The 72,089-nt window shown below is 48.5% G+C and overlaps 1 protein-coding gene across 1 annotated transcript; it reads left to right on the top strand.

Moving 5' to 3' along the window:
* Nucleotides 1-41,380: 41,380 nt before the first annotated feature.
* Nucleotides 41,381-68,544, top strand: LOC144180200 (uncharacterized). The gene is made up of 2 exons (XM_077708584.1): nucleotides 41,381-42,184; nucleotides 68,227-68,544. Exons 1-2 carry the CDS (start codon nucleotides 41,381-41,383, stop codon nucleotides 68,542-68,544), a joined length of 1,122 nt encoding a protein of 373 aa, XP_077564710.1.
* Nucleotides 68,545-72,089: the final 3,545 nt, after the last annotated feature.

Raw genomic sequence — 72,089 nt, 5'->3', positions numbered from 1 at the left:
CTACAAGCCCGCACTACCACGCTTTTTTAGACCCAAACGTTTCCTTCAAATCGTGAACAGTTCATTTGTGCCAACCAGGCATCACCATGCCATTGTCAAGTAGTCTGAGGTGTGCCCCAGGGTACGGTCGTCGGTGCCCCCCTGTTCTGCATTTATATAAACGACCTCTCTAATAATCTATTGTCAAGTATCTATTTATTCGCAGATGACTGCGTCATTTATCACGCGATTAATGACCCTAATGACTCTTGAATTCTCCAAAACGCTCTAATAACAATTGAAGCAGGTGCAGAAATTGGCTAATGACTCTAAACATTACCAAAACGTCTGTCGCTTATTTTCATCGTAGGAAACATTACCCGGCTCCAACATACTTTATTTTCGGCTCTAAATTATCCCCCGTGGACTCCTATAGGTATTTAGGTATAAACATAACTCGTGATCTAAAGTGGACACCCCACAAACAAACAAACGAACATTTATTGAATGGGATGGCTGATTACGCATGGGGGAGGGGAGAGGGCGAGATGAAGACCTCAATATTGTCCCAACATGGAGGGGTCCAGAACGAACCGCCACAGTGCAGACAAAGTCTGTTTGATGCGGTCATTAGGACGGATCCATTCCTCGTAAGCGAGTACCCAGGCAGGCCGATGTCTACCACGTGGCTCTACGAGACCTATGCAGTCCCATACAAGGTGATGGATGGTTGGCTTCAGTGACTGCCCACATGCGTAGCAGACGTACGAAGGGTCGGATGGTGATGCCGCTGCCGATGAAAGGTCTTCGGAAGCTGCTGCCGTGAAACTGCCGCTCCTCAGGCGTGCCTCCACCTGACCACGACGTTTTCAGTTAAAGAGTGTCCGGAGCGCGCACGGTGAAGGAAGACATGTGCAGCGCGGGTAAGCCCAGGAGGTACTGGGTTCGGGTTGATGGTCACTGTTGAAAGGATCTCCTGATGGCGGGTCTGTTTCCGGCAGCGGCGTTCGCCATCGGGTTCAAAGCAGGACTCCTCAGTGCGGGAGCTGTCAAGCTGCGGGCGGAAATTCCGACAAGCCTCGCTCGCCAGCTGATGGGCCCACTCACTACCGAGGGCTCTTGGGTGCCCGGGTGTTAGGCGAACGGTCACAGTAATGTCAGTGCGTGGTCGCAACGTTGCACAAGAACGTTTAATGTTATGAGCCACTGAGTGCCTTCTCAGAGAGTGGTTCAATGAGATACCGTAAAGCCTCTGCGCTGTCCGTAAATATGCCGACGCTTCGGTACGTTTTTGGATCAGCTGCCAGTATGCCTACAGCTAGCTGGACCACCTCCTCGATGGCGCGGAGCTCCAGAGGTGTTTGGCGGTGGGTGGTATGGTCATCTTGAAGGTGCGGGTTGTGTGTACGGCCGGTACGTGTGTAACGGCGGCTAGAGACGCCGTTTGTAAATGGCGCCGCCACAAAGCAGCCACAAAGACAGAAAGTGCTGTTGAGCCTTCTGTGTTCAAGGAAGGTGCGGTGACCGAAGGAACATGTCGATGCGATTAGTAAATTCCTTGGTGACGTGGAGTGGGTGGTGGCCGTTGCTCAGTAAAGAGCTCATCCTTTCTATGTGGAATGTGCTTATGTATGGTTGGCACAGAGGTGTCGAAATCCTCACCGGCATGGCACAGTAAGCGGCAGCCCTAATGAGTGAGATTGTGATAGTCTTTCGCCCCCTCTGCCCTGGATTGGAATATGCTTTCGAGAGTGGGAAGACCAGGGTACCGATAGAGCTCCTCAATCCGTGTGTGTCGTGGTAGCCCAGTTATTGCTCGAAGCGCTTTCCGGTAAAGGACTTCCAGCTGGTGGGTCTGGTGTTTGGTGAGGGAATAGCACATAGCGCCATACGTGACTTTGGACACAAGTACACTTTGCACTAACCGCCGAGTTACGTCCTGCGATGCCCCGCAAAAGGTGTTCGAGATGCGGCGAATGAGCGCAGGAGGCTACGCCACTGCTGCCGAAGTTGCTTGATGCATGCTGTAGCGCCACCATTCTGGTGAACGGGCACCCCGAGGACACGCACCCACTCCTGTGGAGCAGGCTGGAGCGAAACGCCATCAATGCTTAAATGAAACCGGGAGCGCTCTGCAGGTGTCCCCGTATGGCCAGGAAGTGTGTTTTCGCCAGCAATGTTTTCATTCCACTGGGAGCTAGGCGGGCGCCTAACGTATCTAGGGCCTTCTGTAATTGACGCATCGCGGCGTCAGTTGTAGGGTGGTCACTTGCCTCGGTCCAAATTGTAATGTCATCGGCATAGGACGTGAGCTAAACACTTCCCACCGCAGACACCCATGAATGAACTTCCTGAGAGCCAAATTAAAAAGAATACGGGAGATGATAGCCCTCTGGGGCACCCCGCAGCAATTGGTGAAGGAAATGGTGTCGTGGCGGCCGCATCGAATCTCTTATGTGCGGTTAGCCAGGAAGCTCCGTACAAAATTGCGTAGCCGTTTACCTGGATAAGCCTCTACTAGGGCATCGACCACCGCTGCGTGTGATACGGTGTAGTAAGCCTTTTTCAAAGCAATATGGACTAGAATGTGTGGCCGCTTATACCGGCTTGCTCGCACCAACTTTCGTAGAAGTTAAAGATGGTCGTGGGTGCTTAAATTTGGTCGGAAGCCTGTCTGAGCCAGGTGAAGTAATTGTTATCTTCTTCCAAGTGATGACTCAGTCGAGTCGTGGCCATCCGCTCAATAAACTTGCATGCAGTAGACGTAAGCGATATTGTACGTCAATTTGCAAGGACTGCAGGATCCTTGCCTGCCTCGGGAATGGATACCACAACAGTGTGCTTGAGGGCTGAAGGTATGACGCCACTGATCTATATTTCGCCAAGTGCCTGAAGAAGCTGCTCTTTCTGTGCTACAGGCATTTTTCGAAGCATAGACCAAGACACACCGTCTTTTCCTTGTGTGCTAGACACATTGATTTGCTCAAGGGCAGCAGTGAGCTCAGCAGATGTAAAAGATATCTCAACTTAATTGACGCTCCCTGAAACGGGGCCAGTCTACATTCCGGACCATCTTGTTAATTTTCCGCGCGGTGCCGGAAAGCGTGATCCAAATGCGGTAATGGTCACTTCCCCAAGATGAAGAGTCGCATTTCCATGATTAAACCGTGGCAGGATTGGCCCAGCTGAAATCGGGAATGGTGTCCCGCTAGCTCGGCGACTGCCCCTACCGCGTGGGGCACGACAGATCATCAACAAGGATGAGGTCCGCATCTTCTGCTGATTCCTCAAGGTTGCGGCCGCGGATGTTGGTGACGCGATATCCCAAAGTCGTGCTGAGGGCATTGAAATCCCCACCAATCACTTTGTCCCGAGGGTATAAAGCACGCAACTGCCGCATGCAGTCAAAATTTGCACCTGGTAATGGAGGGCGCACATAGGTTCATGCCACAAGTAAGGTCCTCCGTCCAAAGGACACACGGACAGCCACTACTTCCTGAACATCGTTGCACATGCCTGCCGTAGGCACCTGGCAGTGAGGGGTTCCTCTCAGAACGTATAAAGCTGTCTATTGGACCACTACAGTGGTGGCTTGGTCAGAAATGAAGGTGTAGCGAATTGTGGGTACCTCATTAGAACTGTAGCCTTGTATAACCGGGCCTTTTCCTTTCGTCTCCAGTAGCAGGACCACCAACGGCTTGTGATCCAAAGCCCGGAGATGTTCTTTGAGATCTGCAGCATTGGCGCGCGACCCGCAACAGGTCCACTGCAGCAGCAAGGGGGCTTTAGCACTTGCTGCCATGTTCTGTGTTGGATAATATCGATGGATAATGCTGAAAGGCCGGGGTCGCTTGGGGTGCTGCTTTGGACACAGCGAGATCTGCAGACTAAGACAAGTGTGGCCAGTACTTAGACAGCCCGATGTTGAGATGTTTGAAGATCAAGCTGCTTATAAGGTATTCAACCTCTGTGTCGGTCCAGGTGCCATAAAAACCGGACGTCTGGCACGTAGAATTCTTTTGACTGAAAACCTGAGTGGCATGGTTCTCCTACTGTGGTTTGTTCTGCTGTCCTTCGGGCTTGTGCGGCGCAGGCGTGCTTGTATTCTTGCTTCAGTGAAGACAGCTCAGTTTGTAGGGCTGTGATCTTTGAAGAAAGATAATCTAGGTACTCCAAGAGGGAGCATTGTTGGACCCCTTTCGTGATTGTTTCTTCCGCTGTACTTCAATTGCGCAAAAACTAACGAATACTGGAGAAAGACGACACGAGACAAAGCGTACTTTCAACAAACTTTATTAAGAAGAAATCACAGATTTATACTGCCCACACTCTCTCCTACACACTCATTCAAAAAAATCTTCGTTAGTTTTTGCCCAATTGAAGTACAGCATGGATTACCAACTCGCCCAATCCTACAGCCTACTAAGCTATGTTTCTTCCGCTTGTTTCCAGCTGGCGCGCTGCCGGAACGCTCACGGGATGGTGAAGGCGCAGTCGTGGGTGAAATGTCGGGTGTCGGGGAAAGATGCAGGAAACCCACGGTACTGCTTATGTTGTACTGTCGGCGTGGGAATGAAGGTTCGCAGCCAGTGATGTGCCGGCGGGACGGACTGTGGGAACGCTGGTGCATTCGTTTCCGCATGATCTGTATGCGGCTGATTTTCAACTGGCAATTGTTATCACGCGCTGTATGGCCAGTCTTTTTGCATAAGTTGCAATATGGCATCGCATCAGGACATCGGTCTTCTTCATGCGGTCTACCACATTGGGAACATACAGCAGGATTGGGGCGATGTTTCTGCAGGTGGCCATCCCGGTGACAACAATAACAAACTAGTGTGCGAGGGACATAATGTTTCACTTTACACAACTCGAGGTAGTTGCGGGCGGTTCGAGGAGGGGCGGTCGTGTCAAACGTCACGAGTGGATAATTAGTTTTCCCAAGGCGACGAATATCTAGTATTACAGCCGACTCACATGTTGTCTGGCTTCGGAGGTCCTCGTCGGAGTCCATCGGGTCGACTTTGACCAGACCCCTAGATGTACCTTTGGGGTGTGTGAGGTGGCCTCAAATTCTAAAGTTTCACCATTGATCTTAATTTGTTTTGCGCACAGAATGTTAGGGTCTGGGTCTTGCTGTAGAGTGACGGAATTGCTGCGGTGGTTGACATGAGTAGACGTCAGTCCGTTCAATGATGCATGCAGGAAATAACCAGCAAGAACTGCAACAACCCCTTTGCGGGGAATGGCACCCATGGAAACATTGTTTTTTTGGGGGGGCGCAGCAGCACTGTGAACTTCTCCTTAGACATTCGATCATGCGCTGCCGCGGTAAGGCATGGTTGTGCTCGACGAGATCAGGAAACATACGACCAACCGTCTTCGGTATTGCCTACTTGAGGAACATTCATACCGAAGTGAAAGTCGAGGTAGTTCCTCGCGGTGGATGCGTGTTGGTTTCGCTCAACTTGGGCTTCTTTAAATTTTTTGCGTTGTCCGCTGAAGACCGCAGCTGAATATCCGAGTTCGAGGACATTGTGAAAGGAGAAAGACGGATGTTGCAAGCGTCCAGCTCAGATTAAGGTGGGCTTGTGCCTTTTCCGTGGCGCCAGATGCTAGGCGTATGGTAGTTGAGGGATCTCCACTGACTTAGTTCCCACAAAATGGTATGAAACCAGATCAAATTTTTACAGAACATGGCGGATCATTAACTGGCCTATTGTGCCGAATTTGAATTTGATCTGAGCTGACCTTCATTGCACAGGCCTCAATATATTCAGCTCGAGGCAAAGAACGCCCCGTCTTGTTTCTTCTTCCTCATCTTCCTCCGGACACCCAACATATCTGTAACGATGCGAATAAAGTTCTTGGCTACCGCGTATAAAACTTACGCATTTCCCCTCCTCCTGTGAAATGGTTAACCTACCTAACATTAGTACGCCCGGAACTCGTATACGCTTGCGCCATCTGGGACCCGCACGAATCTAGTCTATCTAAAATGTTGGAATCTATTCAGAATAGGGAAGCAAGGTTTATTTACTCTCATTATTCATATCAGTCAAGTGTCACTAATATCACTAATGTCACTAATGTCACTAAAGTTCGGAACCTGGAATTGCGACGCAATGCCGCCCCTCATGTAACACCCATTACTGGGGCATTTGAGGTATAATAAATAAATAAATAAATAAATAAATAAATAAATAAATAAATAAATAAATAAATAAATAAATAAACCCCCTTCTCCTCCCACCCGACTGGCCGTCCAGTCTTCGCCGTGTCTACCTAATGCAACTCTGCACTACACCTCAAAAGGTCGCCGACCCTTGTTCTAGATTATTAAGTGCGAACTGGGAATACATGACGCCAGCGATTAATTAAAAAAGTGAGAGCAAAGAAGGAATCATAACAGCGTTTCAGTTCGCAAGACCAGCTTGTTTTGCGGCCAATACTGTCGTAATCCCAGAAGACATTGCACGCTCCACACGCTCGCTACATTTTGTTGCTGAACAACGCAATACAACGGTAAGTTAGCACGGCCCCAAGTATTCGTAACGGCGACCGAAACCTGCAGGAATTAATGAAAGGGCGCGTACAGTGCGCCGGTACGCAAAGGCGCGGCGCACCTAAGCAGACTGGCCTGAGTTCCACTGCTCTCGCTGACTTTTAAGCACGATCATCGCCGATTACATTGCTCTTTTTTGATCGGCAAGTGTTGAAAAGTAGGGCAAAGCCGCCGGGCACCCCCTTGCCTTGAGATTATGACATGGACGTTGAGCCGTTCCGCTGTGTACCACATCGGAAGGAACGGGCTTTGTCGTCCAGGTCTGTAGAGAACGTCAAAACACCCCTTCTAAATGTCAAACCCCTAAAGCCGACACATATGCACGCACATCTTCCAGTAGCTCTAAACATCAGTAATGGGAAGAGAAAATATCATGCAATGGAACTGCGGAGGCCTTCGTAAAATTCTTCATGATGTCTATCAGTTATTGCATTGCAATCAGCCAAGTAGAATATGTCTGCAGGAAACCCATTTACACTCTAGGCACACACATTTCATCAATAGTTACATCGTATTTACGAAGGATAGAGATGATGGTGGCACATCCACGGGTGGTGTGGCCATCATTGCCCGCAAATCCTTGGCGTGCTACACTGTCCAACTACAGACCACCCTAGAGGCTGTTAATAGAGGCTGTTAACGATAATCTTCAATTGGCTTAAAACACTATGTTCTCTTTACATCCCTCCTGACTACCAGCCCTCGAGCTCAGATTTCGAGGGTCTGTGTAAGGGTCGGGTGATCCCGTCATTATTGCCATAATTTCATGATACGCAGGCAGGCAACAGGGCAGCGGCCTCGCGGGCGTAGAGTTCCCCCCCCCCCCTTGTGTGCCGTGTTTCGGCCTTGCGTGCCAGACGAAGGCAATCGAGGGAGCTGCCGGGTGGATGACCGCGCTTTGTATTTCACGCGGCGGCTGCAATGCGCGGCCGGGTCGAAGCTAGCGCTAGGTTGAGGCGTCGGATATCGTTGTGCACGTGCGTTTGGGTTCAGTGGCGCGTATGGTTGGGCGCCCTTGCATAAAGGGCCCGCAACAGTGCAGGTGCGTGGCAGCGCGGTCGGAGCAAGCGCGCCCTCCTCCCCCGGATGCGAGGTTTCTTCGATTGCAAGTAGGCGCTCATCGGGCAGACCGGGTTGAGTTGTGGTTCGTCTCTGACGGGGTGCCGCGGGCACATAGCGACCAACGGCCTCAATGTATCCTCTTTGTAACCAACTGTAAAAAGTGTAAATACAAGTTTTGGTTTCGTCTCAACGGGTCGTCGCCTTCATCACAGCCGCAGCGCTGCAATAAACGCAGCGCAGGGCTGGCAGGAACTCCAAGGGTCACCAACGCCCGCCTCGCAAGGAGGCAAATCGGAGATGAACGAGACATTACTTGCGCAGTCGGCAAGATCCTGCTTGGCGAGACGACCAGGGAACGAGAACGGAGGATAGAAGCATCGGCCATGGGCGGAGGGCTCTGCCAATCCAAGGAGCACGTGCTGAAGCGGGAAGGGCGAGTTTTACCCGAACTTGCTGGGTGCGATCGACAGCACCGGAGTCGTCACAACGCTGACGGAGGAGCGACGACTGGGTTTTAGCCAGGTGAAGGAGCACCTGCAGGGAACCAGAAACTCCAGGCGACTAGCGGAGTAGCTGGAAGAGTTCCGGAGTAGCGGCCGACGGAGACGGCGAGTCTTTGCGGTAGCAAAGGAGGCGGGAGTCACCGCAGACCGACGGACTGCGGAGGTGAACGACACCGCCTCGGCAAAGGCGAAGGAGCGCCAACAGGCATCGCAGACCTGCCGAATCTGAGGGAGAAGTCGGACAGTCGCGCGGAAACGGCGGACGAGGCAGGCGGCCACATCGGATCGACACTGGGTGAGTCCTCTTTGTCTTCCGCTGGGTCGCGATCACTGCCGCCCAACACGAGCCCGTAAAACGCATGATCACGCATTTTGCCCACTTGAATCCGGACAAACGAGGGGAGCCCATCATGGGTAACGAACATGAAGGCGCGGAAGATCGGAGTCCACCTGAGCCAGTGGCGTCCGAACCGGAAATGCAACTGAAAAAATTGGAAACTGAGCTCAAAATCGAACAGGAGAGATGCTTGGTCCTCGAGCGGCAGATCGAGCTTGAGAAACTGAAAAGGAGTTCTGAACCAGGCGTGAGCTCCGGCGACTCGGGCGGACAGGACACACGCAGCGAACTCCGGCATTTTTCAAAACTCGTCTCGGGAGTAGTGCCGAAATTCCCTTCAGAAGCGGAAGTTCCGATCTGGTTTGAGTCTGTAGGAAACACGCTTGAGGCATACGCCGCGCCGAGGGAGTTGTGGGACAAAATTGTCTTTCCGCTTATAGCGGAAAAGGTTCCATTTGTTTCGACGTGGCTTACTCCATCCCAGCATAGTGAGTATGAGGTGCTCAAAAAGACAGTGCTGGAGGAGCTGAAATGGTCAGCCGGGGAGTACCAGCGGAGGCTTCTTGGGGCGAGGAAACGCGCAAGTGAAGGGTGGAGACAATTCGTGACGGCACTCCAGAGTTACCTTCATTTCTACCTCGAGGCCTGAAACGTGAAGTTGTTCGAGGAGGTGATCGAGCTGCTGGTGGCCGACCAGCTAAAAAATAACCTGGGCGAGTCCGCGCTGCGCTACGTAACCCTTCAAGAAGGGGAAGGCTGGAAGAAGGCCTCAGCTTTGGCAAGCCTACTGCAGACTTTTGAGGATGCAGAGGGAAGGGACGGCGCAGCTAAGAAGCCGGAAGCAAAGGTAGGGCATGCACCGGCCTCGCAGCGAGTAACTTCCAGTGGACCGCAGCCAAAACCGGGCGCGGTGAAACAGAGCACCGACGTGCGAAAAAAGTGGGGAGCCTGCTTCGGGTGTGGTTCAAGGGACCACCTAAAATCGAAATGCCCGCAAAATGTCAACAAACTGACGGCAGGGGCCTCGGAAGGAAAAGGAAATAGCTTGTCGGCCAGAGTTGCAACGAATGAAGCGTGTGCAGGCCACAGCGAACTTAAGCGCGTGAGCTTGGGCTGCCATGGCAGGAAGATCGACGCAATTCTGGACACGGGAGCGGAGATAACTGTCGTTAGAGAAAGTGCGCTGCCACCGGAGCTAGTCGAGCCTCACGGGACAATCAACTTGACTTCCGCTTTCGGAGAGAAGGTAGTGGCAAAGCTCGCGGTGTTTCCTTTGACGATAACCCGCGAGGTCGGCGTGTTTTCGGACATTAAAGAGGCGGTGCCGGTACTTTGCGCGCTGGCGGACAGGTTGGTTTCTCAGACCGATTGTCTACTCTCGGAAGAGGCGTGGGAACGTCTTAGGGCGTTATCCGAGATGAAAGGGGTGGGTGGTATGTGCAGGCGGGAGCGACGTTGCGGACCGCACGGAGGGCGAACTAGCAAGGCTGGTAGACGATGAGCGGAGCGCAGAGGGGTCGGTTCAAGTTGTAATCGGTCAGGTTACAACGCGAGCAAAGGGTGGTCAGGACGCCGAAAGTGAGGAGCAGTGCAGCGAAACAACTCACGACGGGAATGGCGAAGGGAGCTCGTCGGAGAAGTTTCGGTCCGAGCAGCAGAGTGATACGACATTGCAAGCTGCCTGGGAAAATGCAAAAGGCGGAAAGGGACGCATGTTCGGGGTAGACGGCATTTTGTACCACCGAGACAAACTTCTGGGACAAGCTGTAATGCAACTGGTGCTACCGGAGAGTCGTAGAGGCGATGTACTGCGAATGGCTCACGAGTCTAATTGGGCTGGTCATCTAGGTTTTCGCAAAACGAAGGTCCGCATAAAGTACAGTTTCTTTTGGCCGGCTATCGAAGGAGACGTAAGGCGCTACTGCGCTAGCTGCCATGCCTGTCAGACAAGACCCGACTTGCGTACTACCGACCGGATCCCGATAGAACCGCTGGCAAGGCCTAGGTACCCGTTTGAGATTTTTATCGTTGACGTCATTGGCCCGCTGCAGCCACCATCAGGTAGAGGGCACAAATATGCACTGTGCATAATTGATTTGTGCACACGGTGGCCCGAGGTAGTGTGTCTCCCCTCTCTGAGCGCTAGGGCGACTTGCGACGCCCTTCTGAGGGTGATCGCATCCGACTGTGGACTAACTTCACTGCTGAGTTAACACAGGAGTTCTCAAAGCGACTCGGCTGCTCCCCGAGGTTTTCGACCCCGGGCCACCCGGTGAGCAACGGTGCTGTGGAGCGGTGGAACAGGACGTTTAAGAACATGCTGTACCACACCATCCAAAGGGAAGGTAGAGACTGGGACAAGGCGGTGCCCTTTCTTTTGTGGCCATATCGCGAAGTCCCGCATGAAACTACAGGAGTGTCGCCATTTGAAATGGTGTACGGTAGGCCGCCTAGCGGACGGCTAGCAGTCGTAAAACGCGCTTTAACGGGAGAAATGCCTGCGTTAGTGGACCTTGGCCCGTCCCCCGTCCGCTTACATGAAAGAGCTGAAAGAGCGTCTAGAGCAGGCAGCGCAAACAGCAGAACTGGTAGGATCCAGACAGCAGAATGCTTACGCAAAGCAGTTCAACAAGCGGGCGACAAGCAAGAGATTTCAGGAGGGGGACGCAGTGTTGGTGTTTGATGACGACAGGCCGGGTAAGATGTTCCCTAAGTGGAAGGGACAAGGTAGGGTAACCGAGCGGTACAGGGAGCACTCATAATTTGTCGAGATGCCGGAAGGAAACCGACGGCCAGTACACGCAAGCAAGTTGCGAACCTATATCAGTAGGGTAATGCAGATAGGCGTTGCTTTCGAGGAAGATGAGGCGTTCGGGGAGGTGGAGTGCGCGCCCCGATCTGGGAACGCAGGTTCCGGGGACATGAACTTGTTGGGGAACTTATTAGGTCATCTCGAGAAGAACGAGAGGGGTCAGATCCGCAAGGTGTTTGCGGAGTACAGCGGTTTGTTCGACGACCGACTGGGGGTGGCGAGGGTACGCGAACACGATGTAGTGTTGCAGGAGGACTTCACGCTAAAACCGTGCAAACCGTATCGCATCCCCATAGCTCTAAAGGGAGAAGTAGGGGCGCAGTTCGACGAGCTACTAGATAGGCATTTATTTTCCCGTGCGAGAGCCCACACGCGCATTCCATCGTGTGCGTCGCAAAAAAGGACGGATCAGTCAGAATATGCGTTGATTACCGCAGACTGAACGCAGGAACGGAGCCCGACGCGTATCCGATGACACTGCAGCAGGAGCTCATAATGAACGTCGGGCAGGTCAACTATATTACCCTTTTGGACCTGCGAAGAGGCTACTGGCAAGTGCCTCTAGCGCCAGCGGCTCGTTCACTCACCGCATTCACGTGCCATCGGGGGCAGTTTGCGTGGAACGTCAAGCCTTTTGGCCTCAAAAACACGGCGCAACCGTTTCAGTGGGCCATGAATGAGCTGCTCCACCCGCACTCTGAATACGCCTGTGCGTATCAAGACGACATAGCGGTATTCAGTGAGACCCTGAGCGAGCATATACAACATTTAAGGGCGGTCTTCGCGGCGTTAGACCGGGCGAGGTTCAAGGTAAAACTCGAGAAGTGTCAGGTCGCCCGATGGTCCATACTCTACTTAGGGCATATTGTTGGTTCGGGAGCGCACGCGCCGGACCCGGACAAGTTGGCTGCAATACGGGGGCTTAAAGAGCCCACGACTAAGAGGGAGCTGCGCAGCGTCCTCGGATTGTGCGGCTACTACCGAAGTTACGTGCCCAACTATGCTGGGGTGCGAGGCCGCTTCCAGAACTGACCGGGAAGGGAATTCCAAACAAGATTCCGTGGTCGGCTGAAGCTCACAGCGCGTTCCAGAAACTCAAAGCGGCACTTTGCGAGGCGACAGCGCTGGCGACGCCGAAGCCGGACGCGCCGTTTTTCCTGCCCACCGATGCCTCGGCTTTCGCGGCGGGTGCCTGTTTGTCCCAGCGCGCCGAAGATGGCTCCGAGCGTCCCATTGCGATCGCGAGCCATAATTTCACGCCCACACAAGCTCGATGGTCGACCATAGAGAGGGAGGCATTTGTGGGGATCTGGGGGCTTAAAAAATTTGACATTTGGCTCTTCGGCGTCCAGGTGACGGTGATCTCCGACCACAACCCCCTTTCCTTCCTCACTTTGTCCACGCCACAAGGTGCAAAGTTGATTTGTTGGGTACTAGCGCTCCAGCGCTATAACGTTGTCGTACAGCACCGAAAGGGTGGCGACCATTCAAACGCGGACGCTTTGTCCAGAGTACCTAACGCATGTTGGGAAGCAGGTGGCAGTGTTTGCGGCCTGGCGGGCGGCGAGAAGGACCCACTCAAAGAGAAGTGAGGGTTCTCACGGCGGTGAAGAATAGCGTGAACGTTCGAACTTGCAGAGGACCCATCGGCCTGAAAACGAACTTTGCATGGATGTTTGTTTGACACGAGAGTGTGTGTGCGTGTGTGTTGTTTTCTTTACGGTGCCGCGCTTTTTCTGAGTGGACACTATGCTTATGGACAAGTGCCTGTGTTGTCTTTGGAAGTGACCGTGGGGAATTTTCTCGGGTTTGCTCTGTGTTGTGTTCATCTTGTCTTATTCAGTTTTAAGGGAGCGGTTGTCGCTATTGTGCAGCGGTGGTGCACAATGCAGCGATGCAGCAGATGGCGTAGAGGTAGAACACCCGCCTCGCGTGCAGAGAAGGACCGTGGTTCGAATCCCGGTGCCGGACAATTCCCACCGGAATAAAAAAAAAATCAGCGTATTGATGGAATTGCACAAAGGGGCTTGGGGTGCGGCCTGACCCCGGCGACCATTGCCGGCAATGCGCTCCCTCACCAGAGAAGGATTGGCCACCCTGGTGTAGTAACGGCCGCAACCTCCCATGAATATGCCAATTAACCCTCGGCCCTCAGTCCCCAGCGGCTGCGAAGCAACTGACCACGGCGGCGGTGAGACCTGTGACGCAGCAGAGGGTGCTAAGAATCCCTGGATCCGGACAGGCCGCCAATGGAATCTGAACCTGGCAACGTTTAACGCGCGAACCTTATCTAGCGAAGCAAGTCTCGAGGTGTTGTTCGAGGTATTAGAGGGCATTAAATAATAATAATAATAATAATAATAATAATAATATTTTTATTACACGGAACAGGAAAACTGTACACAGTCACAGACCTGCAAAAGGCCCAGTAGGCTTGAAGGGCAGCGCCTGGCAGGCAGCGGAAATCCGTGCACATAGGCGAACATAAAAGTAACAGAATCAACTATTCAAAATGAAACAATATAAACCTTAGTTCGAATACAAAGCATTGCGAACTGTAAAACCATTACAGGCCACACTCTTCCACAGAGTGATATGAAAACAAGCCAACAGAAGTGGGCATCAGCAGGAGGCAGAGTTAGGCAACCTCACAGCAAAATGCACGAAGGCGATTTTTCAGCTTATAACGACTGCTCACTTCAAAAACACTGAAGGACGTTGAAGGAAGGAAGAAATTTATTGAAGGACGTCGGAACATAGTAGCGCCACATTCTTTCACCATACCTTGTAAGACACCGTGGTACCCGATACAGGTCTCTTGGTCTAAGGCTACGCGTAGGAATGTGTTTTTCTTTGTAGTCATTCGTCCAAAAATGTTTTAACACTATTGTTTTCATTAACAGCATAGTAAAATTGGGCAATTGCAACTCTGTGAAAATATTTGCACTTCCGTGGAGGCATAGATTATAGGCTACATTTTTTAGCAGAGAGCTTAGAATGGAATTCAGCCTCTGCTGCCACCGAGCTGCGCAGTGACCGTACACTGTAATGCCGTAACGAAGAACACTGTAGCCCAGCGCAGGCAAAACAATCTTTCGCACTGATAATGGCATAAAGTAACGCAAGTTGTACATAATACACGAAAGCACGCGCAGCTTTTTACAGACGTATGCTAGGTGAGAGTTTCATGTGAGGTTATTGTAAAAAAAAAAGTAAAATTAGATATTTTACAGATGAAACATACTTCATCGGTTTACACGTAGAAGTTAAACATGAAGACGTAAGCAAACATAACGGGTCATTAAGCACTACATTTTTTAACGGATTCTGGAAGCACACAAGCTGCGTTTTAACAGTATTAACCGTAAGTAAATTAGCAGCAAACCAGTCTATTGCCTGAGTTGCTGCAGACTGGAACGATGCGATGGCCTGATGAACGTGTGAAGCGGAGGAAACTATCAAGGTGTCATCGGCGTATTGAAATAGTGGAGTGGAAACTGCATTACAAAGATAATTAACAAAAATATTAAAGACCAGGGGGCTTAGTATCGAACCTTGAGGTACTCCAGATATGATCGGCGAAAAGCTGCTACAAGACTCTCCTAGGAACACACATTGACGCCGGCCATGCAAGAAATTTTGAAGCAACTGCAAGAACGGTCCTCTAAATCCAAGCAACGAACGTTTACATAACAGAAGACTGTGGGGTACACTGTCGAAAGCTTTTTTTATATCTAAAAACAGAGCACAGGCAACTTGGTTATGTTCGAAAGCCATATTTAACAAGTCAGAAACGTTTTCAAGCAGAGTTTGAGTGCCTCTTCCTTGAACAAACCCGTATTGGTGAGGTGAGATAACATTGTGAATGTCTAAAAAGTCCGTCATAATTCGAAACAAGTATTTTTCGAGTATCTTGGCGAGGCATGATAGAATAGATATGGGCCTATAGTTTTCTAGTTTGCTACGATCCCCACCTTTGTGAAGAGGAGTAACTATCGCTGCTTTCATAGCAGTTGGTGTGTTGCCTGTAGCAATAATGTTGTTCAAGAGTGACAGCAGCACATTTTTTATGACGTCAAAATTCCGGCGCAGTTCCGAAATCGAAAATTTGTCTATGCCTGGGCGTTTGTTAGGGGGATGCTAGCTGAAAGTGACTGAAGCTCTTGTTCTGTGATGAAAGGCAGATAAGCAGATTGCAACAAACTGTTTCATAGCGTGCAGCTCTGCGCATCTGGCCTTGCAACAGCAGAAACTCGGGAAAAAAAGTTGTTGAAATCGTCAGCTATGCTGTGAGCGTTACCCGGAAAAGCAGCTAAAATAGATGCAATGTTATTGCCATGTTTTTCGTTTCCTTTAATATTGTTTATTAATGACCACGTTTTCTTGATGTTTGAACGGGCTCCATTGAATTCATTTCGAAGCTCAGTACGTTTAGCAAGCCGGATCATCGCATTTACTTTGTTCCTGCACATTTTAAATTTGTTTTGCAGCTCAACACAGTTAGGGTAGCGCCTTGCTTGTGCCCAAAGTAAATCCTTTTCTTTAATTGCGGTGAGTATTTCAGCTGACATCCACTTGCTTTCGGGGTCTCGAGGTATATTCTTGTATTTGCGCGTAGCTTTTTTTCTGCAAACATCAAAAACCTCAACCAAATTTTCGTAAATCTGAGGAGGAGGCACGGTGCTTAAAAAGTGAGCCCAATCGTACTGACCTACTAGTCTGCCTGGGATGGGTAACCGAGACAACATTCCCAGCATGGGCTACCGAAGGTGGTTTAGACAATTGTGTTAAACTACAACAGACGAAGTAATGGTCTGCAAGCTTTGTTTCTACGATAGCTGATTGCGCAACAAGGTCACCTCCCCGGATGTTAATGTGGTCAATGCAGGACGTTACCAGCTGTCCCGATAAAAATTCCTCGCGTGTTGGTTTACGAATGAAGTCTTCCATGCCCCGCTTATATAGAACATCAAGATAATCTGCTACTAACGGCATTGTAGGGTGAAGAGTATCAATGTTTATGTCACCAAGCATGCACACGTGTTCAGCTTAAGCATAAGATGACATTGCTGCATCAAGTTCAGCAAGAAACAGCCGCCCATTACAACATGGAGGTCGGTATACTGATAACAGCACCAACGATTGGTTAGGCCCGCTTATACGCAAGCCGAGAACTTCTGCTTGTGTAAAACAAACGGGCAACTGTGAGACAGTCCATGCATCTTTGACAAATACTGCAATACCCCCGCATTTCCGTTCCTGGCGAGTGTATAAAAAAGTTTGGAAAGCCCGAATGCATAATCCAAGAAAACTTTCTGATGAAACGTTGATCTCAGTTAAAATAAAGGCGTCGAAAAACGAGCGAAGAGAGGACGTTAGAACACAGAACTGATCCCAGTGTTTCCGAATGCTACGGATGTTGACGTGCGCAAGCCGAATAGAGTTTCCCTTTGAGTGCTGAAAAATGTTTTCACCTCAGGGAAACCACTACAAACAAGCTGCTTTAAATGGACTATTCTCAATTGATCCTGTCAAGATCAGTAGGCGTGTCAATGCGAATCTGGGACTCGCCCTCGGACTTTCTACACAAAATCCTTCCGTTTCTGGTCCAGGTGAACTTGTAACCGACTTGCTTTGCCCGTAACCTTGCCAAGTGGTACAGTTCACGGTTAGCCCTAGTCAAGTTTTCGATGAAGTATAGTCGAGGGAAATCTGTCTGAGTAAGAGTGGCCAGCAATTTTCGGGCACCAAACCACCTGTCGTTGACTGCGACCATTTTTGTCTGTACCAAGATAGTGGGAATCGAGCCTCTTTTAGCCGGCAAACGGTGAACAGCCAATATGTCGTCTTTTTCAACGTCCTGTAACTTCAGTCTTAGGGCTAGATCACCCAAAAAGGCCGGCAAGTTCTCATCAGCTGTGACCGGGAGACCGTGAATTTCAAAGTTGCACCTTGTGTTAAACTGTTCCAGTTCATTCATTTCTTTGCTTAGTTTGTGATGATGATGATCATGATGATGATAGTTGGGTTTTATTGGCGCAAGGCCGACTATGGGCAAAGAGCGCCAAAGAAGTTACTGAATTATGATGAGACCGTACATACTAAAACATGTGACTAAAAGTAAAGGTGATGCAAAACAAAAGACAACAGAGACGGCTGGTGTATAGGGCCAGAGTGATTACACATGATATGACAAGAGCTGCAGAAAGTTTACCTCAGCTAAAAACTTAAAAACACGTTGACTAGAAAACATTGGTTCGTCGGCTAAAAAGTATGATGGGTGGAAAGGAATGTGTCGTCTGTATAATTCAGGGAAATGTTTGTGTCCTGTTGTGTCAAGTGCCTTGCATGTGATTAGTATGTGGACTACGGATAGGCCCTTTCCACACCTGCTACACGTGGGTCCTGAAGTTCCAGTGAGCAGGTGGGAGTGCGTAACATGTGTGTGGCCTATCCGCAGCCTAGCCAGGGCGACTTCAGTGTATCTGTTGTGTGAGTCAGTTATGTAGCGTCCCAGTTGTGGTTTTATTACGTGTAGTTTGTTGTCTGTTTGTTGACTCCAGTGTAATTGCCATGTGCTACGAAGCTGTCGTCTGATGTGTGTCTTTAGGTCGGTGTAAGGTACTGTTGAAACGTCAACTGTAGTCATGAGAGCAGCATCACCAGCCATTTGGTCGGCGGCCTCATTGCCAGGGATTCCACAATGCCCTGGTACCCAGCATATAGTTATTTCAAGATTTGAGGCATATGCAGACATTAGTACCTTGAAGAGAGCATTTATGACGTAGTTTTTAGATGACCTTCGTAATGACAGTGCCTGTACAATGCTTTGAGAGTCTGTGTACACAATGGACTTGGGAATTTTATGTTTGATGATGTGGTTTGAAACGAGTAAAATGCCATATGCTTCTGCCGTGTATATACTGTTATGAAAATTCATTGTTTTGCTTACTCTAAAATTTGGTCCGTGTGCTGCACAAGATACTGTAGAACCAGTTTTCGACGCGTCGCTATAGAATTCTGCGCACCTGTACTTCTCCTGCAGGAACAGGAAGTGCTGCAGAATTGCATTCCTGGGTACCCTATTTTTTTCTACAAGAATGAATGACAGGTCGCATGATACAGAACGAAGATGCCATGGTGCGATGAAATTATGAATGGATGTCTCGTGCGTATCTGAAAGGGGGACATTGAGTGCAGAAGCCTCCTCCCTAACTCTGAGAGAGAACGGTAAGGGAATAGATGGCCTGTTTAAAAAGAGTTGTAACTTTGATGTATCGTTCATGGTGTGATTAAAAGGATGGTTGGTCAGAGACACGATCTTGGATGCATACAACAGGTCAACATACTCCCGCTGATGCCCTAGGCACCATTTGTCGCACTCGACATAAAGACTTTCAACAGGGTTAGTGCGGAATGCGCCACATGAGAGGCGAAGGCCAAGATGCAACACAGGGTCAAGCATTTTGAGTGCTGTCTTTGTAGCCGACCCATACACGACACTGCCGTAGTCGAGCCGAGACCCCACCAACGCTGTGTACAGGCGCAGCAGGAGTTGTTTGTCGGCCCCATAAGATTGATGTGAGAGGACCTTAAGAATATTAATTGTTTTTAAGCATTTGCATTTGAGCTGTCTGATATGTGGGATGAATGTAAGTTCTTCGTCAAATAAAATACCTAAAAACTTGTGCTCCTTGTTCACAGGAATTGGCACATTCGCAAGAGTGATGTCTGGGTCTGGGTGGACGCCACGCCTCCTGGAGAATAGAACACAAGAGCTCTTCGCGGGATTAAGATTAAAGCCATTCTTGTCAGCCCAGCCGGCAAGTTTCTTGACGCCGAGCTGGACTTGACGTTCGCAGATGGACAGGTTACACGATTTAAAGGATATCTGCACGTCATATTCATACATGGAATAAGAGATTGTAGGTGGCAGTGCCTTTCCAAGAGAGTTCATTTTTACTATGAAGAGAGTGCAGCTCAACACTCCACCTTGCGGCACACCATTTTCTTGAACGTGAACATTTGACAGTGCACAACCAACTCTGACGCAAAAGGTTCTCTCCGACATATAACTACAAAGGATGTTCAACATGTTGCCCGCAACACCGATTGACTTTAGGTCACTGAGGATACCGTACCGCCAAGCGGTGTCATAGGCTTTCTCTATGTCGAAAAACACCGTAAGACAAAATTGTTTATGCACAAAGGCATCCTTTATATATGTTTCAAGAGCTAGGTGTTGATCGTTCGTTGATCGCCCCGCCCTGAAGCCTGCCTGGCAGCTCTCGAGAACACCGTTGTACTCAAGGAAGTACACGAGCCTGCGATTTATCATCTTCTCGAGAAGCTTGCACAGGCAGCTTGTCAGGGCAATGGGTCGATAGCTAGCAGGAGAGGAAGGGTCCTTCCCTTCTTTCAAGAATGCTATAACTATAGCCTCCCTCCAAGACTTTGGAATGTGCCCCGAAAGAAATATCTTGTTGTAAAGGTGAAGGAGTGTTACAAGAGTGTCTGCGTGTAAGTGCTGTATCATTGTATATGTAATGTTGTCTGGGCCTGGAGCTGAGGGTTCACACATGGTTAGAGCAGCCCTCAGCTCATGTAGTGAAAACAGGGAGTTGTAAGAAGTCTGCGATTTGTTGTTGTCGCGTAGGGACTTCTTTTCACAAGAGGCTTTATGTTTCAGGAAAGTGTTTGTGTAGTGTGCAGAGCTTGACACGTGTTGAAAGTGTTGTGCAAGTGTGTTAGCCTGATCTTCTAGTGTGTCCCCAGTTGTGCTGACCAAGGGCAGGCTATGTGTATGTTGTCCTTTAGGTTAACGTATTCGTGTCCATACCTTGCGTGTGTCTGTGTATGAATGTACCGATGTTATGAAGGAGTGCCAACTATACCGTTTTGCCTCACGGCGCACGCGCTTTCCCAAGGCCTTTGCTCTTTTAAAAGAAATTAAGTTAGCCGACGTGGGGTACCTGCGAAGGACACCCCACGCCTTGTTCTGGGCCTCTAGCGCCCGCCTACAGTCCTCGTTCCACCAGGGCCTCCTTGAGTTGCGGGATGCACTGGAAGCCTGGGGCATAGACTTTTCGGCGGCGTCGAGTATGTGTGCCGTGACGAGTTGGGCTGCTTCCTCCACGTGTACGTGTTTTATGGTTGTGTGGTGTAGTTTAGATGTTTCTGTGAATGTGCTCCAGTTTTTTTTTTATTCATTAAACCTGTTATGGGAAGATAGACTGCATGGGCCTTTACCTATGTACGTTAGGGAAGTGGGGAAATGGTCACTACCATATGGGTCTGTGCCCACACCCCACTCAAGACATGGAAAGATTACTGCGGAACCAATCGCCAAGTCAAGATGCGAGTATGTATTGTGTCCTAAGTTATGGTATGTAGGCTGTTTTTTGTTGAAAAGGCATGCTCCGGAGGATGTAAGAAACTTTTCTATCAGGCGACCGCGGCCATCCGTTCTGGGGGAGCCCCAAAGAGAGTTGTGCGCATTAAGGTCGCCTGTTAGTATGTATTATCGGGCAGCTGGTCAACCAGTGCCTCGAAATCAGAGCTCAGAAGTGCAAAATCAAGAGGAATGTAAATGAACCATACCGTTATCAACCTATTAAATATTATCGTACGGATTGCTACAGCCTCGAGGACAGTGTTCAGAGTGACAGTGTGGCAGGCTTAGGATTTCCGGGCAACTATGGCCACACCGCCAGAAGAGTGTGTGCTGCCATCCCTGTCCTTTCTGAAGACCATGTAACTATTCAAGAAATTTGTGTGCTTGGAATTCAAATGTGTTTCCTGAACACACATTACACTTGGCTGATTAGGATGCCGTAGTTCGTATACATCGTCAAGATTTTTAAGAAGGCCTCTACAGTTCCATTGAATTATGTTTTCTCTTCCCATTATTTATAGTGAGAGCTACTGGAGTGTGTGTGTTTGTTTATGTGTCGTCTTTCGGGGCTGTGACTCTCGCCTTTTTTGGCTTGTCGGGAGGCTTTGGCGTCGGGACGCGTTCCTTGCGCTGCGTTGCAGGAAGGAACGGCCCGACATCCATGTCGTCGTCGGATGTCCGAGGGGTGCCCGACGGACCGGGCCCCCCGGACTTGGCCCCCCTCGGAAGCCCTTCGTTTGAGCCACCACCGCCAAAGGCGTCCGGGGCGCCAGAGGTGGCACGGGCGGTGCGGTGGCGGTGGGAACCGGTGCGGGGCCCGTGGTGTCCATCACCTCGATACCCTCCAACGCACTGGAGGATGGGGAGACAGAGGCGGGAGCGGCACCGGGCCCGACGGAAGAGGTTGACACCACAACCGCTGCTGCCTGAGCAAGCGGCGTGATGGCGGGTTGGGCTGCCAGGGGCAACCCAGGGGGGGGTGCGGGAGAGACCAGGTCAGACTCGCTGAACTGGGTCCCTGTGGACACCAGATGCCGCTCCGCCCCCGGCGAGCTGCGTCGGCGTACCTCCCCAGAGGGAAAGAGGCGAACCTCTTTCTCCCCTCTGGAAAGGTGATGTTCTCAGTGACCTTTACATTGATGATTTGTTTTTCCTGCTTAAATTTCTCACAAGTTCGGGACCACGCTACGTGCGGCCCCTGGCAGTTTGCACAGGTGAAACTCTGTGTGTTGCAGTTTTCCGACGGGTGGTCATGTTGGCCGCATTTTGCACAGGTAAGGCGGCCGCGGCAGGAGTTGGTGCCATGCCCAAACCGTTGGCACTTAAAACAGCGCCGCGGGTTAGGGATGTAAGGCCGGACCGGACATCGAACAAAACCAGCATTGATGTAATCTGGAAGGCTCGACCTCTCAAAAGTTAAGATAAGATGCTTTGTAGGTATTTGTTTGTCCTCTCTACGTATGTTTATGCGCCTGACCCCTGTTACGCCCTGACCTCGAAGGCCCTCCAGCAGGTCGGCTTCAGTTTCGTTCAGTAGATCGGGATCGGAGATCACGCCCTGGGAGCTGTTTAAGCTGCGGTGGGGCGTGACCCTGATGTCAAGATCAGCGATTCGGGTCTGGCTCAAGAGTTTTTCTGCCTGCTGTGCTTGGTGACTTCGACCAGCAGTTGCCCAGTTCTTTGTTTCTTGGCTGTGTACGCCTCACCAATTATACTTGTCAGGAACTTCGATACCAAGAAGACAGACAATGAAGCGACAGATCTTTGTGTGTCAGTTGACTCAATTACAAGAAAACGGGAACAGTTGTTTATGGTTGTTGGAACGACAGTTGTTGGAAGAGGTTGAAATGAAACTTCGGTGCGGCCCCTTTTCGGAGGCCGATCACGTTTGGGGGGGGGGGGGTTTGGAAAATGCCATATGTTACATTGGAAAGCAGGGAGACGGGGGTACTTTCTCCTTTGACCTTACCCTGGTAGTCAAAGAGGTCCCGGAGCTCCCTGCCTGGTAGACAGGCAGGGAGCCCATCGGCCGGAGCTTGACCAAGGCTCCGACGGCCACCGTTCACGGCTTCTAACCCTTCACCTTTCAACTTCTAGCCACGGTAGGTGACAGCTTAAGTATGGGGGGCTCGGAGTACGCGGTGTCGCTCAGCTCAGCTTGGTTAGTGGTCACGGTTGAAAAAACTGAGTCGTATTTAAAGAAAAAAAGTGCCGATTTTTTCTTTCACCGCCTGGACGTTCGAAGCAACGTCCTCAACTGCCGTTTTGAAATCTACCAGACCTTGAACTGGTCTAATGAGAGCTTCAATAGTTGTTAGCAAGTCAAGTTTACTATTGACAGCGGACAGCTGTGAAGACGAGTCATCTCCTCGGTCAGAGACTGCCTCAGACTCCTTGCCGGAGTCATTTCCGCAAGTTTGACACTTCCAATTTTCCCGCTTTGCAGCGTTCATCTTTGAGTAGGCACTTTCCGTAACAGCTGAACAGCTCTTTCCAGGGTGGTAACCCGCTTCACATTTACAACAGGTCAAGAATTCGCAATCCGGCGGCAGACGCTCTGAACATTCGGCACATAAAGAAGCATTGGTGGGGCAGTAAGCGGCAATGCACAAGGGAAAAAGGTTGCAACAACCTTGGCTCACCTGCCGAGGTGAAGAAAAGTGTTTAGGGCCTGTGAACGGACAGCCGCTGACTGCAGTCATGCGTGAGGAGGACGGTGTTTATATAGCTGTTGGTAGGCGCCAGGGGGCTGTTCTTGACATGTCCAGCGTCCAAGGGAGAGGAGGCGATTGCTGATTACGTAGAGACAGCTGGCCAGCAATTCCACGCGCTGAACCCTCGCCGATCTTCGTCCAAGATAGCCTTGCACCGTTCTGCTGCAACCCGGCTGACGTCCACGTCAGCTTGCGCGTTGATCCTTGGCTCACCTGCCGAGGTGAAGAAAAGTGTTTAGGGCCCGTGAACGGACAGCCGCTGACTGGGATGTAAATGGGATGTAATAGGGCTTAGCGAGGTAATGAGGGCAGGCGAAGCCTTTACGGTGCTGAAAAATGGACACATCCTATGTTACCGTGGTCTACAGGACAGAAGAGAACTGGGAGTGGGATTTCTAGTCAATAAAAACATAGCTGGCAACATAGACGAATACTATAGCAATAACGAAAGGGCAGCAGGTCTGGTAATTAGGCTCAATAAGAGGTACAAGCTGAAGGTGGTGCAGGGCTACGTGCTCACATCCAGCCACGACGACCAAGTACTGGAACGCCTCTATGAAGATGTGGAATCGGCAATGGCTAAAGTAAAAACACAGTATACCGTAGTTATGGGGGACTTCAATGCTAAAGTAGGCAAGAATCAGGCTGGAGACAAGGCAGTTGGGAACTATGGTCTGGAGTGTAGAAATAGCAGGGGGGACCTACTAGTTGAGTTTGCAGAACGGAATAACCTACGCATAATGAATACCTTCTTCTGTAAACAGGAGAGTCGGAAGTGGACCTGGACGAGCCCGAATGGGGAGCACAAAAATGAAATAGACTTCATAATATGCGATAACCCTGGCGTCGTGCAGGATGTGGAAGTGCTCGGAAGGGTAAGGTGTAGTGACCACCGTATGGTAAGATCTCGAATTAGGCTACATTTGAAGAGGGACTGCAACAAGCTAGTACGAAAGAAGCCGATAAATGAGCTAACAGTAAGACGTAAATTGAAGAATTCAGGATCGCACTGCAGAACCGATATTCCGCCCTTAACGAGGAAGCCGAGCTTACGACACAGGCAGCCAGAGACAACCTTACACGCATTATCACGGAGTGTGCAATAGAAGTCGGGGGCACTATGGCTAGACAGGATACTGGTAAACGTTCACAGGAGACGAAAGATCTAATCAGGAAACGGCAAACCATGAGAATCTCCACCGCAGCTGACAGAATAGAACTAGCCGAGCTCTCGAAATTATTCAATAAGCGTAAGACAGTTGACATACGGAAGTATAGTATGGAGAGGATCGAATACGCTGTAAAGAACGGAGGTAGCCTGAAAGCAGTGAAGAGACGTCATGTCGTGGGGAGAAATCAGATGTATGCACTTAAGGATAAGCAAGGCAATGTCATCACAAATAGGGATAAAATAGTCACAGTGGCCGAGGAGTTCTATAGGGATCTGTACAGTAGCCGGGACATACAGGGTAATGCCGAACGAGACAGTAGTTCAGAGGAGATAGACATCCCACCAGTAACGATCCAAGAAGTAAGGAAGGCTTTGAAAGAAATGAAAGGGGGCAAAGCACCTGCTGAGGATCAGATAACAGCATACCTTTTGAAGGATGGCGGAGAAATTGTACTTGGAAAACTGGCAAACCTGTATACGCAATGCCTAATGACCGCAATGGTACCGGAATCTTGGAAGAACGCGAACATCATCCTAATCCATAAGAAAGGCGACATGAAGGACTTGAAAAATTACAGGCCGATCAGCTTACTGTCAGTCGTCTACAAGGTATTTACCAAGGTAATCGCTAACCGAATCTCTGCAACCTTAGATTTCAGTCAACCTAAAGAACAAGCAGGGTTCCGTAAAGGTTATTCAACAATGGACCATATTTACACGATCAATCAGGTGATAGAGAAGTGCGCTGAGTGTACTGAACCCCTATATATAGCCTTCATAGATTATGAGAAAGCATTTGACTCGGTTGAAACCCTAGCAGTCATTCAGGCATTACGGAACGAGGGGGTAGACGAGCATTATGTAAGAATACTAGAGGATATCTGCAATGGGTCTACAACCACCATCATCCTTCACAGGGAGAGCAGTAAAATACCTATAAGGAAGGGTGTCAGACAAGGAGACACAGTCTCTCCAATGTTATTCACAGCATGCTTACAAGAAGTATTCAGAACGTTGGATTGGGAACAGGTGGGAGTAAGGGTTAATGGAGAATGCCTCAGTAACCTCAGATTTGCTGATGACGTTGCCTTGCTAAGTAACTCGGGGGACGAATTGCAAATTATTCTTTCCGCACTGGGCGAACAGAGTAGAACCGTGGGCATGAAAATTATTTTGCAGAAAACTAAAGTAATGATAAATAATTTAGGGACAGCCCAGCGGATCGAGATAGGTGGCGAGGCAGTGGAAGTGGTAAGCGAAAATATCTACTTAGGCCAAGTTGTGACCCCAGATCCCAACCTTGAGGCAGAGATAATTAGAAGGATCAGAATGGGGTGGGGTGCATATGGCAGACATTCTCAGAAAATGAATAGCAGCCTACCATTGTCGCTGAAGAAGAAAGTGTATGACAGCTGCATCTTACCGGTACTCACCTACGGGGCAGAAACTTGGAGGCTCACTAAGAGGGTTCAACTTAAATTGAGAACGACTCAGCGGGCAATGGAACGGAAAATGATAGGTGTAACATTCAGGGACAAGAAGAGAGCGGAGTGGGTCAGGGAGCAAACTGTTGTTAAAGACATATTAGTAGAAATTAAGAAGAAGAAATGGACGTGGGCAGGGCATGTAATGCGAAGGCAAGGTAACCGCTGGTCATTAACTGAACTGGATCCCTAGAGAAGGCAAGCGTTGCAGGGGGCGGCAGAAAGTTAGATGGGCAGATGAGATCAAGAAGTTTGCGGGGATAAATTGGTCACAGTTGGCACAGGACCGAGGTAGTTGGAGAATAATGGGAGAGGCCTTTGCCCTGCAGTGGGCGTAGATAGGCTGGTGCTGATGATGATGATGATGATTTTGGGCCTTTGGGCCCTTATTTTTATCTTGGGAAGGACGTGTAAGGGTCGGGTGATACCGTCATTATTGCCATAATTTCATGCCAGGCAGGCACCAGGGCAACGGCCTCGCGGGCGTAGAGTCCCCCCCCCCCTTGTGTGCCGTGTTTCGGCCTTGCGTGCCAGACGGAGGCAATCTAGGGAGCTGCCGGGTGGATGATCGCGCTTTGTATTTCACGCGGCGGCTGCAATGCGCGGCCGGGTCGAAGCTAGCGGTAGGTTGAGGCGTCGGATATCGTTGTGCACGTGCGTTTGGGTTTATTGGCGCGTATGGTTGCGCGCCCTTGCATAAAGGGCCCGCAACAGTGCAGGTGCGTGGCAGCGCGGTCGGAGCGAGCGCGCCCTGCTCCGCCGGATGCGAGGTTTCTTCGATTGCAAGTAGGCGCTCATCGGGCAGACCGGGTTGAGTTGTGGCTCGTCTCTGACGGGCTGCCGCGGGCACATAGCGACCAACGGCCTCAATGTATCCTCTTTGTAACCAACTGTAAAAAGTGTAAATACAAGTTTTCGTTTCGTCTGAACGGGTCGTCGCCTTCATCATAGCCGCAGCGCTGCACTAAACGCAGCGCAGGGCTGGCAGGAACTCCAAGGGTCACCAACGCCCGCCTCGCAAGGAGGCAAATCGGAGAAGAACGAGACATTACTGTCTGGTAGATCAGTTACCCGAACGTTTCAGTCTGATGGGCAACCTGAATGAATTAAACTCTTTTTGGGGCTCTTCTCGCACGGATGCCCGAGGTCGCCTGATAGAGAAATTCTTAACATCGCCGGATGCATGTCTTTTCAACCAGAAACAGCCAACATAATATATTATAGGACACAACACTTATTCACACCTTGACATGGCTATGGGATCTGCAATTTCCTTTCCGTGTGTTCAGTGGGGTGTGGGCACTGACCCATATTGTAGTGACCACTTCCCCACTTCACTAACATGTATAAGAAAAGGCCCAACCAGTCCATCTTCCCAGGACAGGTTCAATCAAGCAAGAGCACTCTGGAATACATTTACAGGGGCATCCAACGTACACTACACGCCCGTAACACACCTACACGTTGAGCAGGCAACCCTACTACTTACGGCGAACATCCTTAACGCCACCGAAAAGTTTATTCCCCACGCCGTTGGTGCCCCTGGCAACCAGAGGAGGCCGTGGTTGAATGAGGACTGTAGGCGGGCGCGAGAGGCCCAGAAAAAGGCGTGATGTATCATTCGTCGGTACCACACGTCCCGAAACCTCCTTTTGTTCAAAAGGGTGAAGGCGTTAGGAAAGCGTGTGCACCGTGTGGCAAAACCAGATAGTTGGCGTTCATTCATAACATCAATAATCTCCTACACCGACACACGGAAAGCATGCCTAAGACTACGCAAACTCCAAGGACAACCAACACACAGCCTGCCTCTGGTCAGCACAACAGGAGACACACTTGAAGACAAGGCTGACACACTCGCACAACACTTCCAACACGTGTCCGGTTTAGCCCACTACACAAACACTTTCATAAAACACAAACAATCGGCCGAAAAGAAACTTTTAAGAGGTAACAATAGGTCAACATCTTTCTGTAACTCAGCGTTTTTACTGCATGAGCTGAGGGTTGCTCTGAGCACGTGTAAACCCACGGCTCCAGGCCCAGACAACATCATTTATACAATGATACAACACCTACACGAAGACACACTTGAAACACTTGTACATCTATATAATAAAATATGGCTTTTGGGGCACATTCCAAAATCTTGGAGGGATTCCGTATTAGTGGCGTTCTCGAAGGAGGGAAAGGACCCTTTGCCTCCTTCAAGTTACCGTCGCAAAGCCCTAACGAGCTGCCTGTGCAAGCTTCTCGGGAAGATGATAAACCGGAGGCTCGGGTACTTTTTGGACTACAACAGCCTTCTCGAGAGCTGCCAGGCAGGCATCAGGGCGGGGCAATTCACGAACGACGAACTCGTGGCACTTGAATCATATATCGAGGATGCCTTCACACACAAACACTTCTGTCTTATGGTGTTTTTGACATAGACAAGGCCTATGGTACCACATGGCGTTAGGGCATACTTAGTGACCTCAAGTCATTTGGTGTCTCGGGTAACATGGTAAAAACTCATATTAGTTAATTGTCGGAGAGAACCTTTCGCGTGAGAGTCGGTAGTGCTGCCTCAAGGTTTCACGTGCAAGAAAATAGCTTGCCACAAGGTGGAGTGTTGAGCTGCACTCTTTTCATAATTAGGATGAACTCTCTTAGAAGGGCATTGCCACCTACAATCTCCTATTTTATGTATATAGATGACGTCCAGATTCCTTTTAAATCGTGTAATATGTCAATCTGTGAGCGTCAAGTCCAGCAAAGTGTGAAGAAACTTGCCGGCAGGGCAGACAAGAATGGTTTTAAACTGAATCCTACACAAAGCATTTGCGTTGTGTTCTCCAGGAAGCGTGCGCTTCATCCAGACCAAGACATTACTCAATGGCGTGCAGCTTCCTGTTCAGAGGAGCACAAGTTTTTAACTGTTCTGTTTGGCAACAAACTCACATTCATTCCTGAAGTCAAGCAATTGAAGCATACATGTCTCAAAACAATTAATATTCTTGAGGTCCTATCACACCAATCGTACAGTGCCGACAAAGAACTGCTACGCCTGTATACATCTTTGGTTGGGTCTCGTTCTGACTACGGCAGTGCGGTCTATGGGTCGGCGACAAAAACAGGATTACCAATGCTCGATTCAGTGCTACACTTGAGACTTCGCCTTGCGTAAGGTGCTTTCCGCACACGCTCCGTCCAAAGTTTGTGTCCTGAGTTTAACAAGTGGTGCCTTGAGAAAAAACCAACATACATGGACTTGCTCTACGCGTTTTAAATTTGCCTGCTGAATACTCATCCTTTTAAACCTGTCTTTAACAATACATCCCCATCTCTGCTGTTTGTAAATCGCCCACCCGTTCCTCTGCCCTGTTCACTTAGAGTGAGAGAGCGAGCCTCGGATCTCAGAGCTTAGTTTTTAGATGTGTACCAATCATCCCTTTCAGACATTTCGCCACCTGGGAAAGTTCATCCAGTGTCCTGTGACCTTTCGTTTATGAGACTTCAAAAAAATAAGATACCGTGAGCTGTAATACTGCGCGCACTTTCTTTTATTGCAGTATAAATACCCACATGCAGATCTTTACAGTGACGCTTTTAAAAACATTGATATGGTTCAGTAAAGCTTGATGTCGGTCTAGTTGGTGTAGCATTGTTTTGAGGGTACGTTACTTGTTAAGAACAATGGGACGGACACAAGAAAAAAAACGTAGACTTTCACAAAAAGACGGCGCACTAGTAACTGATTTATTCGGAACAAAACACTAGCATATATAACAACTCAGAATGCAACAAATTCCAGAAAGATGGAAAATGGAAGTGCGACGGGTGATAAAAAGATACCTATAACAAGATAGCGGTGGTAGAAGCCGGTCCACGTGCTGTCGTTAAAAAGATGATTCTAAAACAGAATCTCACGCTGGGTGAGTGCAATCGAAGGGGTGCTGACGCATTCACCCTCACGTCCTGACATCACTGAAAACGCTTCGTATATCTCACGCGACATTTTGTCTTTAGCGCGGAACAAAACGGTGGTTTTTTCAAACTCGACCTCACACTTGCAATTCGCATGGTGTGCCGCTAGATTTCCTACTATGCTGACCTTTTGGCAGGCATTCCTATGTTCACGCAGTCTATCGGTTATTCATCTGCCTGATTGTCCAATGTAGAAACGGCCCCAATTCAAAGGTATCTTATAAACAACACCCTGCGAGCAATTCACAAATTTTCGCACGTGCCGAACCTTGCATTTTGCCTTAGATGCTGCATTTTCTTTTCTTAGCTGCAATGCCTTACAAAAGCCACCGAGCGTTAAAGGTGCAGTGAAAACAACTGATACTTGATGCTTTCCCCAGACTTTTTTTAACCTATGGGAAACGCCATGAACGTATTGCAAAACGGCAGGTCGCATGCGTTCTTTCACACCTCCTACTTCTACACCTTTTAAATGCGGAGCATTTCTTAGGCTCGCCTGGTCCTCCGTCCTTGATGGCGGCGCCGTCCACGCGCTCACTGCGCCTGCGCAACTCTCCTCGTTGCACCCACAGCTCCACGATACTACACTATATAAAAAAGAAATAGTTAGCGGCGCCCGGTTTCGATCCCACGACTCTCTGGCCGCAACGGGAGGTACGCGGTGCTCTTCCCGCTACGCTACAAATCCGGGACAGGAGCAAGTGTCCTTGCAAGCGCCTTATGTCCTTGACTCATTCAAACTCCGTCAAGAAGCTACTGATACAATTAAGGCACACGAAGCTGAACGTCAACGGAAACGACGAACAGAAAACTTTAGGGGGGACGCTGAATTTCCCGTGGAAAAGCTGTTGCGGGAACCGCCACGCGCCTTGCAGCTCAACCAGCCCCGTCTGCAGCGCCTCTGATGCTGATTGTGGCAGGATGCCCCAAAGGATTGGCCAACCAAAGAATCCATCATGAGATAGGTTCGCGTTCAACCACCGTCGTCATCTTCCCGTAGGGGAACCGCCGAAGCAGAAGAAGAACGAGAAGAGAAAGCTGCGGAGAGGATGGCGTGTACATTGCTCTCAGCCGGTGCACCAATGTCAACAACCTTTACCTCACCAAAGCTGACGGAGACTACCAATTCTACCACAGAGACAACATCGACAAGAACAATATGGACGAGTTTCGGCGCCTCGAGAACCACCGCCTACTCACCGTAACACAACAGCACTTGCGTGCCTTTGCCACCGGTGTGGACCCGGACGCGGAATTCCCTCTGGCGCTAGTAAAAACCAGATCACTCAACATAACGGAAACACAATGGAACCACACGGAACCGCCACGATGCTTCGCATCACCATGACGGTTCCCCATGGGAAGATGGTGTAATTTTTTTTCTTTGACAACTGTTCTCAGGACTTTTTCTGAAACGGAAACTAGCAACGCGTCTCGATAACCACTTTTCTTTAGCCGACTGACTTGGAAGTTAAGGCTTTCCGTGATGCGGTGGGGGCAAGCTTTTTGACAGCGTTCCAACGACACGAAATTGCAATTCCACGTTTGATTAGCTTGGTATGGGCACAGTCGAAAGCGAGTAATCCCTTTTCAGACCTGGTGCGATAGGACCAGCAAGTATGTTCAGAACATTTTTTTCAGGATAAGATCTAAAAAAGTGCAAGCAGTCATTCACAGGAAGCTCATGTGTAAACTGGAGACCACAGTGGGCAGCCTTAAACATCTCCAAAATACCTTTAGATGCGTCATGAACGTTGCGACTGGAGGGTATGCACACAAGAAAATCGTCAACATAACGAAAACACTTAGACACCTGGTATGCCTTCAGAGAATCCTGCAGCTCTCAGTCGCCACACGCAAGGTATAGGTCACAAAGCACTGGCGCGATACAAGACCCAATTGGCACCTCCTCTTGTTGCGAAAAAACATAACCTTGGTGAAAAATGTACAACGAATCTAAATTCAACTTCAGTAGCCAAAGGAAGTTTGTGGAGGAAATACCCACTTCGTTTTGGAATCGCACATTTCCGTAAACATCTATACTCTGCTCCACCGCTAACAAAACATTGTCTTGGGGTACGCTATAAAATAAGTCTTGCACGTAAACTGAGAACCAATTCATACAGGGGATGTCCTTTAGGTAGTCTACAACTTCATCCGAGCTTCTTTTCAAGAAGGGGTCATCTATTCACAACTTTTTTAAGTGCCTCTGAAGGAAAGTGGCCACATGCCTCTGCCAACTACCTTTGTCTTCTACTATAGTCCTAAAAGGTTTATCCTCCTTGTGAGCCTTCAGCGTGAAGAAAGGGCGGAGACTGACCTGCCTGCTGCTTTTGATTGCTTTGGCCGGATGCTTTAGACCCAACTCGTTGCACAGCTTTTCGGCAGACGTTCGCATCTTTTTCAGATGCTTTTCTTTAACGCCCTCCTCTCGCTGGAAGTTCTTGGGGATGGCTGCTTCTGCCTTCTCTTGATAATGCGCTTCATCAAGAACTGCAAATTCTCCGGTTTTGTCGGACTGCAGGAGCACAAGTCCACTGTCATGGAGGCAATCGACGGTTTCTTTGAAAGTCGAGCCTAGACCATTTGCAAATCTCTTGCAGCCAGTTACGCAATCAACCCCCTCGGTAATGCAAGCGGCTTTCCCGCTCTCCGGAGCACAGTTGGCAACAGTATGCACCATGGCGAGGGGTTCAAGAGGTTTTGGCTGAGGATGAGCTGCAAACTTCGGCCCTTTGGCCAGGACGTCTTGCACCTTTTCCGGCAACTGGACTCATGACAGGTTGTGCACAGCTTGTGTTTCCCTTGCGTGGTCTTTTCTCTTTCGCGGAAGAAGTCGGAACAAGGTGGCAAACTTTTCCTCTCCTGCCCTCTCGGGCAGGGGAGCTTCTTCGGGCCTACATGTTCCTCACCTCAGTCCCCTTCCAAAGATATGTTTCTTCATTGACCACATAGCGGAATCCAGATGCCGTACTCGGACGCTGACCTACGCCATTACGCATGCGTTAAGTGCACCAATGTTTTCTATGCGTTTCGAGAGTATTGCGCCAACGGAAGCCACCACTCAACGACTGTGCCAGATGCTCCGAAAAGAAACTTGGAGAAAGAGTTAGGCTGTTCCAGGGCCACATCAGCATCACCTGCTAGGGCATATTGGCACCCGGGCAAAGCAAGAGGATGTGCTCTTTCTTCCGAGACGTCGCCGAGAGGGCAGGGAAGCAAAAGGTTGCCGCCTTGTTCCCACTTCTTCCGCGAAAGAGAAAAGACCACGCAAGGGAAACACAAGCTGTGCACAACCTGTCACGAGTCCAGTTGCCGGAAAAGGTGCAAGACGTCCTGGCCAAAGGGCCGAAGTTTGCAGCTCATCCGCAGCCAAAACCTCTTGAACCCCTCGCCATGGTGCACACTGTTGCCAACTGGGCTCCAGAGAGCGGGAAAGCCGCTTGCATTACCGAGGGGGTTGATTGCGTAACTGGCTGCAAGAGATTTGCAAAGGGTCTAGGCTCGACTTTCAAAGAAACCGTCGATTGCCTCCATGACAGTGGACTTGTGCTCCTGCAGTCCGACGAAACCGGAGAATTTGCAGTTCTTGATGAAGCGCAGTATCAAGAGAAGGCAGAAGCAGATATCAACAAGACCTTCCAGCGAGAGGACGACGTTAAAGAAAATCATCTGAAAAAGATGCGAACGTCTGCCGAAAAGCTGTGCAACGAGTTGGGTCTAGAGCATCTGGCCAAAGCAGTCAAAAGCAGCACGCAGGTCAGTCTCCGCCCTTTCTTCACGCTGAAGACTCACAAGGAGGATAAACCTTTTAGGACTATAGTAGAAGACAAAGGTAGTTGGCAGAGGTATGTGGCCACTTTCCTTCAAAGGCACTTAAAAAAGTTGCCAATAGATGACCCCTTCTTGAAAAGAAGCTCGGATGAAGTTGCAGACTACCTAAGGGACAGCCCCTGTATGAACTCGTTCTCAGTTGACGTGCAAAACTTATTTTATAGCGTACCCCAAGACAATGTTTTGTTATCGGTGGAGCAGAGTATAGATGTTTACGGGAATGTGCGATTCCAAAACGAAGTGGGTATTTCCTCCACAAACTTCTTGTGTCTACTGAAGTTGTATTTAGATTCGTTGTACATTTTTCACCAAGGATATGTTTGCAATTTGCTTGCAATTTTGAAATATTAGCCTCAAAAAATGTTCTGAACACGCTCGCTGGTCCCATCTCACCAGGTCTGAAAAGGGCTTACTCCCTTTCGACTCTGCCCATACCAAGCTAATCAAACGTGGAATTGCATTTTCGTGTCTTTCGAACGCTGTCAAAAAATCTTGCCCCCACCGTATCACGGTAAGCCTTAACATCCAAGTCAGTCGGCTAAATAAAAGTGGTTATCGAGGCGCGTTGGTAGTTTCAGTTTCAGAAAAAGTCCCGAGAACAGTTGTCAAAGAAAAAGGTGTAGAAGTAGGAGGTGTGAAAGAACGCATACGACCTGCCCTTTTGCAATACGTTCATGGCGTTTCCCATAGGTTAAAAAAAGTAGGGGGAAAGCATAAAGTACCAGTTGTTTTTACTGCACCCTTAAAGCTCGGTGGCCTTTGTTAGGCATTGCAGCTAAGAAAAGAAAAGGCAGCATCTAAGGCAAAATGCAAGGTTTGGCACGTGCGAAAATTTGTGAATTGCTCACAGGGTGTTGTTTATAAGATACTTTTGAATTGCGGCCGTTTCTACATCGGACAATCAGGCAGATGCATTAACGATAGACTGCGTGAACATAGCAATGCCTGCCAACAGGTCAGCATAGTAGGAAATCTAGCGGCACACCGTGCGAAGTGCAAGTGTGAGGTCGAGTTTGAAAAAACCACAGTTTTGTTCCGCGCTAAAGACAAAATGTCGCGTGAGATATACGGAGCGTTTTCAGTGATGTCAGGACGTGAGGGTGAATGCGTCAGCACCCCTTCGATTGCACTCACCCAGCGTGAGATTCTGTTTTTAGAATCATCTTTTTAACGACAGCACGTGGACCGACTTCTACCACCGCTATCTTGTTATATGTATCTTTTTATCACCAGTCGTACTTGCTTTTCCCATCTTCCTGGAATTTGTTGCATTCTGCGTTGTTATATCTGCGTGTGTTTTGTTCCGAATAAATCAGTTGCTAGTGCGCCGTCTTTTCGTGAAAGTCTACGTTTTTTCCCGTGTCCGTCTCTGTGTTCTTAACAAGCGCAACTTACCCTCAAAAGATTGATATCGTGACCTGCGCTTCTCATGGTCCGAATTTTATTGCAGCCAGAACCATGAGCATGCACACAATTTTCCCAGCAGAAGCGTATGGAATTTTACTGTTTGTAGGACACATTCTTAAAAATGACATTCCCAGTTTCATTATCTATAAGGATTCCTTGAGTGTTGTTCGCGCACTATCATCGCACGAGCCCTTCAAAAACAACATAGTAATTCCGTATTCAACACTATTATGTCTGTGCATGTGCCAACCATGCGCTGCTCCTCTTCTGGGTCCCAGAATACGCTGGGATCGCTGGGAATGAGTAGGCAGACGAGAGGGCGGCTGCTGCAGCTCTCAGAAACACTGTAAACATTACAACGGTACCCTATACAGACCTTAAGCCACACATAAGACAACACTTGCGTAGAACACGGCAAACACACTGGAGTGAACAAACAGACAACAAACTATATGTAATATAGCCCCACTTGGGAGGGTACACAGTTGACTCACACAAGAGGCCCACGGTAGTCGCCTTCGCTAGGCTACGGATAGGTCACACCCATGCAATGCACTCGTATATGCTGACGGGATCTTCAAGACCTCAGTGCAGCAGGTGTGGGGAGGCCCTAGCAGTAGTTTACGTACTCATTCAACGCAAGGCACCTGACACCACACGACGCAACCATGTTCCACAACTGCGCAGACAACACATCCCATTTCACCCATCATATTTTTAGGAGACGAGCCCATGTTTTCCATCCAAGGCTCTCACGGCCGGTGCCCTATGGTAGTTAGGCTCTTTCCTTTCATTGGTGTGGTGGACTGCAGAAACGATAAAACCTCAGAATGACTTTTATTTTCGCAATTATCTCACTCTCGTTACTTTTGCATGCGTATTCTGAAGAACCAATGGCTGCAAATCTGTGACTGAAGAGGTCAGAGGTGAGTACTTGTGGTTGACGGGCTGAGCCGAAGTAAACTGTCTGTATAATACTATTACTGTACTACTTTTTTGGAATGAATATTAAACAGGAACTAAAACTGCGGGTGGCGCCAGGTGTACGTCAGCGAGAACTCCCGGCTCTTGCTTCTGCTCACCACTTGGACATCAAAAGAGAAAAAAAGGCTGATGGAGCCGTCGCGTTCGAATTCAAGCGTGAGTGAAATGTCGGAGTATAGGAAATTTGGATGCTTTTCCGAATCCTAAATGGGGTGGTTTACAGCGCAAAGACTTGACATGTGTGTATATCTTTACATTCTTTACATGTTTCTACGTCTATTGCTATGTTTATTGTGGTGCATGCATTGTTGATTTGTCGTTGGCCTTATGTAAATCCCCGAAACGGTCCCCTGAAGGAGACCACAGGGATAATGAAGAATAACTGAATGGATCTGCATGTGAAGTGCAAACCTGTGGTACCTTTTTATTGTACAGTTTCTTTTTTGTTTTGTTTATCGGCCAGGGTTAGGCTCATTGTTGTTGTTCTTGCTAAAATTGTATGAACTAACACAAGCCATGTTTTCGCCCGAAACTGGCAGTATTAAAATAACTAAATATATAAAAATATCAATAAGTAATACGAATATTCCTTGAGGAGCTTTTTCTTTGCTGTAAACAGAATTATAGCAATATTCAGTTTTTATTTATTATACCTGTTTCATGCTTGTAAATAGTGCATTGAAGATGGCGATGTTCGAGAACTCGAGAACTCGGGAACTCGTGTGAATAACTACATTTCCCTTCTTAGATGACTTTATGACCCTATGTGAATTTTGTCTGCAGTCTAGTTTTGTTTCGTTCCGGGACAAATTGCACGGGGCACCTAGGGCTGCGCATATTGAATCATGCCTGGTCCCATTTTTTGAAATTTCCTGTTATCCTCAAGGATCGATATGTGGAGCGTGACCCCGTTTGAGAAAATGTGCTAGAAGTTTTTAAATATGCTTACAACTTCCTGTTTTTTGCGAAGCTTTAGCTTGGTTAACCCCGTAGTGCTTACCCAACACCCCGTGGTTGAACTTCACCGGTGTCTTTCCATCCTGTCACTGTCGTCGAAACGTTATGTGTGTTTCGATGAGTGGGAAAGGGCCTGTCGTTCATCCAGAAAATTTATAGAAAAGATTCTATGAAGATTTTAAAGCTTAACCTTCTGCTTTTTTTGGACCTTGCATGTTGGTTGTCCTATGAGTTCGATATCAGTTGCCCTATGAGTCCGAACACTCAACGAAACTGAAACTGGCAATGAACATGCTTTGTCCTCAAGGAGTGCTTATTCGGCCATGCCGTCACTGGATTAACAAGAGTTTTAGCCCCTTTGTGTCTAGGTCCCTGACGACTGGTTTTCCTTTGATGTTCCTCACAGACGCTGGTAAAGTCATTATGAGAAAAGAATAACCGTAGCTGGGAGCAATAAACTGATGCTGCTAAGCAAAAAAACCCCGCCGTGAAACTATACGTTCACACATCAGGGCACTGCATAGAAATTTTAAGCCATAGGCAAGGCTTAAAATTGGCTTTTCTGCCCCTTTCAAGTTGGCTTGTACGTGCCCCAAGATCCTTTAGGAAGAAATACAGCCACCCAATTCCCGAAAAGATTAGTACTCCGTTTGTGCATTGAGAAAATGGAGTTGTCTAGTGTATGACGCCCACATAAGCGAAGGTATATGTCGGGCAGACGGGCCGCAGAGTCACTTACTCATGGTGGGAAAATCGCTACAACGACGAGGACAAGAAAGTACACGGGGCAAACACCTGCTACCTATAAAAACCAAATCGGTTCGCACCTTAAATGTCATTAGGTTGCTGTCAAGACGACCGGTGCGGCAACTGCTGAATAAAGCAACTTTTCTGGGCAGATTCCGGGAACAAGCCACCCTCGAAATGGGAGACCTTTTTATTGGCAACAACCGGGAGACCTGTGTCAGCGAGCGTCCGCTTACTTTATACAGGAGTGCGTTTTACACAGAAATATGCATTGATAAAACAGGAAAAAAACGTCCTGCTTTGTGTGCATTGGTAAAATTACTATAGGTTCATTTTTGTTTTTCGAATATCGGTTTCTGTTAACCGTCACCCATTCCGTCACCATTGTCGTAGTCTTGGGTTTTACACGCAGCCTTTCTTTCTGTAAGATGCAGATATAAGTAGCTCAACAACATGCTGTAATGAAGACCACTCTTCCTGCGAATGTATTTATGGAGGTTTGAAATAAATGGTGGTTCTATGAGGAATAGAAATTTCAGAGAAGAAAACCAATAATACAAAGCTTATGAACGCCTTTATGTTTAGTAACCTACACAGTTGAAGATGGTAATTAAAGTGCGTCGTACAGACTGGCCATCGATATTTTAAGAGGTCCACAAAAATGTGGAGCTCTTCTACTATTGCAAAGATAGAAAAGCTGCAAAGTTCTACATTCTGGTTAGGACAATGAGATATGCATGGTGACATGCTGTTATATAAAAATAACTGCACATGCGGATAATGTTCTTGGATTTATGTTCTTTGCTTGCGGGTTGACTTAGGCTAGATACCCAAAACAAGAGTTTCATCTGGTTTTACCAACCATACTTTCTCATGGAAGCCCGATATTTACTGAAGACATTAATTCTTTAATGTTTAAACTTAACCGAGAACTTATTATCGCAAGGAAATAAAATTTGGTCTAAGGGTGCAGTCTTCTTAACGGCGAGAGTCAGTATTACTTTTCTGAGATACGGACGTTAAAGCATTTTGCAATAGTTCTTGAGAGAGCGCGTGCCTATAGAGCCAGGTGTTTCAACTTCTTCTCGACTGGATGTGAACAACATACGAATTTTTGTCAGGGAGTAGCATAAAACAGCTTCGTTAAAAATATTCTGATACCACTAGAAGTTACTTGTTGTAGTTACGTGTGTTCAGTAGTATGGCGGCTATAAAACGGAGCTAGTTTTTGTATGTAAGTTGCTGTGGCCAGCATGATGTCCCGGCTGCTGCGAGTGGATGCATGCTACTGTGCATCGTATGATTGATCCAAGTGTATGCATTTATTTTTACCTTTTATTAAAAAATACTGTCAAGCTAATGACATTCGTAGTCGTGACAGCAGAACCGAGGCATTAGAGGTTGATTTTTTCCTGCAACTTCGTTAGTGCCTCCTAAGAAAGTTTCCAATGAAAAAGTGTACGGTTGTGCCAATGTTCAAGTACTCTGGCATGAAAATAAATTTCACTGCTAATTTACAATACAGTATCACAGCAATTCTAATAAACACCGCCACTTCCGCCCCTATGTGTCTGTGCCGGGATCTAGAGCTATTTAGAGGGTAATATTCTAAAGTGATTGCTCTAGCACAACACAAAATTTGCAAACAATTGTCGGCATCATTTAGAATTAGAGGACAGGAAATAAATGGGATTAAATGGGTCGAGCATTTTCGGTGCTGTCTATGTCGCCGACCCATACACAACACTGCGGTAGTCGAGCCGAGACCTCACCAAGGCTGTATAAAAGCACAGCAGGAGTTTGGCGGCCCAATAAGACTGATGTGGAAGCCAATTTTTATTGTTTTTAAGCATTTGCTTTTGAGCTGTTTGATATAAGGAATGAATTTAGCTTCTCATTGAATAAAATATCTGAAAACTTCTGCTCCTCATTCACAGGAATTCGCACGTTCTCAAGAGTGATATCTAGGTCCGGGTGGACCCCATGCTTCCTGGAGAAAAGAAAACAAGAGCTCTTTCCGGGTTTTATTTTGAAACCATTCTTGTCAGCCCAGCTGAAAAGTTCGTTGACTTCATGCTGTACTTCAAGTTCGCAGATGGACATGTTACACGATGTAAAGGATATATGCACGTCGTCTACACCCATAAAATAAGAGGTTGTAGGTGACAATGTTTTTCAAAAGTGTTCTTATATACTATGAAGAGAGTTCGAATCAACGCGCCACCATGCGGCGCGCCAGTTTCTGGCCCGTGGACCTTTGAGGGTGCACAACCAACTCTAACTCGAAACGTTCTCTCCGACAAGGCATGTTTCAGCTCACGGACCTCCCCTCTCTCTTTTAAGTGACCGAGACACAGATTCGTTGAAGCAGTTCTTAGCGGACGTTATCCGGTCTGCCGGTACCATCCTCAAGGCCACGTCAGCTCATCGTCCTGAAACAAATGGCCTGACAGAACGCTTTCATCTTACTCAGATGTGGTTTATTTCTATATCAACCCCGATCAAACAAATTGGGCCGCAATTCTTCGTTTTGTAACGTACGCCTACAACACTGCTTTACAAAGTATAACGGGAGTTTCACCGTTCGTCCCCTTGTATAGCCGGCATCCTGCCAGGTTTCTGCAGCAGTTAACATGACAAATCAATTTGGTTCTCGTGTGGCGCATTTCCTGATCCTGGCTCTATTGAACACTGAGTTCAGCCACAATAACCGGAAGTATCGCTACGATACAGATCGCTGGACGTCACCTTTGAGCCAGGAGACGAAGTGTTGCTTTTGGCACCTCTAGGTGCTCCAGGACTGTGTGAAAAGTTTATGCCCCGCCTGATTGGCCCGTGCACAGTACTTTAGAGTACCTCTCCCGTGAAAAACTTTGTTACTCCTACGTGTGGTGTCACTGACTGCCCGTGCCTGGGCGTTGAGACTGTGCATGTTTCGCGTCTTAAATGCTTTCTTCGCCGATCTCCATACCTGTGACTTGCGGGTAGGTTGGCCGCTTTAACCGCCGGGGAAGTTAGTGTGAGCGATGTTTTCATACCGATCGCGACAGTAGTAATTGTCCCCACTCATAGCACCCAGAAACAGTGCCATCATCAGCATCATCTTCATTTACGCGCCACTGGCTGTCACTCTGACATCCCGAGCCAAGCACGACCTTCATCTTCGTAGGAGGCTCTGATGATTGATCCTTTCGAAAATCCATAATAAATGCTCTGTGTTTCTCCGTGCCTTTGCCTTTTCATATGTATGTATGTATGTATGTATGTATGTATGTATGTATGTACCCAGAAGGGAAGCTTCCTGTCAACCCCCGGGGCGTGACTAGAATGTCTACAGCCTGTCATATATATATATATATATATATATATATATATATATATATATATATATATATATATATTGTTTTACGTGGCAATTCGCCAATTCCTTTCGCAAAGAGCACTCGGGGACAACCCTCACCATGACTGCGCCTGGCCAGGCCGCTACAGGCCAGACCATCATCCTTACCCACCCGCGCGAACCCGGAAAATTCAGCGGCACCGATGACGTCGACGTAGAAGACTGGATCCTTATGTACGAGCGTGTCAGTAGCCACAACCGCTGGGACCCCACATTCATGCTCGCCAACCTGGACCTCTACCTTAAAGGTACGGCCAAGGATTGGTTTGACACAAACGAGGACCGCCACACCAGTTGGGACGCTTGCAAAGAAGAGCTGAAGGCACTGTTCGGACGATCCGAGAGTCGGCAGCTGGAAGCCAAAAATGACCTTGCCTCCCGCGTGCAAAGCCCCACTGAATCGTACGTTACTTACATTCAGAGCGTGCTATCCCTTTGCTACAAAGTCGACCGTCAGATGTCGGAGGAAGAAAAAGTGGGCCACGTCTTAAAAGGCATAGCCGACGATGCTTTTAACCTTCTACTTTTCAAGAACTGCGACAAAGTTGACACCCTTATCGCCGAATGTCGTCGCTTTGAGCTGGCGAAAAGCCGCCGAATCGCTCAAAAATTCACCCGGCTCCCTAACACGGCTGCGACCTGTTCCTGCGAAGATAACCTCCAGCCGCCAGCAGGACAGCGCACTTCCACAGGGATGTCGCCAACTCCAGATATTATCACAAGAATTGTACTTCGCGAGATTGAGGCCATTGCCCCAACTTGCTTCCCGCACGACGCCCAGAACTCTTCCGCGGTCCCTGTACCTCTCATACAGCCAGTTGTGCGCGAAGAGCTGCTTAACCTAGGAGTGCAGCCAAGTTGCTCCGTGAGTCACCCATGCGCTCGTTATGGTCCACCCATCAGCCCTTCTCGGTGCGACAATATGCCGCCACGTTTCCAGAGCCGCCTCCCTGATGAATGGCGGACTGGTGACGACCGGCCGATCTGTTTCAACTGCAGACGGGTAGGCCACGTGGCTCGATACTGCCGGAGCCGTCCATTTCCGCCCCGCCAGAACAACTTCTACCAGTACCCTGACGACCCTCCTCGACGCTTCTACTCCCGCTGTCAGCCGCAGCCGAACACCGCTCATTCCGCCGGCAACCGCTGGTCTGGTCGTTCCCCATCGCCGCAGCGTAGCCAGTCCCGTTCTCCTCGTCGCTTTTCCTCGCCGACCCCGCCGACCAGCTACTCGAGACCCTCCCAGGAAAACTAGAGGATGCAGCCCCCGGAGGCGACGCTGCATTTTCCGACCGACCTGAAAATCCTCTGATAACACTGCGAGCCGAAAAGAACTTGTTGGACGTGAAAGTTGATGGTGTCGATGTGAGTGCGCTTATTGACACCGGGGCGCAAGTATCGGTCATGAGTGCGAAGCTTCGGTGTCGTCTGCGAAAAGTTTTGACCCCAGCCACTTCGTGTCTCCGGGTCGCTGACGGAGGTACCCCAGCGGTCGCCGGTATGTGCACCGCGCGCGTCACCATCGCTGGCCATGACACAACAGTCCTGTTCGCCGTTTTAGACCACTGCACCCATGACCTTATTCTAGGCCAAGATTTTTTGTCGGATCATTCAGCGCTCATAGATTGTTCTATCAGCCTCATCCACCTCGACCTTCCACTGCCACCAGTCACCATCGAAGAACCCTTGCCGCGTCTGTGCTGTCTCGAAGATGTTCGTTTACCGCCTCAAGCATTCACTTATATCCCGCTGTTCATCTCTTCCCCTGTACCGGACGGGGATTACGTCGTATCGCCAACCACACCCGTTGCACTGGAGCGCAGAGTGAAGCTACCACACACAGTTGTCAGAATCAAGGAAAGCAGAGCATCTCTTCCGTTTCTCAATTTCAGCTTTTGCGTGCAATCGCTGCCCAAAGGAACCACTCTTGGTCATCTGTTCCCTTTAGGAGAGCACAACCTTTCTGTTTTAACGGCCGATCCCCAAAAACATCCCGCCGATGACTTTTCTTGTGCCCGTTCCCCGACTGAACCATACTCAACGATGTTGGCTCCCGATCTCCTCCCTGCACAGTCCGTTGAGCTCCGCCGACTGCTAGCATCCTATTGGGACATTTTCAATCTCAAAGACCGCCCTTTAGGTAAAGGTTTGTCGGTCAAGCATCGAATTATTACAGGAAGTGCAAGCCCAATTCACAAACGCCCGTACAGAGTTTCCCGTGCGGAGAGGCGAGTAATCCAACAAGAAGTGGATAAGATGCTGGCGAAGGATATCATTGAACCTTCCTGCAGCCCATGGGCTTCACCAGTGGTTCTAGTCAAGAAAAAAGACGGCACATGGCGGTTTTGCGTGGACTATCGACACCTTAATGCAGTCACGAAGAAGGACGTTTATCCCCTTCCGCGGATAGATGACGCCCTTGACTGCCTCCACGGAGCCAAGTATTTTTCATCCATCGACCTTCGGTCGGGATATTGGCAAATTGCCGTGGATGAAATGGACCGTGAGAATACCGCCTTCATAACACCTGATGGTCTTTATCAGTTCAAAGTGATGCCCTTTGGCCTCTGCAACGCTCCAGCAACATTGAACGCATGATGGACTCACTGCTCCAGGGCTTTAAGTGGTCCACATGCCTCTGTTACTTGGACGATGTTATCGTTTTTTCGCCTTCGTTTACCACCCATCTCGAGCACCTTTCTGAGATTCTGGCACTTTTCCGACGGGCGGGTCTCCAGCTAAATTCTTCAAAATGTCATTTCGGCCGTAGACAAATAGCAATCCTGGGGCACCTCGTTGACGCCAGGGGAGTTCAACCCGACCCGGATAAAGTTCGCGCAGTCCAGAACTTCCCGGCAGCACGCTCAACAAAAGACGTCAGAAGCTTTCTGAGACTCTGTTCTTACTTCCGCCGGTTTATCAAGGACTTTGCGCACATTGCCCGACCCCTTACCGGCCTGCTGAAGAAAAACGTTCCGTTTTCCTGGGGCTCCGATCAAATGGCCGCTTTTACCACCATAGTTTCCGCGCTCCGCTTTTACCACCATAGTTTCCGCTTCCTCTCCCAAGTAATTCACGATATTCTTCGCTCATGCTCTGCTAAGAACAAGCTATCTACAGCATATCATCTCCATACTAACGACCTCACGTAACGCCTCAATCGAACCCTGACAGATATGCGCTCTTGCTACTTTCTGCAGACCATCGCGACTGGGACGTCATGCTGCCTTATGTGACTTTCGCTTATAATTCATCCCGGCATGGTACCGCAGGATATTCACCATTCTACCTTCTATATGGCCGTGATCCTACTCTACCATTGGACACACTCCCCCCCACGTCGGGCGACCTACCGCTACGGCGGGCGGAGTACGCCAGTGAAGCCATTGCCCGCGCTGATCATGCGCGGCAGATAGCCCGCCACCGACTTTATTCCTCGCAAGCTGTCCAGAGAACGATTTATGACCGCAAACACTGCGTGGTCCACTTCACACCGGGATCCCTTGTCCTCCTCTGGACACCTACCCGCAAAGTCGGGCTTTCTAAAAAACTGCTTCCCCGGTACTGTGGCCGGTATCGTGTGCTACGTCAAGTGACCGATGTCACCTATGAGATCTCCCAAGTTTCTCCACCCTCGTCGACTCGTGCACCTTCTACGGATATTGTCCACGTAGTCCGGCTGAAGCCGTACCAACCGCCTCTCCTGGATTCGCCGTAGCGCCGCGATGGCGCTTGTTCCGCTGGGGGGTAATGCCACGGCGCAAACTAGCAGATGACGAACGATGTAGTTCTGATGGATTTGTCCACAAGCAAGAACAATGCGTCCAGCGATGGTTGTTGGTAGAGGAAGACGACGAGGTCTCTTGTGGGTCGTTCTGAATGTTAGCGGCAGCCCAGCCTTTCTTTCTGTAAATAGTGTAAATACTTTAAATACATTCTTCTCTTCCGCACCCTCACTCGTAACAATATCTATATATATATATATATATATATATATATATATAATCCAGGGAGTAGTAGAACTTTGAAGATGGTAGAGAACACAAGAGAAGAAAACTTCGAACAAGGTAAAAGCACGATTGTGGCCTACGTTTCAGCAAAGAGAACTTGCTTTGCTTTCTCTTTGCTGAAATGTTGGCCACAATCGTGCTTTTACCTTGTTCGAAGTTTGTCTCCTCTTATATATATATATATATATATATGTATATATATAGATATATATATATATATATATATATATATATATATATATATATATATACAAAAACTTGGGTGCGACCACTTGGAAAACACTAACACAGACATTATTTCGACAGTTTCGACCAGTGGCCTGGTCGGCTTCAGGGAAAATTACAAGTCACTTGTAATTTTCCCTGAAGCAGACCAGGCCACTGGTCGAAACTGTCCAAATAAAGTCTTTGTTAGTGTTTTCCAAGTGGTCGCACCCAAGTTTTTGAATATTTAAACAGTAGCCAAGAATTCCTTCTCTGCTATATACATATATATATATATATATATATATCGAAAATAAGGGCTGGCAGTCAAGAAAACCTCGGAAAGCAAAGGGGAGGTTGTGGTGGGTCATAGAAAGAGATGAATTTTTTTGAGTCGAAAAGAAAGTGGTGAAAATATATATATATATATATATGTATATAAATACATATTTATATTGTGAGCTGAGTTTGTGTCTTGCTGCCTGCTAGGAGATATTTGTCCCCATTGGTATTAATCATCATCATCAGTAGCTTGCGGCTACCGCATCATCTGCTCTACATACTCATCATCATCGGCACAACCTCGTCTTCGGCTAATCATCATCAGCAGGGACGCTGGGTCGCCATCTTGGTTCATCCTCGCCTGACGCCTCGGAATAAAGGAGCTGCAAAAGCAACGGTCCCGTCACCTTCTATCACAGGCCTCACAAGTGGTGGAGTTGCAACTCGATCCAGAGCTGTACGTCTCCTTCGACACCCCTGGAGCTCCGTTCAGGTCGCCGCTTGCCCTCAAGACCAATGTCCATGTCGCAAGACACTCCGAGTAGCGCAGCCTCTGCGCCTCTGCAATGCATCGTCACCACTCCCCAGCGCGATCCACCCGAGTTCACTGGTCTTCGGGGCGAAGACGTGGAGGAGTGGCTGGACAGCTACACACGCGTCAGCGAGTTCAATAGGTGGGATGATCGCCTCAAATTGTTCAACGTTGGCTTCTCCGAAGATTGCCGAGACGTGGTATTTAAACCACAAACATGAATTTACCGACTGGGCTGGCTTCACCACGGACGTGCAAAAGATTTTTGGCTCCCCTAAAGCGCGGAATGACAACGCGAGGAGGGAGCTGGAGGTCCGCGTGCAGCAAGCTAATGAGACATACACCACATACATCCAGGATGTTCTAGCGCTGTGTCGCCGTGTCGACAAAGATATGCCGGAGTCTTACCGAGTTCGTCACATTCTGAAAGGGATCGGCGAGTTCGCTTTCAAATCACTTGTCCTGCAGAACCTTTCCACCTTAGCGGACGTAACATCCTCCTGTCAGCGTATCGGCGAACTTCAATCGATCCGCCTCCCACAGAATACGGCGTCTACCCCTCATCTTGGGAACGAAGACCTTCGTGAAATGATTCGAGCTATAGTTCGCGAAGAAGTGTACGGCAACACCTCTCATTTCACGCACGGTGTTCGCCAAGCCGCTACGGCTCCTGGGATGGTTAAAGAGGAGCTTGCGGCTATGCCTGTGCTAGTGCCGCCTGTTCATTCAGTTGCCCCATCAACACCGTCCTACTCAGATGTCGCTGGCCGGACACCTCTGCCGTTGTCCCCGATCATGACCCACCCTTCGTCTGGCTATGTTGCGGCCATGCCCCACGCGCCGAGCTCAAAGCCCTACTTTCCACCAAGTCAAGATGCCTTCTCCAACCGGCCCATGTGCTACTATTGCGGCATTCGAGGTCACATCTCCCGCTTTTGTCGACGCCGCCAACGGGATAAACGACGTGGCTATGCTGCCTATGAGCACGAGAGCGTCGTACACCCGAACTACTACGGCTACAGGCGGCGTGCATACCCGTCGCCCCCACGCCGCTCCGCGTCTCCGCCTCAGACTGACGACGTCCCTCGCAGCTCCCGTGCGGAACGACCCCGCTCGCCTTCACCAGGTCACCGTTCAGTTTCCCCTCTTAGTCCTGCGTCTTACATCGCTAACCACCACCAGGAAACTAGTTAATGCAGTTTTGGGAGGGAAAACTGCATCTCCTGCGAAGCTTACAAGTCCTCCAGAGCGTCCGTCGAACTTGCTGTCGGTTTTGGTTGAAGGTGTTTGCGTCGATGCCCTTATTGACACTGCAGCGAGCGTTTCAGTGATAAGTGCGGAATTGTGTGCTCGTCTACGCAAGGTACGAACACCCTACACGGGACCTTTTCTACATGGAGCGAATAGCAGTGTGATTAAGCCATCCGGACAATGCACAGTGCGAATTGTTGTTGGTTCTCTTCGGCATCATGTTCAGTGTGCGGTGTTGTTCCCCTGTGCTCATCTTCTTATTTTGGGTTGGGATTTTCTCTCATCTGCATCCGCCGTCATTCCATGTGATCACCCTGAAATTCAACTCACGGATACAGACCAGATCAGCGGCATTTTTGAAGTACCACAGCTACACTTCACAGCGAGTGCAGATTGTGTTTTAAACCCCCGCCGCGAGACGCTGCTTTCCCTCTGCTCAAACCGAATCAGTGACGGAGACATGCTTATAGTTCCCTCGCCACGTTTTCTGCCCAAAGGTGTCGTCATCCCGACGTGCCTCGTCCGCTTCGCACATGGAGCAGCACAGCTTCTGGGTACAAAACGCCACTTCCGAATCCATATTGCTCCCCGCGGGTGCTACTATCGCTTCTGTTCTGCCTGACGATACGCTCGCACTAGTGCCCCTGTGCTCCGTCTCTTCCGTTCCGACGCCTGCAAAATCTGAGCCAAATATTTCCACACTTCAGGCTACCATCAGCAAAGATCTCTCAGAAAGCGAAACAAACCGGCTACTTCAACTCCTGGATAAACACAGGGACACATTTGACTGCCTTTCTAGCAAGCTGGGGCAGACATCTGTGACAGCGCAACAGATCGAGACGGATGGGACCCACATCGTCCGCCGTCGCCCATACCGTGTGTCATCGTCCGAACGAAAAGTCATCCAAGAAAATGTAGCGGACATGCTGGAACGAAACATCATTCGGCCGTCTTCCAGCCCATGGTCTTCCCCCGTGGTTTTCGTCCACAAGAAGGATGGTTCCGTGCGGTTTTGCGTGGACTATCGAGCCTTGAATAAGATCACCAAGAAGGATGTTTATCCAATGCCGCGTATAGATGACGCCCTCGACTGTCTACAGGGGGCGGAATTTTTCTCCAGATTAGACCTGCGATCTGGTTATTGGCAGATACCCATGCACGAGCCTGACAAAGAAAACACAGCGTTTGCTACTCCAGATGGCTTATACTAGTTTAACGTAATGCCGTTTGGTTTATGCAACGCCCCAGCCACGTTTGAGCGCATGATAGACACAGTCCTTCGTGGCCTTAAATGGAAGACGTGCTTGTGTTACCTGGATGACGTTGTTATTTTCTCGTCGAATTGTCCTGAACATCTCCGGATTCTTGATGAAGTTCTGACTAATCTGGCCAAAGCCGGCCTTACTTTGAACACCAAGAAGTGCCACTTCGCCCGCAGATCCATCAAAGTTCTCGGTCACATTGTCAGCACAGATGGTATACAGCCGGACCCAGACAAATTTTCCGCTGTGGGTAATTTCCCTCGACATCAAGAACAAAAATCCCTTGGCAGTTTCCTTGGCTTGGCATCATATTTCCGTCGTTTCATTCGCAATTTCGGCACTCTGGCCTCGCCCCTCAATCAGCTGCTGCATTCTGGTAACCCCTTTGTCTGGAGTGACGACTGCGAGAAGGCTTTTCAAAACCTAAAGCAAGCACTTACTTCCGTGCCTGTACTTCGCCACTTCGTTGACACAAAGCCAGTCCTTCATACTGACGCTAGCGGGCATGGCATTGGCGCCGTCTTGCTACAGCGCGATGCTCACTCGCGTGAACGAGTAGTTGCCTACGCAAGCCGCTCTCTGACGTCCGCAGAAAAGAAAAAAAATTACCCCATCACAGAGCAAGAATCTCTGGCTGTTGTGTGGTCTGTTCAAAGGTTCCGTCCGTACCTTTACGGCCGACATTTCACAGTCGTTGCAGATCACCATGCCCTGTGGTAGCTGTCTTCTTTGAAAAATCTGTCAGGACGACTTGGGCGCTGGATTCTCCGCTTGCAAGAATATGACTTCACGGTGATCTATAAGTCTGGTCGCAAGCATCTCGACGCGGACGCGCTTTCCCGGTGTCCGCTGGTGAAGTCTTCAGACGACGTTGCCCGACAAAACTAACGCCTCAACCTTCTCGCAACAGGCACACGCTATGCCGAAGCCACCGAGCGTCTGTTGAAAATCTCTTCTATTGCTGCTTTTCATGCGAAGGCACATGAGGCAAGGCCCAGAAACTATGGCGTGGGTGTTATCAGGCGTGTTGCCATGAACCTCTCCTATCCTGACATCCTCACCGCATTCCCAGGCAGCACAGGACTGTTCGGCCTAAAACAGGCCGGTGTACTTTGGCCGGTGATTTTCTGTCCGGCCGTTTTCCGGCAGCCATGTTCGGCCCATGTCCAAATGTGGGCCTTTTGGCCGTATACGGCCGTACTCCCATGGCTGTCCAACGGCCAGTGTCCGTCGGCCAGTCGACCGGCTTACGGTCATACGGCCAGATTCCAGCCGTAGGGCTCCGGCCATTCCAAAGCCACCCGTGTACGGCCGAAGTACGGCCGCCGGATTACAGCCGAGATGCGGTCGTCGGACTCCAGCCGGACTAAAGCTACCGGAAATACGGCCGTGCTACGGGCATTGGAGTTCAGCCACAGTACGTTAACTGTACTGAGGCCGGTCACTGCATGTCGCGCAAGCAGATGACTCATTCGCGCAGTGCAGAAGCAGCGCAAACCCAGCATTTTGGGTCCAATGCAGCCACATAAAAATGAGCTCGCGCAACCACCAGCCGTCAAGCTTTCAGCGCAGCCTTGCTTAATTACCAGCCTAAGTTGACAGCAAAATTCATTTATTAAACAGTGCTCACAAATTGTCTTTCCTTTAATTGCTGTGCCTCTTTTACTGCCGAACACAGAAAATATTCATTTCTTTGTAGAGCTTGAATAGATGTATTGTCCAGGTCCTCATATCCTCTGTGGGGCGGCTTACCTGTAATAAACGGGGAAAGAGGAGGGGGGAGGGACGGAGGGCGCATATTTTAGTGGGTTGAATTTCAGAGAGATAAATTGCGCCGCTTTTAGCCAATTTCTTTTACGGCAATATTCCGGAACACTTTCATGCTATGACTACATAAACTATTTTTATAACAGTTGCTTGACCAATTTTGCTGTATATAAAACCGGCGTGAATGCCGTTACGAAGCGTTTTGGTTCTCAACAAAACACTCAGGAGCATTTAATATAACTCCTTCACAAAAAAGTATGTCCAGTTTTTGCCCATGTTTCTTGGAAAGACATTTTCTACTCGATCAACTTTTCTGATGATCTTGCGCAGGGCTGATCCTAAGAAGGAGTGAACATGTACTTTCATTTTCAATCTATCTTAATGTTGTTTTCATGAGTATAGGTCCACACCACTTAATAGTCCAAAAGAACTTAATTTACTTCTAATGTCATTCTACGTTCAAAAAATTCTAGACGCGTTGCGAATGACGCCCTGCTTCAGGTGGCTGCAGTTGTATCCCTCTGTGTTTACGCAAGGAAAGGCGTAAAATTAGAGTTACATAATTTGTTTCAAACCAATAACATAGCAATGGTAGCATGCATACAGGAAACCTTGCATACTGCAACGAATAGGGCAATAAATATTTTATTGGTCAATGCTGAATCCGTAGGGTTCTCAACCCGTCGGAGGCAAACTTGCGCCTCTGGAAGTTTATTTATTTATTTATTTATTCATTGTTTTATTTATTTATTTTTATTTATTTTTATTCATTTATTTATTCATTGTTTTATTTATTTATTTATTTGATGCCTGCTTGCCTTTGCATGCATTACAGAAGGGAGATACATAACACTAAGCATTAAATATGAGACAAAATAACAAAATAATTCTACAAAGCGCGCTGAAAATCGTCAATATAAACAGTTAATGCAATCATAGGTGGGAGATAATTACACTGCAGTATTGATGTAAAATAAAATGAATCGCGCAAGGCGTCACCTTTAAGGAAAGTTAATAATTTGCTTTAAGCTAGCGGTCCCACTTTGCGATATGTAGAATGGCGCTTGGACATACTTCTCCCCTTCTACTCCAGTTGTCGAATGATAGATATTACGAAAAAAGTTCAACCTGTGGTTTCGTCTGTGATCTTTCACGTCATGCCATTTCTGTTTACTTTTACTTTCTCTCATGCTAAGTTGAGCGTGCCAATTACCTAATACGAATCGCACTGACATATTCTGTATGTTTTCGAGCGTATCAACCAGCTCTTTGGTGTAGGGATCCACGAAAACACATGCGTACTCCAAGATTGAGCGCACATGAGTGAAATACGGTTGTTCTTTTCAGTTAGATGGAGGTTCACTGAAATTTCGTCTCAGAAAGCCAAAAACATATGCAGCCGTAACTTTATGGTGTGAACCTGCATATTTAACCTCTAACCACTCCCTAAATAAACTCCTAGGTATTTATATTCCTCGGCCATTGGCACAGCAGCATAATTTACGGTATACGTATTCAATTGGAATGAAGGTTTTCTTGTAAAGGTGCCACGTTAACACACTGTTTAACATCCAAAAACTTTTCTGAATCAGCACACCAGGATGTTATTAAATTCGAATAAAGCTGCAGGTATACGGAATCACGTTCATTCGCTATAGTCCGGTAAACTACACAGTACTTTTGAACAAAGCAGTAGGTCCAATAGTAATAACAATGCAAAAACCGATTCATTAAGTTCATAGGATGAAATGTACTACGCAGAAGAGGATATGGAACACCATCATTTGCTTTTTTGCAGTCCAAGAATATACAGTCAACCACTTTAAGCTTATCTATTGCAAGAGCCAAATCGTGCGTGAACTCAACAATCTGCGTTGAGCAAGAAAATCCTGACAAAATCCGTGTTTGCTAGGATGCTGGCGATTATGTTTAACGAAATGAGTCATATTCCAAGAGTAGCTAAGCTCACCTTCAAACATCGGAACTAAATTAACAGCTAGGCTTCGTCAGTGACAAGGCTCTGTTGTTATCGCAAATTTAAAGTAGTTTTTTTTTTCTAAATAGGCAGTCGTAAAATCCCATGAAGTAACATAGTGCAGGGCATGAAGTTGATCCTACCAATGCGCGAGCGAGTCTCTTCTACGTTTATCACCAACAACATAGTGCAACATTGCTTGTCGCAGTTTAATTGTACGCAGAATAACTTGCGCTTTTGCTCGCACTTGCCTTTCTTTGGTGGGGAGTCCTTAAGATGGTGTCGTTTTAGCTCCTGCGTGGTGGCCGCTTGCTCGACGCCCTTGAAGGCTAGTTATTCTGGTGAACCATCTCCATCTCGGATCGGACATCTCTGCCGGGTCGATGTCTCCAATGCTCTCAATTTCTTGAGGGGGCGAATAGCCTCGAGCTGATGCGTCGACGAAGCCGGCGGCAGAGGCGTCGTGCGGCGATGACTGGCGAGGCTTAGCTCACCCGTTGGTGTGGCACAGTCTTCTTGTGGCAATAAATGACATTTCGATGTCTAAAAGGTTCCCTGCTAATGTCCAGTGAGTCCTTGCACGTTGCCCGTTCACCGAGAACACTCATTACTGTTTGAAAAACGATGTTCGTTCATTTAAAACATAGAAACACGGAGCGGATGAAAAACGCGTTCCCGTCGTTCGGCTCCCTAACGGCTTTTTCTGCCCCCAGGAAAAAATCGGTCGGTCTCCTTCCAAACACGTCTGTGCATGAATTCTCGGCGCCCAGGCGCGTGCCGTTGTTCGGCTGTATGCCGTTTGCCGAAAAAATGACGTATAACCAGATACCTTACGTAGGCCGGTCTCCTCTTGAACACCGGTTGCCCAATATTCGGCGGCCATTCTCTTGCCGTAATTCGGCCGAGGACAGCTAACGGAATGGAAAACGTATATTCTGGGGCCGTACGTCGGCCGGTATCCTTCATAACACTGGTTGCCCGAAGAAAACGTATATTCTACCGCCGGACGCGCGCTTCACCGTTGAAACAATGAATGCACGGCAGCCGCGCTCCGGCCGGTCTCCTTTCGAACACCAACTGCCGCAAGAATACGCATATTCTGTGGCCGGTCGCTAGCCGTGCTTCGGCCCGTTACCGCTTCCCGAAGAAAAAACGGATGCCCTAAGGCCGTACTTCGGCCGTTCTCTTCCTCAACATCGGCAGCCGTAAGAGAACTGAATATCTGGCAGCCGGTTAGCTGCCGTTGTGCGTCCGTACACGGGCGGACGGAAAAATACCGAAGCGCTGGTTGCCGAATGTTGGCCGTTCAACGCATGATCAGTGGCTGCCAGAACCTGGATGCTGGCCGGACATGCCAGAAAGCGGCCATAGACGGGCCGGTCGTGGGGCACACTTTCTGTGCCGCCTGGGTTGCGCCTCAGAATACCTGTTCAGTCCTCTCGAAGACTAGGCACAGCTTCGGAGAGGGACCAAATCTTTTTTTAACAGAAACTATACCCGAGCACGTCGTCATCCTTTAAACGCGCTATCGTGTGTATGACCAAGTGGGAACAGCTCGAAAAAAATGCCAGTGGGTACGATACGTGACAAACGGTTGCAAATTCTCGCTTCGGTGTTTGAAAAGCGGTGACAGTCGTGATCATGCGTCAGGCACGTACCCATGATTTGATTCGGGAGTGGGGGTGGGGGCAACCCAAAATAATGTTTCTGTGCAATGAAGCGAAGAAGGTGAGGGTAGCTGCCGTTACTAGTACAAACACGATGAACACGAAGCGTTTCCATTAAGTGGCGTTAACCTGCATTGAGAAATAAAGCAGTGATTCAGGCAGAAAGGCTTTTGTGATTGAGACGAAAAGCGAACACACTCGCTTGTTGGAGATTTCGGCGCACGTTAAATATCCAAATCCGAAGTTTGCTAATTTTAAAATCAACAACAGTAATTAAAATGTTCACAGGAATAAATACGCGTACTGCACGCGAACTATACATTCCCTCTGCTAATGTTAACGCATATTTCCGGAGCATCCCACACGTTATACGCAATCGAAGTCGAGAGAAACAGAAGTGCACGTAGGCACTCGTAGGTTCAGTTCTCCGTGCAAACCTCCGGCGCTTTCATATTTTTCTCCAAACAAAACCTGTGGCTACCAGTCATGAAGGAAGAAAACAAAAAGCTAGGTAAATCGAAGATGTCATACACATAATTGGGGGTGTTATTACTGTAGACCTCCTTCAGAGTTCAACGTTTATGCTCGGCCACTCAAAGCGCCAATAATTCAGGCCCGAGAAATTTCAGTTTCGAGACGCACTGGACTGCCGTATATGTAGATAAAAACAGTTCCAAGCGTCACCGCGTCCACGCTTACGCATGGAAGAAGCTTGTTCTATCCAGGGATGCGTCTTGTCGCTTTCTCGTCGTCGCAGCGTGGCTTGTAATGCTGTCTGTGCCAATAGCAGCGGCTCAGGTTACAAGGCGGGAATTACCTGCACCTCTATGCTCTCGTAAGCTCGTTGCTATCGGCCGACACCTTGACAATACTCAGACTTCGCGAGGCTACGCTTTTTTTATAGCGCTTCGTATTTCCCGCCTATGCACTCAGGGTTTTATATCCTCTCTAATACAAACAATCCGCTCACAGTCCAATGTGGAAGCCGAACTCTGTCTCGGCGAAAAGTGTCGCTGGTGTCCGTCGAGTGTTCCTGACTGAATTCGTTTTCGCCAATCACCCGCTGCACATCCGGTTCTGCCATGTCAGCCATTGGCCACCTTGACTCTGGGCCCTTTTTCGTTCAACACCGTGCTCTCCAGGACTGCTCATAGGAATGCAGATCGGGTCCGTAAACCCGCCGTTGTGCATAGCAACCATTAACCACACTAGCTGTCAATAAACAATGGCCCCGTAACTGGCTTAAATTGGAAGGAATGCCGCCGGTGTCTCTTGCCGTCATGCAACTGCGATGCGGTCCTTCAGGTTGTTACCCTGCCTTCGTCGGGCTTGGTAACGTTCTTGCGCTTCCTTTGAGAGCGATCCTTCTTGTCCAGACGGACGTACCGCGTGCGGAACAGGGCTTCGGTACTCTCCCGTTAACTTTCCCTAAGCAGGAATAATAGTAGTTCGAGGCGCCGGGAGATGGGGTCAAGCATCACCTCGCGCATTTCTGCTCGTCACCATCCCGCTGCAAAACTTTATATCGCCTTGGCTTTTCAGTCAATGCTGCACATGTGGGCAAGCCGGACGTTGGAAGGCATTCGGTTGAGAAAGCCTACATCATGTTTCTTTAAAGCAAACACACTTATTACCGACAAACGCAAAAACAGCCTTTCCATAAAAACTACTGAAAACACGCTGTGAGTTCGGATGAGTGTACGAAACGCTTGAGCCAGAAACACCAGGAAAGGGCAAGAGGATCCGCCCACACCACGTCGCGCCAGGGTGGGGGACTTTGTTGAATGTTTAATGAGAAATATCTTCATCCCCACCAAAGTAAACGCCACCCGAGTCACTGAAACCGCCACTATTGCGAAACAAGCAATCAGTTGCGGCTATCCGAGAAAACTCAAGCACCAATTGCAGGCAAACAGGGTAAAGGAGGTGCAGCGAATGGCAAGTGGCAGGACCGCAGGCCGGCAGCAGAGGATGAAGCCAGTGCACAGGGTTACGGGCTTTTGTGTAAAGGTAGCAAACAAACCTCGCGTGTATTTTTTTTAAATCCTACGTTGACAACCAAAGGCGTCTGTTTTTCGAAAGGAACATAATCCAAAAACCAAAAGTCAGTCATATAAAACTGCTCTGCCTAGCAGATCCCCGCTACTTTCCCCTACAAAAAATGTGGCAGTAAAGTACTTGAGACAATGCCCTGTGAACGTGTATGCCGATCTTACTTCGAATGAAAAGCAGGCCAGATGCCGCGATGGCACGCATCAAAATGAGCCAAATTATTTCTACCAATGAGATTTCGCTTTTGGTATGACTGCTCGGGCTGTTTTGTGTGTGTTTTCGTTTATTTTGTTTTCTTTTGAGAGCTGACGTTTTAGGAGTTCAGTGAGCAATGAGGAGATCGGCGAATGATCGGCCGCTACGCGTCGACGATAACGTGCACCGAAGTAAATGACATGAAACTGAGAGATGTGAAAATATCACTTTATCTCGTCTGCCTTGTCCTTACGCAGTAAATCTTGGTAATAATATTTTTATTACTTACGTATTTCTCATTTAGGTACCTAACAAATTACCTGCCACCCTCAGGCCATCGTAAATGCCCCCCCTCTATGGGTATGAGCCACTTCATTATTGTGAGAAATATGACATGGGCAGGCTTCTTTTGAAGCGTTTTGGAAATTTATGGCAAGGCAATGACGAGCTTCATGAGTGTTTTAGGGGGTGACCTAAAACGTTTCTAAGGAACCATTCGAAAAGAGCTGCTAATGCGGCCAAGAGGGTTCATCGGCTCTTTAGGTGAAGTTTTACTGTTCTTGAAGATCTGTTGCAGGTTTATTACCTTTTTTTGCTTAAACTTTTATCATGCCATTCTTGAAAGTCAATTGCAATACATTTTTTCTAACAATAGTGCACCAACATGTCTGTTTCGACTGAGTACCGGCCAAATCCGAACTCAAGCCTATATTGCTGAAGTTCTCTGCATTATTCTTAATTTCTTGGCGCTATAGATTTTTCCCTAAATGACATGTAAAACATGCCATTTAACAATTTTGACAGCATTGCATTTAGGTCCGGTTCAAAACTTTAGTTTTTTCGCACAAATTCTCCTTAGGTGGATTTGGCTCATTTAAAAAGAAACGCCTCGCATAGCTGGTGAGTCTGGCGAACCCCCGGACGAACGCCTTTGCTCCGAGTCTTCCACTTTATTGCTGCGTCAGTCTGAGGAGGCTAATGCCCCGATGGACCTTCCAGCAGGCAACCGTAATCACTCTGACGGTAAAGTGCCCTGCCGCCTCTATCCGCTGACCACCCATCAAGCAATAAAGATGTTCAACCAGCTTCCTTCAAGGTGGCCTTTAAACCGAGTGATAATTTCAACGTCCGGCAAATCACGCCGAAAGCTCTCCTACAGACTCTATCAGCATGTCTGCATCCTGAAAGTCACAACGGCTACCCTTTCCACCAAGATACCAACTGAATTTCTGGGTGGGTATGATCATTCGAGGTAGTTCACAAGCTTTACAGCCTCACTCATATACCCGTCTCCCCCGGCGTTCACCTGCCGGTACAAGCTTACCTCCTAGGTGGTATTCATGTCCGCTGTTATGTTGTCTCGGGCATCGATGCCGGTGAGCCCTCCGATGTGCTCCGGACACATTCCGATTCGAGACGCAGCAAGTGTTCCTAGCCCGGTGTCTTGGAGTCATCGTTGTACATGCCTCGCGACTGTTCTTGTTCTTCCGGAACCACCGTTGCGATTCATATACAATGGATGCATCCTTCGCCCTGGCCTTACAGGAGGAGGCCAGTATTATGTTACCGATGCTTTAATACGGTCACATGCGCATGTCTTGTCCAAATCAACTGCCTGCTGAAATTTCGCGGACTCCGAATGCGGCAGCTAAAAAGGAAAATACCCCTAAATTTTGTTGTGGGCTGTTAAATTATGATGATAACCATGTAACAGACAGGAAGTGCCCGAAGAAGCTCAACGCCAGGTACACGTGTAAAGAGCTCTCAGACGTCCCAGGTTGATCAGCGGCTCCTGCTTTTAAACCGGTACGAACTCCTAGCTTCCAACGACGACGACGATATTGCAGATCACGTAACAGAATCGGTCTCTGCAACGCCACCTGGAATTCCATTTCATACAGCCAGGTGGTGCGACTGCGTCGACCTCGTCGCCGATCCCAGTCTTCAATAGGCCGACCAGAATTCCCCAGCCCTAGAAGAGGTAGATCTCCACCTCCAGGCCTTACAAACATCATGTGCGAATTTGACCATACGTCGTGCCAAGTTGCTGGCACAGAAACGCGTAAAGCGTGCTGCTGCAAAAGAGAACACATGTGTAGCTATACCTCCCCTGTCCACTTCTCCCTTGCCTCCACCTCCTGTGGCATCATTAGCAGCATCAGCCTCAATCTCGTCAGCATTTGACGCTCTCTCCATTTTTAACTACCTGGTGCGGCAGCTACAAATATTAACCACGACCCTTTCAGCATGCCTCCGCTAAATTATGCACCTGCCGTACCTGAAACTACACGCAAGGATACTATATACAAATGGAATTTTCGGGGCCTGCCCAAAAAGTTGAATTTAATTAAGGAACGCCTTCGCATGGGCTCCAGGAAGCGAATGGCCTACCCCATATCCCTTTTTTTCCGGCTATGCATCTCCAACAATCATTGACCACCATAATGCCCCACCAACGCTACGGGGTAAAGCCGTGGTATATGTCCTCACGTGCCTTCCCCACCAAGCCATAGACCTTCAAAGCTGGTGCTCCCCACGGCAATATACTGTTGCGATCAAAGTTCAACTAAGTCACTGTGTACGGATCCTTGTATCCTGCTATATGTGTCCTCGCAGTGGTCATTCCCCGCGTGTTCGGTTTTGATAGATTTCGCACATACAAGCACAACATCCTGGTTGTCCCATTCTCATCGCCGCAATCGTTATTGCTGCGCATCCAGCCTGGGGCTATGACATGGTGAGTGTGCGACGTTCATATCTCGTCAAGATCATGGAGCACCCTCGCTTCACTCTACTTAATGACGCTACCCAGTCAACTCGCATCTTCTCGTCTACTCGTATGCCTCCATGTTCCCCAGATCTAGCTTGGTGGCTTTGTCTATCAGCCCTTTTTTGGCGGCGAGACCTTGACTGCTGGGGTAGCGACCATCATCCCATTTACCTCGATCTTTCATCTTCGCCCTTTCGTAGCCTACGTTGTAAATGCCATATCAATGCCACACGGTATAGCTTATTCTGCTCTTACCCATCTGGGAGAGGCAGGAAAAAGATTTCTCCTGGACATGTTCAACCAATCGTGGAAGACCGGTCGTCTGCAGCCCAGCTGGAAGACTGCTCGCATTGTGCCTATATTGAAACCAGGAAAAAATCCAGCGGACATTCAATCGTATCGACCTATTGCGCCTTTGAGCTGCGTGGGCAAGCTGATGGAAAAAATGGTGCTGCTTCGGCTAGATTGGGATCTAAGTACTAGAAATCCAAGTACTAAGTACTACCCGCCACGAATGTCCGGTTTCGCAAACGCAGGAGCAGTATCGACAATGTAATTGCCCTTGCTAATTGCGTCAAGCGCGAAAAAGCACCCCGTAACACCGTCATAGCGGTGTTTCTGGACATCCAGGCTGCATATGACTCTGTTCCGCATGACGCTATCCGCTCTGAGATGCACTCATTGGGCATTGGAGGTCGGATGTACGCTTGGCTGTCGAATTATCTTAGCGACCGAAGTATCTTTATGACCACCTCTGATGGCGACCCATCGAAGCATAGCGTAACTCGGGGCGTTCCACAAGGTGGAGTACTCAGCCCAGTGCTTTTTAATATTTCCCTCATCGGCATTGTGAAATGTTTGCCACCTCCTATAGTGATTTGCTTATATGCTAATGATATTGGCATAGGGTGCTTTGGCCGTGCCAGGCGTGTGCTTCGCGCAAGGCTTCTATAGATTCTATCTCAGAATTCCTCGCAATCCGTGGACTCGAAATCTCGGCAACAAAATCAGCCACCATTGCTTTTACAAAACGAGATGTCACACGTACGAACTCACGGCAATGGGGATACCAATACCTACCAATACCTTATGTCACAAATCATAAATTTCTCGGCGTCACATTCGACAGATTTTTGACATGGACACCCCATATTCGTAGTTTGAAAGAAAAGTTTTTGTCATTTTTCAACATCTTCCGAATGATTTACAGCAACACTGGTGGCTGCACAGTTTACTCGCTTCTTAGTCTCTACGACGCTCTCTGCGAAGGTCTTTTACGCTACAGCGTTCCTGCTTTGTTTCCCCTCATAGCTGGAAATCTCAAGGCTTTGAAAACCACGCAGGCGCGTATACTCCGGGCGTGTATCGGCGTCCCAAAAACAACATCCACCCTGGGAACTATCATTGAATGTAGACGATTGACGCCGATCGCGCTGCGGAAACAGGAACTGCTTCGGGCATATTTGCGTTTTGTCACGAGGCAACGTCACCATCCATTGTCTGAGACCTCTGCTTCAGATCTGCATGACCTTTTACCGCAACATTACGAGATACCACCTCTGCCTTCGTATCCACTATGGTTGCTCCCACCCGTAAGCACTCACACAGCCGTGCAAGGAGTGACACGAAGAGCAAATGTTCCCGCTCCAGCTCTAACGTTTTACACTTTACAACTTCTAGACAGCAAATACGCCTCCCATAAACATATATATACCGATGGCTCAGTGACAAAAAAAATGTTCCACGATTGGTGTTTGGGTACCTAGGACGTGCACTACGATGACAAAAAAGTCAGTCACAGGACGTCACCAACAGTGACTGAGCTCGCCGCCTTCCGTGCTGCTCTTGAATACACCGCCACGCAGCCACCCAGCCAATGAGCTATCTTTAGAGATTCCCGCGCGGCCCTTCAATGCATTCAGACTTTTCCTGCTGACCAGCTAATCTGGGACATTCGGTTTTTACATCAACAATTCGTCACTGCTTGACATTCCGTCGACCTACAGTGGATGCCGGCACGTTGCGGTGTATCGGGTAATTCTACCGCGGACGCTGCAGCTTCCCAAGCTCACAATCGCCAGGTGCCTACTGAGGCAATACGGTTCTCCAGGAAGGATAAGGCCGCGCTTGCGTGTCGTGTTGCGCGGCAGGTACAGCTTTCAATATGGGCTTATCCATCACTCGCTTTTCGTTTCAAGCTTCAGCAGACCAGCTCACCCCTCTGTTGAGACTGTGACTATCCCGAAGATATTCACCATGCCTTATGTGTGTGTAAACAATATGACGAACCAAGACGGTCCTTGACACTGACTTTGAGCAGGCTACCCACATCGTGTCTACACGTTGAATGCTGTGCTTGGCCCCTGGTCATGTGCAAAGATGGCTACACGTGCTACGAAGGCCCTGCTAAGCTTCCTTCGCAGTTGAGGCCAAGTTCATAGTCTTTAACAGTTCCGCGCATTGATTCTACATGTGTTGCAGGACCGTGACTTTCACCTTTGCGCTCTCCAACTCTCCGTGGTGTCCCAGTGAACACTCCGGGGCTGGGACCACCATTACTGCTAGGTTAGCTGTCAACGTGCCATGATCGCTTGTCGTCGCTCTGCGGATTCCTGAACTGTGCTCAAATTCAAATTGAACATTTCTCCAGTGCGTCTTTATCATTGCCTTTATTTTTAACCTGACCTAGTGAACTCATGGCCACGTGTAGTCGCTCACGTGTGCCTGATCTCTGCCAAAATAAATGCAACATTCCTCCATGCGTTTGAACATTTCTCCAGTGTGTTTTAACATTCCTTTATTTTTACCACGAACTACTGAACTCTGTCTACAGACTTCATGTCGGTGTTCTTTTTTCGTTTGCTTTATTATTCACCTGACTTAGCATGTTCAGCTATCGGCTAGACAGACCTCGTCAGCATCATTCAACTGCATTCTCTCTCTCTCATAATATCAAGTGGGATGAGTTTCGCAAGTCGATTAGTCATATATCAACATTTAAATAGGACCCTTTATCATCCATGCAAAGGGCTCTTGAAGATTCTACAACTGTAATACTGGGTTGACGATAGCCGCCCGAACCCTCATTTGCGCCTGCTTCGGCTGCGGGCGCAGCGCCGCCAGACAGAAGTGTTTTCTTGTCGCAATCGCAAGTCTCCGACTTGCCAGATCCGCCTTAGACAGCCCACAGCCGCGGCATGTCGCCGCGAACGCTGGCTGTCCCGCCAGCGCTGGCTTGACACGTGCGCTTCATTAGGACCTCAGTCTGGTCTACGCTCCATATGGCGCATTTTTCATTCTTTGGAGCGATCACCACGATCCCCAGATCCAACTTCTTCAGTGTTCTTCAGCGTTGCTCACGTCCAAACAGACTTCGTTGCAATTGGCAGATACGCTGACTCATACTTTATACCCCGATTTTGACTTCGACCCAGCCACCATGCCCCTCCATTCATTCTTCTGCCCGGTGCTGGTACTCCGCCGTCGGAAGTAGCAACCCAGGGTACACTCTCGCCATTTAAGATTCTGGCACATTGACACGGCTGTAGTCCGCGATGCTCCCGGGCCTGTTGGCGTAACATTTGAATCTTTCATAAACCTCGGCGATTCCTCTCTGGAGGCATTCCTAGAGGCGTACAACCGGGTTTGACTCACGTGTACGATCCCTCCGTCCTGGCTTGAAGCTGATGTTATCACTACCCCGAAACCCCGCAAACTGAGTACAGATATTAGCAACCACTGACCAATAACACTCACGGCTACTATATGGAAGCTGTTGAAACGGATGAGTGCCACACCTCTTCAGTGGTGGCTCGACGAGCAGCATCTATACCACCCATGTCCCCACCTTGGTTCATGGGAGGATCTGGGCCACCTCTCCGAGATTATCCTTATTGGCGGCCGAACCCACCGTGTTCACTCTCTGCCGGGCACGGACGTTCACAAAGCATAAGATAATCTTGGCCACGCCGCTGTCATTACGGTACTTCATCTCATTCACCTGCTATCCGCCATTGTGATTTCAGTTCCTCCTACCTACGACACCGCACCTTCTCCATTCTTCTCAACGGATCTCCCATAGGTTCCTTACAGCCCCGCTGCGGTGTGCCTAATGGATCTATCCTCGCCACCTGCCTTTTAAAATGGCCATGATACCTCTTGCCTGGCGACTTGGTTCTGTACCACACATCTATAGTATCATCTATGCAGACGACAACATGGCATAGTCTGTTCACCAGGACCTTCACGACTAGAGTGTCCGAATGCAACAAGCTCTATATAAAACCAATTCTTCGTGCAGGTATCTTGGCCTCGCGCTCTCTCCTAACAAAACAGCCCTGCTCACCATGGCCAACGCATGGGGCGGTCGGCGCTTGGCAACCTCCCCTATCCGTCCTTTGGTTGAAGGCACGCCTATACCAGCATCATTTACCCTACGGGTTTCGGTCTTGGATTTTGCGGCCACAAATTCTACAAAACCTTGAATTCTCTCTGCAAAGTATAAAGCCTCATAATTGCTGCATCTGTTCCGTCGCGTGTCTCAAAAAGCCGTCGTGGCGGCCTCCAAGATGGCCCGCAAGCTTCTCCGAGCTATTCTTTCGGCCTCACATATATCAAGGGCAATTCCACTTTCTTACAAAGTCAGACTGGGCGCTACTCGAATGAATAAACAATTCTGCTATGCAAGCTATAACTGGTCTTCCAGCCCTCATCTCCTTTCCCATTATCGAACAGGAAGCACCGCTAAACAAGTTTAATAGGCTAGTGAATCAGCGTCGAAAATCCCGCCTCCAAAAACAAGCCCTTGACCCAGATTCGCAGGGAAGGGTGGTATGGCCCAGACAATTTCGGGGGTTCCCCCGGGCCCCTCGTCTGGTTACGTCCCCGCCTGCTATCCGGATTTTGAAGCCGGGTACATTAAAGTGCACTTGCGGACATACGTTGAAGTGCGAACTGAGTGAAAACCGAAGGCTTGTAAATCTAGGAATAGGCACTAGACAAGTCTGCGAACGATCGTTCAGTTAAACTGTGAAAAATACAGATTTCTGTCCTCTTATTTCTGATAAGAACAAGAGATCGAGACCCGCCAGGAAATATATATATACAAATTGCCCATGCATATTTTTACGAGAGTTTTTACTTGAGGAAAACCTTTTTTACTGGACGTAATCGCATAAAGCCGTTACTAATGGAGGCTGAGAAACATAATTGTTTTCTACTAGGATATACTGCGACATATTTGTACATTGTGCTAACACATGAACAGATTCGAAACAAATAAAAAAAACATATCACAACGATAAGCCAGAGAAAGCAATAACGTCTATAACAAAGGTTAACTGGTGCCACCAAATGAATATTTTATTGAATGAAACGTCCGTAATGACGTCGTGAAGGTGGCTTGTGCTGCTGAAGTGACTTCCTCTGAGGAAAAAGTTGGGAGTGGCATTTGGTTCAGTTTTAAAGCCAAGCTTTTTCAATACACTTGGCCTAAATGGAACCTTTGTGAAATGATCCAATTTAGAAGAAGAAGAAAAACGTCATGACCAAGTTTGAGATGCGGCATAAACAACATGCTATACAGCATTGCAAAAGTGAGCTAGCGGCCGTTCAACCGTAGCCTCGTTAAATTCCTAATCGGGCATCTGCTCAGGGCCGCGTCCACTATCAATTCACTTACAGTAAATCGGTTTAAAAAGCTTTTTTCTAGAAAGTATTAGCTGCCGAGAAAAGATATTTGCCCAATATGTTTTGGTTCGCACCGCAACATCTGGATTCACTAGGTCGTTGACAATTAATCTGGAGTAAGCGCGCACACCGAAAACGCAGGGCCTCGTGTGTAAAGCAAACGTTAAGAAGTAATAACCACCCCCTGGGCACTGTGCATAAATGGAAGAAGGGGGTGTACAGCAGTTGAGGTACGCATCTGAATTTCAAGTGCCCACTGGAACGTGTGCAAATTTCACAAAGCGACTACAAAAATAGCGAATCAAACGTATTTCAACGCCGTTGTCAGTAGCTTAGCTGGCTGTGAATTTTTTTCCTAGCTGCAAGTTTTTTTTCACTATAGCAGCAATATTTTATTTCGGGTATTTTTAAAAGTAAAACAAACGATATTCGTGTAGATAACGTGGAAGTCATTGAGAAAACGCTGGAAATAGGGAGAAGCTGGAAAGCAACTAAGAAAAAGCTAGCTATCGGCAAGCACAGAATGTATGCGCTCAAGGATGAACAGAGTAATATAACGCAAAACATGGCTCCGATAATAACGGCAGCAGAACGATTCTACACCAGGCTGTAAGCCGGCGACGGAAAACTAAGGTAAACTGCTCATAGTACAAGCTTAACTTTCGATGTCACACTAGTAGCTGAAGAGAAGGTGGAAAATGCTTTCAAACTTACGAAAAGACGAAACGTTTCAGGTGAGGACGACATAGCCGTAGATCTTTTGAAGCAGGGAGGAGAAATTTTTCTCCACAACGTTCCTGTACTACTCTCTGAATGCTTCAAAACTCAAAAAGTGCCCATAGCAGGGAAAAATGTCTACACTATTCTCATTCAAAAAAGGGGATCCAACGGACCTCACAAATTAGTTAGTCATCAACCTACTCTCAGCTGTTTAGCAGCTGCTTACCGCACTTATATTTAGCCACATAGCTGAGAGTCTGGATTTTGAACCAGGCAGAGAGGAGCTTCGTACAGGAAATGGTGCTCAAGATACGTTCCTGTTGTCAAATAAGTTATCAAAAAACCCCTATACGCGGCCTTGATGGACTATGAGAAAGCGTTTGACTTCGTACTCATCGCAGCCGTTCTAGAAGCACCGCAATACCACGAAATAGGGGAGAGCTACCAAGGACTTCCAGAATACATATATATAGTATGCACGGGCACGATCACCCTCGAGCAAAGTGATAAATTTGCGATGCCGAAGGGAGTAAGACAAGGAGATACCAAGTCTCCAAAACTATTTACAGAATGTCTGGAAAGGCGCTTAGAAAGCATGACTAGCAAAACTTGGGGTAAGAAAAATAGGGAATACTTGGGCCTTTGAGGTATGCGGATGACATAGTATTCCTGAGTGACACTGCAGAACACCTAGAACCAATGCTTCAGAAACTACAACCAGAAAGCATGGCCATAGGGCTAAAACTAAATTTGAATAAATCTAAAATAGTAAGTATGAATGCAAAAAACGTCCTCTAGCTTCGAAAACGAAACCCGAGAAGAAGTAAAATATTACAACTACCTCGGACAGATGGTTAGTTCTAACCCCAACAACGATAGAGGAATCAGACGCAAGATATAGTATAGGTTAGGGGGCACTCCGCAAGAAATTGTTAAACGTTAGCTACATCTGCCACTCAAAAGAAAATCTACAACCAGGATACACTGTCGGTCATGACTTAAGGAGCTGAAACGTGCGCCCTAATACCAACAAGAAAGCAAATCTAGCTCAGCTCAACCCCCACACTGGGCACTTTGAGCAATCTTGGTGACAGTATTGGCGACACCGCTAACCCCGAGCCCCCATACATATGATGTGATTTGATTGATTGTAGGGTTTAACGCGCCGACGCAACGCAGGCGATGAGGCGCGCCGTAGTGGAGGGCTCCGGATTAATTTTGACCACCTGGGGATCTTTATCGTGCACCGAAATCTCGTACACACGGGCGTTTTTGCTTTTCGCCTCCATCGGAAAAGCGGCCGCCGCGGCCGGGAATCGAACCCGCGACCTCGTGCTCAGCAGCGCAACGCCTTAGCCACTGAGCCACCGCGGCGGGTTACATATGATGTGAACAACAGTGACAATGTGTTTTAACGTGGAGAGTACAAACCTCACACGGTGGCCGTCGGAACCCACATCAAGCACCGGCGGATGGGCTCCCTCTCTGTTTACCAGGCAGGGAGCTCCGGGACCTCTCTCGGTATCAGTGTAACCCAAGCGAAGGAAGTAGCCCCGTCCCCTGCTTTTTCCTATGCCATACGGTAAATCGAAAACGCCCTGCAAACATGATCGGACCATAAAAAGAGTCCGCACCGAAGCATCTCTCCCACCTCTCCTCCCATCAACTCCCCAAAACCCGACAACTACCCCCGCTTTTTGATAGTTAAATTTGTTAACTAATTCAAGCCTCTTTCATCACAATCCGTATTCCTTGAATACAAGTTTTTTGAAGCTATCCTTTGCAAGAGGTACAATGGTAAAAAACTAAGAACCGGTGAGGTTTTATTTGAGGTAAACATGCAGCAGCAAGCCACAACTCTCATGAGCCAAACAGATCTGGCATGGCAGATCTCGATTTGAGAGTCACACCTCACCGCAGCCTCAGTAGCTCACAGGGTGTGATATCTGAGCCAGACCTCCTAACCGAGACAAAGTACGATCTGCTCGAAGGCCTAAAAGCCAGGGCGTGACAGCAGTAAGGCGCATCGTCATTAGGAGAGACGAAAAAGCAATAGCCACCAAACAATTGATTCTGGCTTTCGACCGCTGCACACTGCCAGAGCATGTCAACGCAGGTTTCATTCGTTGTTCTGTCCGGCCGTAGAACCCGAAACCACGGCGCTTTTTCAAGTACCAGCGATTCGGGCAAGGTACCAACTCCTGTTGTGGCAAAAAAAAACATGTGCCAAATGTGGCTAGAATGACCTTCTATTCGAAACTGCACTGCAACCAACTTTATCTATTCCAATTGCAAGGGTCCAAATGCAGCATACAATCGCGCATTTGAAAAGTTTAAACAAGACAAGAAAATTATTAACGTAAACGTAACAGAAAACATTACCTTCCCAGAGGCGCGAAAGAGTTCTCCTCTTTCCCCCTGGGGAGGTACGTCGATGCGGCTCGCCGGGGCGCGGAGCCGCGTCTAGTTTCGGAGGGAACCCAGTACCGCGAGTCGGATCTCGTCCCTGCCCACCCCCCTGGGTTGCCTCAGGCAGCCCGACCCATCAACACAGCGGTCGCTGAGCCAGCAGCGGCTGAGGTGGCAACCACATCAGTCGGGGATGCGACTGCATCCACTGCTTCATCTTCACCGGCCCAAAGCGCAAGTGAGGGCACAAAGGAGATGGAGACGGAGGCATCCGCGGCAGTTCCCATCCCCGCCACACCGCCTCTACCACCTGGGGCGCTCCTGACGCCCTCGGCGGTCGCGGCTCTAACGAAGGGCAGCGGGAAGGGTGCCAAGTTCAAGTCTAGGGGGCCGAGTCCGCTGGGCACCGCCTTGCCTTCAGATGACGACATGGATGCCTAGCCGTTCCGGCGTGTACAACGGCGGCAAGAACGGGCTCCGGCGTCCAGGTCAGTAGAGGAGGTCAAAAAACCCCTTCCAAAAGTTCAGGCCCCGAAAGCCGACACCTAAACGAGCACATATTTCAGTCGCGCTAAACTTAAATAATGGGAAGAGAAAATATCATGCAATTGAACTGCAGAGGCCTTGTTAAAAATCTTGATGATGTCTATGAGTTATTGCATTCCAATCAGCCAAGTGTAATGTGTCTCCAGGAAACCCAGATAAACTCCAGGCACAGAATGTTTTTGAATAGTCACGTGCTATTTAGGAGGTACAGGGAGGGTGATGGCACATCCTCAGGTGGTGTGGGCATCATTGCCTGGAAATCCTTGGCGGGCCACGATGTCCAACTACAGACCATCCTAGAGGCTGTTGCCTATAAAACGATAATATTCCAGAGGTTTATAACACTAGGTTCTGTTTACATCCCTCCTGACTACCAGCTCTCGAGCTCAGATTTCGACGGTCTGGTAGACCAGTTACCCGAAAATTTCATTGTGATAAGCGACGTGAATGCACCTATCTCTGTAGGGCTCCGCTCGCACGGATGCCCTAGGTCGCCTCATTGAGAAATTCTCAATATCGTCGGAAGCCTGTCTTTCTACCTGAAACAGCCAACACATTATAATATAGGACAAAACACTTATTCACACTTTGACTTGGCTTTTGGATATGCAGTTCTCTTTCCATTTCTTGAGTGCCCAGAAAACATCACATATACAATGATACAGCACCTACAATCAGACACTCTGCTAACCCTCCTCCACCTATATAATAAGATATGACGTTCGGGGCACATTTATTGATGATGGTTGTATGTTTATGGCGCAAGGCCAACTGGGGCAAAGAGCGCCAAAACAATAGTCATATATGAGGGGTGAAACCTTAAACACTAAGTAAATTTAGCAAAAACAAAAGTACAATCACAAAACGAGAATGAGCATGGCTGGTGTATAGGGCCAGTTTTGATTATGCATGATAAGAAATGAGGCTTAAAAACTTAATGCCTGACAAATACTCAAAGATACGTTTCACAGAAACCATGGCATCGTCACCAAGAAAAAGCGATGGATGTAGGGGAATATGTTGTCTGTAGAGTTCTCTGAATTGTTTGTGTCGTGTTGTGTGAAGTGCCTTGCCTGTTATTAGTATGTGTACTACAAATAGGGCCTCTCCGCACCTTCTGCACTGGGCTTAGGAGATCCCGTCAGCAGATACGAGTGAGTTGCATGCGTGTGCCCTATCCGTAGCCTACCCAAGGCGACTTCCGTGTGTCTGTTGTGTGAGTCAGATGTGTACCGTCCCAAGTGTGGCTTTATTACATGTAGTTTGTTGTCTGTCTGTTCGTCCCAGTGTGTTTGCCATGTTCTGCACAGGTGTTGTCTTATGTGTGGCTTGAGGTCTGTGTAGGGTATCGTTGTAATGTCTACAGTGTTCCTGAGTGCAGCAGCAGTGGCCCTCTCGTCTGCCAACTCATTCCCAGCGATCCCTGCGTGTCCTGGACCCAGCAGAGGACCAGCTCATGCTTTTGTGCATACACGGACATGATAGTGTTGAATAGAAGATTAACTATGTGGTTTTGGGGGGCTTGTGCGATGACAGTGCGCGAACAACACTCAAAGAATCTGTATAGATGATGGAATTGGGAATTTGAGTTTCAAGAATGTGTCGTACAATCAGTAAAATTCCATACGCTTCTGCTGAAAAAATTGTTGTGTGCACGCTCATGGTTCTGGCTGCATTGAAATTTGGACCATGAGCAGTGCACGCCACCATAGTGGAGGTTTTAGAAGCGTCACTATAAAATTCTGCACATGTGTACTTAAACTGCAAAGACAGAAATTGCTGCAGTATTGCAGCTCGTGGTACACGATTTTTGTCAAGTCTCATAAAAGAAAGGTCGCACGACACAGGGCGAACTTGCCAAGGCGGTAAACTGTTAGAAAAGGATGACCTGTACACATCTGAAACCAAAGCACTGAGATCCGAGGATCGCTCTCTCACTCTAAGTGAAAAGGGCAGAGGAACGGATGGGCAATTTACAAAGAGCAGAGATGTTGATGTATCGTTAAAAACAGGATAAAAAGGATGATTATTCAGTGACAAAATTTTAAAAGCATAAAGCAAGTTCATGTACGTTCGTTGGATCTCAAGGCTCTACTTATCACACTCGACATAAAGACTCTCGGCAGGGCTAGTGCGAAAAGCACCCGAAGCAAGACGAAGGCCCAAGTGTAGCACTGGGTCCAGAATTCGCAAGGCTGTCTTAGTCGCCGACCCATACACCACGCTGCCATTGTCTAAACGAGACCCGACCAACGCAGTATACAAGCGAAGCAGGAGTTCTTTGTCGGAACCGTAAGACTGGTGGGAGAGAACCTTAAGTATATTCATTGTTTTGGACATTTATTTTTAAGTTCCTTGATGTGGGGAATGAATGTGAGTTTGTGATCAAACACAACACCTAAGCACTTGCGCTCCTTGTTCACAGGAAGCGACACGCCATTAAGATGAATGTCTGGGTCCGGATGGACCCCGCGCTTCCTGGAGAACACAACGCAGGAGCTTTCAACAGGATTCAATTTAAAACCGTTCTTGTCTGCCCAGCCAGCAAGTTTCTTTACACAAAGCTGGACTTGACGTTCGCAGATTGACATATTGCATGATTTATAGGATATCTGGACGTCATCTACATACATGGAATAAGAGATTGTAGGTGGCAGTGGCTTACCAAGAGAGTTCATTTTTACTATGAAGAGAGTGCAGCTCGACACGCCACCTTGTGGCACGCCATTTTCTTGCGCGTGAACCTTTGAGAGTGCACCACCGACTCTTACTCGGAACACTCTGTCTGACAAGTAACTGACAAGAGCGTTCAACATGCTACCCGACACACCGAATGCCTTGAGGTCCCTAAGGATCCCATAACGCCAAGCAGTGTCGTATGCCTTCTCAAGGTCGAAAAACGCAGTTAAACAATACTGCTTGTGCGCGAAGGCATCCTTGATGTACGAGTCAAGAGCTAACAGTTCATCGTTCGTCGATCGCCCCACCCTGAAGCCTGCCTGGCAGCTCTCGAGAAGACCGTTGTACTCAAGGATGTACACGAGCCTGCGATTTATCATCTTCTTGAAGAGCTTGCACAGGCAGCTCGTCAGGGCAATAGGACGGTAACTTGAGGGGGACGACGGGTCCTTTCCCTCCTTCAAGAAAGCCACTACAATGGCCTCCCTTCAAGATTGTGGAACGTGCCCGGAAAGCCATATCTTGTTATATAGGTGTAAGAGTGCTAGAAGAGTGTCTGCGTGCAGGTGTTGTATCATTGTGTATGTGATGTTGTCTGGGCCTGGAGCTGAGGGTTTACACGTGCTCAAAGCAGCCCTCAGCTCATGCAGTGAAAACTCTGAGTTATAAGAAGATGATGACGTATTGTTATCTAGTAAAGGCTTGTTTTCGGCCGTTTGTTTGTGTTTCATTAAAGTGTTTGTGTAGTGTGCTGAACTAGA

The sequence above is a fragment of the Haemaphysalis longicornis genome, unplaced genomic scaffold (assembly GCF_048455015.1).
Source record: "Haemaphysalis longicornis isolate Haplotype H1 unplaced genomic scaffold, Haemaphysalis longicornis Haplotype H1 scaffold_4, whole genome shotgun sequence".
Taxonomy (NCBI): domain Eukaryota; kingdom Metazoa; phylum Arthropoda; class Arachnida; order Ixodida; family Ixodidae; genus Haemaphysalis; species Haemaphysalis longicornis.
This window is presented reverse-complemented; position numbering and strand designations above follow the sequence as displayed.

What these genes read in the sequence shown, in the direction of transcription:
- LOC144180200 (XM_077708584.1), top strand. Translation starts at nt 41,381, where the DNA reads ATGACTGCGCCTGGCCAGGCCGCTACAGGCCAGACCATCATCCTTACC. An exon ending in GAGTGCAGCCAAGTTGCTCC is followed by an intron (nt 42,185 to 68,226) that starts GTGAGTCACCCA and finishes GGGTTGCCTCAG; the next exon opens with GCAGCCCGACCCATCAACAC.